At 42.4% G+C, this 72,089-nt stretch overlaps 1 protein-coding gene across 1 annotated transcript; it reads right to left on the bottom strand.

Annotated features, from left to right (window-relative positions):
* Window positions 1-18,366: 18,366 nt before the first annotated feature.
* On the bottom strand, window positions 18,367-68,589 carry LOC147735028 (uncharacterized). Its single transcript, XM_086953123.1, has 2 exons — window positions 68,456-68,589; window positions 18,367-19,427 (listed from the first exon to the last, which is right to left on the bottom strand). The coding sequence occupies exon 2, from the start codon at window positions 19,413-19,415 to the stop codon at window positions 18,474-18,476; it is 942 nt and encodes a 313-aa protein (XP_086809249.1). The 5' UTR covers window positions 19,416-19,427; window positions 68,456-68,589; the 3' UTR covers window positions 18,367-18,473.
* Window positions 68,590-72,089: the final 3,500 nt, after the last annotated feature.

Raw genomic sequence — 72,089 nt, 5'->3', positions numbered from 1 at the left:
TATATCTAAAACAGCTGGATTTGAAAAAACTCTGAATGTGTGTTTTAATTGTCGTATTATTTTGAGAAGGAATTTAAATGTTGAAAGAGGTCTGGTAAATGGAGCAATGGGTCATGTTGTTGATTTTATGAATTATAGAAATACAACATCAGGACATTATACATGCTACTTAAAATGTCAAAAAGGTTGGAGTTACTACAATGATTCTCATTTGACTTATAAACAACGTTTGCCTTTTGATTAAAAAAATTCTTACCTAGTGTTTTAGAACCAAAGTTTTAGTAAAGGTAATTGGCCTATGAAGAAGGGAGCAGTTAATAAAAGTTAGTTACTTAGTTAGTCTAATGTTTAAAATTATTTATCTCATATAGGTACTGTAAGTGGATCTCATAGTAAGTGATATCAGTATTATAGGAAATGTTGAACATGAGTGATCAAAAAAGGGAATATGAATTTTTAAACATTGTGAAAATGTTATATGAGCTTTTCTTTGAAAACTTTGGGTAAACGGTAATTTCAGAGTTTAATTAGAGAAATTTCAAAATATACTCATATATCTGACACTATTTGGCCGTAAGGAAAGTTGAAGGTATGACCAATAAGTTATAACTTAACACAAGGAGGAAAATAAAAACGTTGAGAATTATTTCAAATGTTCTTAGAGCTTTTTTTATAGAAAGTCGATGAAATGGAAGTTTTAGAGAACTTCAGAGTATTTTCCAACGAAAAGGACCTTCACTATCTACTATTTGGCCTCAAGGAAAAGTAAGTGAATCAAAGATTAGTATACATATATGATTTGTAAGCTTATATGGGTTTTTTAAAACACAATCTTTTAGATTGTGGTTTTTTTTCCCGCTGTTATATGATAAAGAGTTTGAACTCACTGTTTTTAGTGAAATTCTATATATTCTGAGAACAGCAAAAATAAACTATCTAACATGTTGTATAAGATATTCTATAGTTTGCATTGTGTAATTTATATTGTATTCCCATTGTCTCACACTCATTTTCCTTTTTCCACCCTTTTTCAGCTCTGTTTACTCACTTACACTGTCTTTTTTTCACTTTGTTTCATCGCTGTTCCTTTACTCCACTTCTTTCACAACCCCTCAATCCAATTTCAACTGTCTGCATTTCCTCTCTCCCTTGCACCACTTTTCAGCTTTCTCACATTCTCTCAGTACCACTGCTTTAGTTCTCTTCCCCACTCTTTCCTTCTTTTGCTCCTTTACTCTTTTTCCTTTCTTCACTCATTGTACTGCACTTCACTCAGTCCTTCTCTTAGTCTTACTGTGTACTTACTTCCTCACTCCTTTTTCCTCTATCGTTCTATATTAACCTCATTCCCTTCATCCCTTCACTCTGTGACTCCCCTTCACTCACTCTCAGTCATCTTCCATTCTTCTTTCTTGTAAATGGATCCTCATTTAGACTCCTTTCCCTTTCACTCATTCTCCTTTTACTTACTTCTCTTTCCTGATTTCGTTTTGGTATCTCACATTCTTTTAGTATCTTACTTACCTTCAGTAATTTGCTCTCCTTCTATTTCTTTTTCCCTCTTTTTGTCCTTGTACATTACTTTATTTCCGTTTCTGTATCCTTCACTTTTGCTTTATTTCTTAGTACATTTTTTTTATTTCTTACCTCTTGACCTGTTTCTTCTATTTTAAAATATATATTTTAGTAATTATAACTTTTTTTTCTTTTGTCTTTCACAGATACAAAGTGTAGATTAAACATGCAATTAAGTTTACATTAATTATATGGTAAGTTTGTCATCACCCTTTGCTTGAACCTCTTTACTTTTCTCTCACACTACCTCACTCCTGTTTCCTCACTCTGTTTCCCTCACTTATTCCTATCCTCCATGTTTACTTCTCTTTTCCTTACTTTCCTACCACATTCAACTTCTTTCAGTGCCCCTGCTCACCCACACTCCCTCACTTACCTTTTTTTCTGGTTTACTTAGTCCCTTTCTGTCACTCCTTCCTTTACTCTCTCTGTTCTTTCTCTCTGTCACTCCCCATGTCTTACCCTTATTCACTTTTATCCACCCTCTTTCTCCCCTCTTTACTTAAACTTACTGCTCTTTTCTTTCCCTCCGTCACCACTGTTCCTTTTCTCTTGTTCCGTCACTACCCGTTATTCCCCATCCTTTACTTTCCTTCCTTTTACTTTCATCACCCATTCACATTCTCCCAGCACCTCTGCTTTAGTCTTCTTCCTCTTTCTTCTCTTCTTTCGCTCCCTTATTCATTTTCCTTTTCTCAGTTACTTCCTCTTACACCTTTTCTCTGTCTTACTATCTATTACACAGTCCCTCTGTGTTCCTCCCTCTAGCTCTATAGTGAGTCCAACTAACTAGAACGTGGAATTTCAATGGTTTTATGTCAGTAAAATTTCCAGTTAACTATAATTGGTGTGAAACCTATGGTTTTTTCAGTGAATTTAATAGGTTTTTTAAATGCTAATTCCTAACTATAACTGGTGTGAAACCTATGGTTTTTTCAGTGAATTTAATAGGTTTTTTAAATGCTAATTCCGAACTATAACTGGTGTGAAACCTATGGTTTTTTTCAGTGAAATTCTTAGGTTTTTTAAATGCTAATTCCTAACTATAACTGGTGTGAAACCTATGTTTTTTCAGTGAATATGAAACGCGTTGGTCTGAGCTGGAGCAATAAACCCTCACTAAGCCAAATTGGAACTGTGTTGTGCCGCATTCCTTGTGTCAAAATTTAATACGGGCTAGGATCCGGCCCCCATGCTGAAGCACCCACAACAGAGCGCTTGGAGTCGTGTGGATCACTTCGGAGGTTTGTCAAAGTGACCCCTGAGCGCCCGCTTGCATTGCGAGAAGAGAAGAGCCGAGTGAAATCACCGGAGGTCGAGCGCCGTGAGACAGTGTCGGAGGACGCCGTCATATTGGGAGTCTCCCGAAGGTGAGTGGCGAAAGCAGCCATTGTGCAACTCGAGCAGCAAGCGATGTGTTCTCCGTAATGCCCATTACTGAAACTGCTGCCGTATACGTTACGGAGGTTTCAAGAGGCAATCGGGGAAACAGTTCCAGCGAGAGAGAAAAAAATAAATATTGACGCTCCGTGTAAGCCCGGGAAAGTGAAAGTAGAAGGACATTGGCGTTTAACAGAAGCACGCCTGCATTGTGTAAATAAACCAACGAATTCCGCAATGTAAGCGCGAGCTGCAAAACGCGCTGACAAAGCAAATAATATGTTTAAAACCACCGCGAACACCGGAAAAGATAAGGAGAATCCGAGTGCCAATAATGTTAATGCACCGCAAGCAAACGCCTTAAAACAAATGTACAACCAAGTAGAAAAGCTGTACAAAAAAGAAATAAATAAAAGCTGGGAAGTAATCGCTTTAGAGAAATACATTGAAGTTAAAAGAATTCCACGAGGATTAAGAATCTTCACAATGCCGACACATCCAGAAACTAAAAGAGAACTGATTGAAGAATGGATGCAAAACAACACTGCATGCTCCTTGAACATGATGCGCATACTAATAAAACATGCCAAAATGGACATACTTGATATTACAACTAAAATCAACGAAATTAAAGATAAAATCAAACAACATCCTGACAAAGGAGAGGCTACAAAACTCAGGAAAGAAATGGATGACAGACTAGAAAAATACGAAACTGAGATAGAAGAACGCAAGGAACGCAAATTCAAAAGAGATGAGAAGGATTATCTCTCAGGGAGAATACTAACATTCGCACATAGATTCGACCATCTGAAAAAGAATTTCCCAAAGGGAACTACACCACCAAGTCCAGTGGATCACAATCAAGTGATGGAATTGAGAGCGAAACTAGTGACACCAGTTACGATTTTTTAGAGGATGTGCGGCTCTGGAATCTGGACAAATCTTTGTCTCGAGGAGGGAGCCACGGAAGAGGAACATTTTGCGGCAGAGGAAGGGGGTCAAACACCGCTGCCGGAAAACAAGGAAAACCCGAAGAGCCAAAAGAAAGAAAAACCTACCCTTTGCGAAATCGGAAATAGAGAATCTAATAATAAATCTATCAAAACATGAACTCACTGAAGAAGAAACCTCTCTACTAAACAAAGAACTCTCCTTCTGTCCGGAGAAACATTTCAACCCTGTTGAAACAAGGATTGACTTTTACAAATATGTCCGAAAATTAAAATTAGCAAAGATACATGCACGGCGACCAAAACAATCTGAAAATATGGAAGCTTCAATAATCCCCGAGGACGAATCACCATGGCAGATCCAAGAGGTCCCAGACCTACAAAATATCTTTGGGCTACTATATGAAGAAGACACATCACAAATATCGGGATCACAATTGATGGAAGAATTAGACATAAGAACTGATCGGAGGATCAATAGCGGATTGAAAAACAAATCAAAATTCTGCCCTACATTATCACCTGGTAACAGAATTGACATGTTTTCTGAAGCGGTAATAGAAGAAATAGACAAACTTTCAAATACTCGTAAGAAAAATAACAGAGAGAATCTAACCAGCAAAGAAAGAAATGCCATAAAAACATTGAATGATGACCCATGCCTTACAATAAAGCCAGCAGACAAAGGCGGAAATATTGTTTTAATGGAAACTAAAAATTACGTTAAAGAGGCAAACAGACCGATAAACAACCCAACTAACTACAGCAAATTGGAAAAAATTCCCATGAATGAGATGGTATTACATTTAAATGGATTACTAGAGAACTGGCAAAAAGAAGGATTATTGTCTGAAGATGAGAAAAAATTTCTAACAAATGATTTTCCAATAATCCCAACGATCTACCTTCTGCCGAAAGTACATAAGACATTGACTGATCCACCATGGAGACCCATTGTCTCATCATCCCCTAGTCTATACGAAAATATCTCACAATATGTAGACCTATTTCTAGCCCCTATTGCGAAAAGTCAAAGCTCATACATCAAAGATACCGGAGACTTTTTGCGAATATTAGAGAATATCTCCTGGAATGAGAACTGTTTGATGGTGACAATTGATGCAGTCTCCCTTTATACTTCTATAAAACACGAAGTAGGTTTAAATGCATGTCACTACTTCCTAAAACAGAGAAATATCAGCAATCTTAAACACACAGAAATGCTAATGTCAATGATCAAATTATGTCTTACCAACAATGTGTTCCTGTTTAATCAACAACTTTTTAAACAAGAATGTGGAACTTCAATGGGCATCTCTTTTTCACCCAACTACGCTAATACCACCATGGGCTGGTGGGAAAAAACCATAGCATGGGACCCCTCAAACCAAACTGACCTGGAGAAACTGATCTTATGGGTTCGCTACATCGATGATTTGTTTTTAATTTGGAATGGTACTCAAACTGAATTTGATTCTTACTATGCCAAACTGTGTAATAACAATATTGGATTGGATTTCACATACAAAACCAGCGAAAAAGAAATTGATTTTCTAGACTTGAAAGTTTATGTAGAAGATGAGCAGATACATACGACTCTATTCCGCAAGGAAACCGCTACCAATAGTATCCTACATGGGACTAGCTTTCACCCTCAACCATTACTGGCAAGCATCCCATATGGCGAATTCAATCACATGAAAAGAAACTGTTCAAAAAAGGAAGATGCAGAAATCAAAATTGAGGAAACAGCTGAAAGACTGAGAACACGGGGATACAGTCAACAAACTTTGGAAAAGTGCAAAAAGAAAGCTGCCAAACAAAACAGAACAACAATACTTATTCCAAAATTGAAAACCAATGATCCCAAAGGACCACCACGCTTCGTAACAACCTACAACAAAGAAAGTGGAATTATAAAGAGCAAAATTAAAAAATACTGGCACCTGATATCAGGGGACCCTGATATTGGGAAGATAGTAGGAACTGAACCAACGATAACCTACAAAAAAACTTCCTCACTCAAAGATAAATTGGTACATAGCCACTTCAAAGAAAAAAAGACTAAAAAACAAAGTGACTGGCTAACAGACCAAAGAAAAGGATTTAAAAGATGTAATGCTTGCAAGGCTTGCAAAATTGGCCTAAATAAAACTACCTTCGAAGAAACTGATGGAAAAAGTTTCCCAATCACAGAAAAAATTAACTGTTCATCCACACATGTAATATGCATCATACAATGCAAATGTGGTTCCAAATATATAGGAAGTACGACCTGTGCCCTAAAAAAACGAATTCTGGAGCACATCATAGCAGTCAAAAATAAAGACATGTCTTATGCTACTGCCAAACACATGGCAACCTGTCAAAAAAGTGACTGGAGGGCCATGTCCTACTATGGGATACATATGATTGAGATGGATGAACGTGGAGGTAATAGAAAACGCAAACTACGACAAACTGAATCAAAGTTCATCATTAGACTTAAAACAAAAATGCCTAGAGGGATGCACTATGACGAGGAACTTTATGTACATTTAGAATAACATCAGTGATTGATCTAATGAACTGCGATGGTCAAAAAATGTAAAAATATGATCTATCTAATCGGGTACTATACCCAAGTGAGATGTCATAAACTTATGATGGAATACTGTTGACTTATGGTACTATACCACAACTGAAACTATTAGTTCTACACTGTGACTTTTAGAACTAGTCAAACATGTTACTTTTACCATAACAGTGGACTCATGACTTACACAATGTCAAAGTATCTAATGTTAATAATTAAGTGCTTAAATTGCCAATGTCAAAATCATGCTAAATAATTTCTTTTATCATATGAACTACAAATCCCATAATGCACCATAACAGCTAGGTGGGCTAAATAGTAAACATAGTTGTGTGCTCACTTACCGTGAACAAAGCCTGTTTCTAGGCTGAAACGCGTTGGTCGTGCCTGAGTGGAAAATCCACAAGTATATCACATTTTACAATGCTGTTTAGGGTTAGAGCAAGAATATTAGCATTGTTATGAGAGAGACTTGGCATTGCTCATACATTGGAAATGTAGAAAATATCCACAAAATGGAATGTACATGTTTTCACAAAATAGAAAACCTTTCACAACCAATCTACACACCTTCAATATAGAACTTTGGAGGAAATATAATGAGAAAAATGTATAAGCACTATTTTGTTCATAAAAATGTTGAGGGAATTAAGACTGCACAGTAATATATTTCAGTGTGTGTCAAGGAACTGTTGTGAATCCTCAGAAACTTATCATTGTAAAAACAAAACTGTAAAATAAAACCTATGATATGTAGTTCTTCATTTGGAACTTTTGTGAAATCGACAAAAAATGAAAGAATCCATTGAACAAACATTGTACAGTAACTTTGTGATTCTTCTATAAAACCAAAATGATAGAAAAGTAAAAAAGGTATGGTTCCAACAGATATTCAACTTTACTTCTACTTGTCTTAATGCGTGCAGTATACGTGCCGCAATAAGTGCCCCCCCCCATCTCTGCCCTATTCACCTGCCCCTATCTCATCTCTCGATCAAGTGACAGCAGAGGATAAATGTCCTACCCATGCACTGGAGATTCTCCCCATACCACCTACGATCTCCTGTGATTCTAGACTCACATGTGATAGATACCTGTCCTTCTGCCGCTCGGTTGATCGATACATGGGATCCGCTTAACAGCGAGACTCTTTCCGACATTATCAGCAAAATCAAATCCGGCTCCCCACTGGACCCTCTTCCCCCCCAAATATTAAAAAGGCTGGACAATGCCTCCCTAGAACTCATTATGGATCTTCTTAATTCCTCCCTTAGAGAAGCTACAGTACCCTCCGCATGGAAACATGCGATGATAGTGCCTTTGCTAAAAAAAGGCCAATGCCGATCCCAGCATTCCATCTAACTTCCGTCCCATTTCACTTATTCCAGTCTTTTCGAAAATCATGGAAAAACACATCAACTTTCAACTTTCAACCCATGTTGAATCGAGGGGAATCTTACACCCGTCACAATCCGGTTTTAGATCCGGTTTCTCGACGGAATCTACATTGCAGGGAGTCTCGGAAAAGATTTGTTACCGAGTAGATAGGGGGGAAACCGTGGCACTCATTCTGCTTGGTCTGAGTGCCGCATTTGATACGGTTTCCCACCCCATCCTTATCAATGCCCTCCGATCATCTGGCATCACCGGCACAGCTCTCAACTGGTTTGTTAGCTTCCTATCGGACTGCACCTTCCAAGTTTTTTCCTCCTCATCTGCTTCCCAAACTTTTACATCTGCGTACGGCGTTCCGCTGGGTTCCATCTTGAGCCCCTTGCTCTTCAACTTGTATGTCAGACCTTGGCTGCTATTGTGGAGCAAGCTGGGCTCACTATTTACTCCTACGCAGAGGATACCCAGATCATCTACTCTCTTTCTTCTAACTCTCACTCCCCTTCATCTTCCCTCTGTTCAGGACTGAGCAACATCGCAGCTTGGATGTTAGACAACAAACTTAAACTGAATGGGGGAAAAACAGAACTTCTTCTGTTTGGTCATAATACCACCCTATGGGGACCCCAACACTGGCCCTCTCAAATGGGCACTCCACCCACTCCATCCAAAACAGCACGTAATCTTGGCGTCGTTTTTGACGACCAGTTATCTATGAAGAGCCACGTGGTCAAAACTTCCTCCACCTGCATCACTATCATCAAATGGTTGCGTAAGATCATCTGGATGCTTCCCGAGGATACTCAGAAAACCGTGGTCCAGGCTCTAGTCACCTCTAGACTGGACTACAGTAACATCCTTCTCCTGGGAGCCTGTAAAGAGGTGACCCGTAAACTGCAGACAGTCCAGAATATGGCAGCACGACTGCTCTGCAAATTACCTAATACTTCCCCTACTTCTAACTCCCTGCGCACCCTGCACTGGCTTCGCATTGAAAATCGCACAAAATTCAAAGCCCTCTGCATCATGCACAAAATAAATACTGGCTTGGCCCCACCATATCTTAAATCCTTGGTACAGCATCACTGCCCCCCCCGTACTCTGCGTTCATCTAACCAACACCTATTTTCAGTTCCCAGAATTAGGAAAGCCAGAATGGGTGGCCGATCTTTTGCCCGGCTGGCCCCTTCTCTCTGGAATTCTCTCCCCCTTCAGTTACGAACTGAACCCAACTACCTTAGATTTCGCAGACAGGTAAAAACTTGGTTATTCAACATGTAATATCCTCCTTCTGACTCCTCCCCTCTTTTCTTGTTGGTTTTAGCGCCGGGAAACCTACGGGTAGCTGAGCGCTTTATAAACTTAAATATAATAATAATAATAAGAAATGGTTCTGTTTACGTTTAAGGCTAGACTATTAGTATGTTATGATGTTGCCCATCCATCGGGAATGCAGTAAATATCCACAAAATTGTACTCGTTTTCACAAAATAGAAAATCTTTCACACCCAATGTACACACCTACATTATGGAAAGTTTGAGAAAATTTGATGAGAAAATGTCTAAACACCATTGTATTTCATGAGAATGTAAAGAGAATTAAGACTGCACAGTAACTCATTTCCATGTGTGTCAGGGAACTGTTGTTAATCCTTAGAAATGTTTTGCAGATATTCTTTTGGAACTTCTGTGAATTGGAAACAAAATGAAAGAATACATTGAATTAACATTGTAAAGTAGCTTTATGATTTTTCTATCAAAACTAAGTGATAGAAAATTAAAAAGGCATGTTTCCAACAGATATTTCCCTCTAACCCCATACACAGAAATGATCATGAGATTTAGTTCTATGTGTTTGATGGATGCAAATATGCAAATGCTTTTAAGTAGAGATCACACACAACATTGGCACATGAACACCAAACAACATCTGCACTTAATTTTCTTTTGCCTAAGCTACAGTCAGAAATTACCCAAGCAACAGTGCCAGAATATGGGCCCACACAGAAAAGAGTATGAATTCCAAACAGGATATCGTTGCCTGTTGTCTGGTTTCCCCCAGTCAGGGTAACTTGCTTCGTTTGATTTGATTAAATGTGTTAGTTACTCCAACTCCTGAGTTTTCCTAGTGAACTGCTGATGCAATAAAAGCCTGTATCTTATCATGTCATGACATGTGGATTAATGCAGAAATTAAGGTTCTGTGAGAACCAGAAAGAACAGAGTCTAATGATGGGCTGTGATGACCTGTAGGAGAGGTCACTGCTTAATGGTCTATACATGAAACAGACTACAGCCATAGACTGCACTTTCTAAATAGGATGATCAAACATTAGTAGTGATTTCAAGAACCTTGCTCCAGATTTGACAGACTATGCCACCAAAGACGTTCCCTCCTCAGTTTGATAAAGTAAAATATATGGGTATTTGTATATATTATTCCAAATTGTATTTTTGTGCCTCACTCTCATTATGCATGAACAATATTTTGGAGAAAATATATTCCAGTGAAAGTTAGAGATGATGAGAGAGGTCATTAAATTGCTCTTGATAGTTAATATTCATAATCAACTCAAACAAAACACCCTCAGAATATTGAGGATACACAGTGTAAGCAGTAGCCAGGGTTTGCATGGCTGGAAGTTCCTTTACAGCATATGCAAAGCTTCAGTATCATACTCACAACTGCTGTTGGAGCACTACATGCTCTCCTCAACACTCAGGTTACCCTGACTGCTAGTGTCCAAGTAGACATCATCAATGCAAGTTCCCTGACTGCAAGTGTCCACGTAGACATAATCAGTACAAGTACAGTGACTGCCAGCGACAATCGAGACATCATCAATACAAGTACCCTGACTGCCAGTGCTTATGGAATCAATATCAGTACAAGTACCCTGACTGTCAGTGCCCATGGAGACATCATCAATACAAGTGCCCCGACTGAGAACTTACTCAGAACCACCTAGCATTCAGAAAGCAACTCAAAACGTGGATATTTGACAAGTAATTCCCCACCCTTCTTCAAGCGCCTTGAGACCCTCTGGGTATGTAGCGCGCTATATAAATCTATTGACTTGACTTGACTTGACTCAGTGCCCATGGAGACATCATCAATACAAGTACCCTGACTGCCAGTGCTCATGGAGTCAAGATCAATACAAGTAGCCTGACTGCCAGTGTTCATGGAGTCAAATTCAATACAATTACTCTGACTGCCAGTATCAATGGAGTCAACATCAATACAAGTAACAGTTCTGCTCTGCTCACCATTTCTGGCTTGATCTGTCAGAGAAGGTTAATGCTGTAGTAGAGATTTTGAAACAGGTTGCAGCCTGCTATACGTTGGGGAGTTAGTCGCTCAGGGGTTTGGTTGGTGTCAGGAAGCGCCACCTACTTTTTGGATTGGACGTTTCCACCTCAAATTTGTTTTGGCGTAGGCATCAACTCTCACTATATGTGTGCCATTTTTTCCATCAAGGCTTAATTTAAACTCCATTTATTTGCCTTCCTCCAGCATCCACCTTGGCACATTCAGGTTTTCCTAGATCTTTCAGTTTGCCTCCCACCACTGTCTTGGTGACTTCCTTTAAGACTTGTGGTGTACATCCACCTTCCTTGATGAACCCCTTATTTGATTGTGCCCTTGATCCCACGGAATTTGCCGTGCCTGAACTTCTTTCTGTGTCTGTCAATTTTAAAAAACAATCATAAAAATATGAAATGAAGTGAAAGATAAAGCCAGTGGCATGCAACATCGTCTATACCTCCATAATTATATAGAAACATGTACTTCTACTTGTCGTGTTGCATGCTGTTGCAGGGATTCTGCAGAATCATAGAACTGTGCTTTTGATCATAAAACCTTAGTAGGCAGGGACTGAGTCATACTACCACCTGAGTACCCATGAGCTGGGACCGACTAGCTGGAATGTCCCACTGGCCCTCCTACTCACTCACAGAGGAAAAAGTGATTAAATGCCCCAGAACTCAACACTCCTGACCCTCACAGGTATCGTTGTTGAAGGTCACACCCTTTTGCTCTCACACTCGAATTAGTTCACAATAAGATCTGACAGAGACACGAGAAATGTTTAAAATGTTTATTTTAACTATCATGCTCTAGTATGCAGTATACGTACCACAATAAGTAAGAAAATGCTAACACAAATCATACAAGAAGCGGTGATTATATATGACAGGGTAGCCTAGTCCCCTCTCCTTCTACAGAAGCAAAGTAAATATATATCACAAGATTTCTGGGTGTTGGTAGCAAAACCTGTATCTTAGCATGCACAGATGAATGTTTTACATCTCAGGTGCTGTCATGATCTCTTCCCTGGAAATATCCCTCTCCAATTGTACTGTTACCTATTCGGTGCATAGCTATATGACAAAGTACACGTTCTCAAACTGCCAGCTGCTTTTGTGTATTTGTCTAGGTGCTGAGGCCTGACCAGAACAAAATAACAAGGAGCATTGTTGTTTGATCTTGTCTACGGTGTGCAGACAAAATCCCAAGAAAGGACAGAATGCAAAAACAACAGCAGTTTCTGTGTGAAAGTACAAAGTGGCACAAAGCAAAATACGTTTGTATAGTAACATGTGCAAAGCAATCAATCAATCAATTAATACATTTATAGAGCACGCTACTCACCCGTGAGGGTCTCAAGGCGCTGGGGGGAGAGGGGGGAGGGGGTCGCAGAGGGCAGACTGCAATGTGCTCCTGCTAACATAGGGGAAACAATGACAGGCCTGCACAGGACATATGACAGTGCAAAGGGGCTGGTATGAGCATGTGTCATTTTCCTTACACTGAAAAATACGTTTGACTCCATTACTCTGCACCGCTAGGAGTAGGAAGTGGCTCCATTAATGTCCCCGTGACCCTTAGCTACACTGCTTGCATAATATGCTTTGAGAAGTCTTACAATATGATGCTATTCAGACCTCTAAGATGAACCTATGCAGCGTTGCTTTGTCTAATAATTATTGCAAATTGACTATAGGGCAAGTTCTGAGCCTCACACAGAAGGCTGCAGCTCCAAGACATATTGTAAAATCCTGAGGCTACATGTTACCTGAAAGTCCTCTAGAGAAACATGGAACTTTGGCTTAGCTGTGACCTTTTGATAATTCAGAGAGTTCGGGAAATGGAAGCACTTCTCTGAGATTTACTTTTTTGCCAATATGTACATTCTTTAGAACCTGTTAGGGCACGTAACTGGCTGCTTAGACTATGAAGAGGTTGGTGACTTGAGGATTTATTACCTAGTTTAGAGCATCTACTTCATCATGTCCTTGTGTCCTCAGAGAAGTCTGACTCATGGCCCCAAAAGAATAACTATGCAATCTACAAAGGTTCCACATTACTTTTGGAGCATTTGTATGTTTGTGAGTGCACATGTAAATTTTCTTGATGAGTGTGCAGAAGCTAATGCAATGAGGTAGACCACTTATTGTCGAAGATTCACTGTGTTCCGAAGTAGCAACCTTGTACTAATGGACCGTCTCAGGTAACGATTCATCCCCACATGAATGCTGCTAATGGGGAAAGGGAGATATATATATATATTTATATTAACTTTGGCGTAGCTTGACAAATCTCACCAAAATGTTCACAAAACTTCCCCTTTTTGGTTTAGCTGCTGACCACAGCCCGAACTGCTGAATGGAATTTAACCAAATTTGGCAGAAAGCTAGATATCGGTCCAAAGATCTCAGCTGCTGCACGACTTAAGTTGTTGTGCCAAGAGATCAAGTTTGGCATGACCTAAGCTGCTGGGGCAAATAATTGAGTGCAGCATACTGGAACTGTTATGCTGCTAAATACGCTTTGGCTATTTTGTTATAAATATAGAAGTATCCTACTTGATCAGGTGTGTGTTGCCTCATGACTGCAATTGGATTTGATTATGACAAATATGCATTTATTTGACAACCTGTTGACCATTGCTGAGCAGCTAGGGACAATATTTCCATGTTACCACCGCTTTCTCTGGTCAATTGAAGATTTAGATGAGATAGAAATGGTAGTTCAAAAGTGCTTCCACTAGTCTACACCAAACTGGCTCCATGGCAAACTCTTAGGTGAATGTCTGATGGATTGCGTACCTTTCAACCCAAGAAAGTGAATTTGGCCTATTTTTTGTGTCCCTAGTTTTGGAAAGGCTTTTCCTAGAGTAAAATAAATTTACTTTGACATTACATTAGTTTTGGTGTCCCAGATAAAGTAATGCGTTTCTCACAAATATAAGCTATTATAAGGAGCTAACACTTCACTGCACATTTCAATAAATACTTCATATGAACTAGCATGAGTGCATTTTAAGACTTCACCATGCACCGTTGTATATCGTTAGTGTAAAAAAATGTAATTATTTTTTGCATAGGCAGCTGCTCACTTCCAGAAATCGGTACAAATCTTTTTAGAAAGTTATTACATTAACTTGAGCTATTCCCCACTGGGTTTAGTGCCAGCCCGACTAACAGGACAAAAGCTGGGGACTAGTTAGGTGTCTTCTAACATTTCCTTTTGACAGGGAAGGCCTCTTTAAAGAAAATTAAGTTCCTGAGACCACCCCACTGGTCTTCCTGGCCGGAAAAAAAACTTCTCTTTGACACGTGTCGCTTCTCATCAGGGCTAATTACTGGCTGAGCTACTGCGGATGAGCCAATGCACATTAACCTCCAGGAACGTCAGGTACGAAAAAAATAAAATTTCTTAATGTTACTTTTAGTTACATTTATTAAAAATCTAAATTCAACTTTGGGTTTAAAAATAGTCCTTTCATTATTTTTGTAGCTGGTCCCCAGTTGGAGATACACAAGTATGAATATGTCATATTGCTTCCCAGTGTTGCTCTCTAGGTCAGCCAGAGCTTTCTTACAGTGAAATAGATCTTGAGTGCTAGTCACTGTAAAGATATTTTTACTTTAAATTTCTACATGTCCTACTTTTAAATACTATGCACTCTGCCTGATTGGCAACAAGGCCAACATAGGGCTGACTAATTAATATTCAAAATGAACGTTTTCCCCTGTCAAAAGGGGTTATTTTTACAAGGTGCACTGCAGATTATGCAGTGCGGCAGTCAGGCTACAGTGGGTAGTTTTGAAGCCATGTTTGCACATCACACATAGTGGATGGCACAATAGATGCTGCAGTCCACAAGTGGTAATTAACTTCCTGCCAAGGGGTGCTCTTTTTACCCATACACTAGGGACTTACAGGCAACCTAAATGTCCTAATCTGGGATACGCCAAATTAACCAAGTGTAAAGGGGATCACAGGCACTTTATTATAGGTTAGCAGATGTAAATTGCATAGAGTTCCAAAGCCACAAAACAGATACAGCAAAACATCTGGGGGGACATCACACAAAAGATGGTAATTCTCAACAGATAGTTTCCTGGTGTGTCCTCATTCAGAAGTGAATCAAAGGGAAAATAGCTTTGAGCTGTGTCTTGGATTAAGTTACTGCTTATAGGGATGAGATGTCCAAGCACAAGGCTTTTTCTTTACAATGGTTTTGCATACACCAAATTATACCTATCAGCTGTCACAAATTGTCACTAGCAGACTCAGGCTCTGCAGATTCATGCCTCAGTGGAAAATTCACAAGTATATCATATTTTACAATGCTGTTTACGGTTAGGGCTAGACCATTGGTATTGTTATAAGAGAGGCAGGGTGGTGCCCATCCATTGGGAATGTAGTAATTATCCACAAAATTGTAGATTTCACAAAATAGAAAAGCTTTCACACCCAATGTACACACCTACATTATGGAAGGTTTGAGGAAATTTGATGGGAAAAATGTTTAAACATCATTGTATTTCATGAGAATGTGTACTTCTCAAGACTGCAGCTTTTATATAAAAAATGTGGTTCAGATGGATCTAGCAACTTGAAATTGTTAGAATGTGGTAAAATGGGTCTCAAGATATCTCAGAACCATCTGCTACAATGGGAATCAGCTGGATTTTGTGAAATAAGACACTTATTTTCTCAACATAAGATAATTAGCTGGCAAACAGTGGTAGATAGAGCACATCCTAGGCGGCTTATGTTTTTTGATTATTTACAACTGGTTTATCTGATAAGAAAAGAGATAGGGGGCTCGGACACTCTACCCAATGTCTTGTTAACAGCCTTATACGGGGAAAAACATAAGGGTATAGGATTCTGGTACAAAAGGCTACTCCCTTCAGGACCTCCTCAGGTAATCCTTAATCATTTAGATAGAATAAACCAAACGACACAGTGCGTTTTGTCAGACAAAGACTGGGAAGTAATAAGTCAATTAGGAAATAAAGCACTTCGGGCAGCTAATTTCAAACGCATGTCATTTCTCTCCCGCTGGATGGCGTATTATACCCCGGAGGCCTTGCATAGAATATTCCCTGAATGTGAAGATAAATGCTTTAGATGCAAAACTAATGGCCAGGGTGGCTGGCATCATATTTTTTTTTTGTGTCCTAAGCTAGAATCTTTTTGGAAGGGGATTTTCAATGATATGGAACTGGCAATTGGGAAAACACTGCTACCGGAAGCAGAAGTGGCCCTTTTTGGCATTAGTAAAGACAGGAATAGGTTTAATAACTCTGAAGAAGCATTTATTTTTATTTCTTCTATTGTAGCACGGTCCATGATTTTACAAAATTTGAAATCTGAGGTAACCCCATGTCAAATAAAATGGGTCAATAAAATGAAAAGAACAAGTAATTTTGAGAGAGCTTATGCAGGCAGGGTAGGTGCGATCAAAAGATTTGAAAGGAATTGGAAATATCTAGAGAAGTTGGAATTTATAAAAGGAAATTGATAGCGTACTATTGTTCTACACTAGCTGCTAATGCACTCTTCGCACTTTATTCAGTCATTTTGCACTTTATTGCAACAGCACTTTAATAATTGAATAATAACCTTACTGTTTAAATTGGTGGGTTTTGTATTCTATTGTATTTTATTAGACCAGCATTTTAAGAATTTCATAGTATTACTGATGTATATTTTTTCTGCACTGTCACTTTAGAATCATATTATTATTAAATTGGATGTGTTTTGTATTTTAAATCAGTAGGGCTTTAGGAACTGTAATAGAAAATTGAATGTTTTATCTAGCCTTTCTTGTTTTTTTGCCAATTTTGCACGTTCTTGCACTAGCACTTTAATATTGCTATAGCATTTATACAGTTATTGTTGACACATTGATTAACTGCCTTCCTTACACCATTTTGTGCTAGCATTTTAAGATTGGTCCATCTAGGTTTTAGTCATTAGTAATGAATTTGTTGTGTTTGTCTCTGATATACTGAATCGAAATTTCATCTAAAGTCAAAGAATCAAATGCACTAATGTCTTCCTACTGTCTTGTTAACAAAAATAAAAAAAAAATAAAAAAAAGAGAATAGAATTATGCATATAAAAAAAAAACAGAAATGAAAAAAAAAAAAAGAGAATGTAGAGAGAATTAAGACTGCACAGTAACACTTTTCCATGTGTGTCAGGGAACTATTGTGAATCCTCAGAAACTCAGAAATGTGAAAAACTGTAAAATAAAACCTTTGTTTTGCAGATCTTCTTTTGGAACTTCTGTGAATTGAAAACAAAATGAAAGAATCCATTGAATTAACATTGTAAAGTAACTTTGTGATTTTTCTATCAAAACTAAGTGATCGAAAATTAAAAAGGCATGTTTCCTACAGATATTTCACTCAAACCCTATATGTAGAAAGGGTCATGAGATCTAGTTGTATGTGTCTTTGATGGATGCAAGCATGCAAATGCTTTTAAGTAGAGATTACACACAACATTGGCACATGAACACCAAACATCATCTTCACTTAATGTTCTTTTGCCTAAGCTACACAATCAGAAATTACACAAGCAACAGTGCCAGAATATAAGCCCACCCAGAAAAGAGTATGGATTCCTAACAGGATATTGTTGCCTGTTGTCTCGTATCTCCCAGCCAGTGTAACTTGCCTCATTTGATTTGATTCATGGTGTTACTTACTCCTACCCTTGAGTTTTTTTCATGAACTGCTCATGCAATAAAACCTTGTATCTTCTGTCATGACATGTGGATTAATGCAGAAATGAATGTCCTGTGAGAACTAGAAAAAACAGAGTCTAAAGATGGGCTGTGATGACATGTAAGAGGTCACTGCTAGTAATTTCAAGAACCTTACTCCAGACTGGAAAGCCTATGCCACCAAAGTGGCTCCCTACTCAGTTTGATTAAGTAAAATATATAGATATTTTTCTCTCTATTATTCAAAATTGTATTTGTGTGCCCCACCCCTATTGTGCATGAAATATATTGTGGAGCTGATATATTCCAGTGAAAGTTAGAGATGATGAGAGAGGTCATTAAATTGCTCTGGATAGTGAATATTCATAATCAACTCAAACAAAACACCCCCTGAATTTTGACGATACACAATTTTGAGGATACACAGTATAAGCGGTAGCCAGGGTTTGCATATTTGGAATTTTACTTATATCATATGCAAAGCTTCAGTATCTGTCAAGGTAGATGCTACTAAACAAGAGTATATTCATGTGTCAGCACGGAAGACAATCACTATCAAATCTACATACATTTGCGTTTGGGATAATGGTCTACTTCATGATCGCATTTGCGTTTGGAATCATTGTGTACTCCATGATAGCATCTGCTGTTGGAGCCCTGCATGGTCTCCTCTACACTCAGGTTACCCTGACTGCCAGTGCCCATGGAGACTTCATCAATACAAGATTCCTGACTACCAGTCCCCATGGAGACATCATCAATACAAGATTCCAGACTGCCAGTGCCCATTGAGCCATCATCAATACAAGATTCCTGACTGCCAGTGCCCATGGAGACATCATCAATACAAGATTCCAGACTGCCAGTGCCTATGGGGACATCATCAATACAAGATTCCTGACTGCCAGTGCCCATGGAGAAATCATCAATACAAGATTCCAGACTGCCAGTGCCCATGGAAACATCATCAATACAAGATTCCTGACTGCCAGTGCCCAGGGAGACCTCATCAATACAAGTTCCCTGACTACCAATACCCTCAGAGTCAACATCAGTACAAGTAACATTTCTGTTATGTTCGCCATTACTGGCTTGATCTGTCACAGAAGGGAAATGTTGTAGGAGAGACTGTGAAGAAAGTTGCAGCTTGTTCTCAGTTGTTGAGTTTATTTGATCAGTGTTTTGGTGGGTGCTAGCATGTGCCATTTGCTTTTGTTTGGGATTGGACGTTGTTTCCACTTCAATTTTTATTTTGCTGCAGTCAATTTTCATTATACATGTGCCATTATTTCCATCAATAGTTATTTTCAATTTAGATGCTTTGGCTTCTCCAGCTCCCACCTTGGCACATTCAAGTTTTTCTTGATCGTTCAGCTTGCCTCCCACTGCTGTGTTTGTGACATCCTTTAAGACTTGCATTGCACATCCACCTTCCTTGATGCGCCCCTTATTGGATTGAGACCTTGATCCCGTGGCCTTTGTGGGGGCTGAACTTCCTTTCATGTCTGTTAATTTCTAAAAAAACAAAAACAAAATTATAAAAATATGAATTGACGTGAACAATTATGCTAGTGGCATGTACAGTGGTCTATTTGTGCTGGTGCTTTCCGGTGCTCAGCACCGGCACTTTTTTGACAGGGCCGGTGTTATACATTTTGTTTCACACAGCAGCGGTGGTGAACTAAATTTTTTGAAAAATACACGCTCAAGCCTAGGCAGCTCAGCTGTACTTTCTCCACGTCATCTGTGCTGCTCTCACACTTACCCATTCATCCATGCATGCATCCCTAGATGGCACACCAGTGACTGGATTATAAACTTTCACAAAAAATAAAAATATGCAAAAAGGCTTGTCATTAACTACCTTCATTTCTACAGTTAACGCGACTTTCGCCCTCCTTGGGCCTTTAAGACAATAAGAAATAGAAACAAGGCAGGCAAACCTCATGTCTGTTATGTATCACATAGGCATTTCAGCAGCTCCCTATTGGTTACTAAAGGCCTAGGGCAGTGGTTCCCATACTGGGGTCCGTGGACCCCTGGGCTCCCCCGAAGTCTCCTCAGGGGGTCTGCGACGACTTTGAAAATCAAATAATTAACAGATTAATAAAGTGTATTTAGATAAAGAAGCTAAATGTACAGTTGAACATTTTTAAACCCTTTAAATCTGAAGGAATTTGAAACTGGAGATAAAAATTAAATTAGTATCCTCAAATTGATTCGTGGGCACAGCGTAGGTGCATCAAACTGAATAAAGTATGGATGATGAGTGGGTTCAATTGGATTACAAAAGATCCAGCATTTCTATTAAAATTATATTTTGATTTATTTTTTATTTATTTGTGTTTGCTAATTAAATAAAACGTGTCATTTGTGTATTTGTTTGGTAAATTATTTTTTCTGTATTTTTGTGTATTGTTTAACGGTTCAAATCATCGACATTGCTTAGGCTGGGGTCCTTGCCTTCCAGTAATGTCCCCAGATTATAATAATGACTCAGTTGGAGTCCCCGGGTTCCAGTAATGATTAAGTGGGGGTCCCTAAAAGTCAAAAGTTTGGGAACCACTGACCTAGGGGACTGACGGGGAGGATGTTTGTATTTGCTCTTTTTGTCGTCATTGGATGCAGACGGAGGCAAATTATACAAATGAAACGTGCTTTACATCTAAAGCCCAGAGTGTGTCGATTATAAATGGAAACCAGATTTGCATCCAGTCAGCATTGAAACCCTGCATGTATCTGTAAGTACCTTTTAGGGCTCCTTTAGGAGATGTACCTATATTACTCCAGAGTCGTCAGTAAGGCTGGCCAGCTGGAGGGCCGTGCAGTAGACAAAGTGCATGATTGAAATTAAAAACACTTCATTGTCAAAAAAAAGGGAGCCTTCTGCGGGCTCCAAATAATAAGCCTTTTGCGGTAGAGTGTGCTGGAACCTGTATAGGGGGCGGCTAGAAGAATGGTTTCGGCATTCTCCAGATTTCTGCACACCAAAGGATGCAAGAGCTGGATATTTTGCTAATGAAAAGCACACCACAAGATAGTCTGAATGGCAAACCCTGGGTCATATGTGTAGGAAGATAAAACACACGGGTGCTGTGAGTTCTGCTTGAAAAGGCTCCCTGCAACTCTTTACTCTGCATGGGAAGGGCATCCTCCTGACGGGGTTTTCTTTATTGCATGTGCACCACAACTGCATTTTCCACAGGCAGAGCGCCTGTCTTCACAGTGTCTGTGGTACACCATTGCTTATGCTGGTGGACGGATATGTTTAATTGTCAGTCCTACTCTAGCACATTTCTAAAGACCCTGCAAAGCAGACTAATCACTTATATTTTCTTATCATGCCACTAAGGGCCAAATGTAGGTCGGTCGGTAACGGCCGAAAATCGGTATTTTCGGCCGTTACCGATCGGTAAATAGGTGATAGGTATGCAGGGGGCATTATTTTACAGAATCGGTAAAATTACCGATAGAAATGAATGGGCATTACCGATTCGGTATTTACCGAATAGATAAATACCGAAATCATCCGATTCGGTATTCAAGCACATCTGGAATACCTACATGTCCACCCCATAGATTTACCAATTTTTAATTACCGAATCGGTAAAATTCGGTAATTAAAAATCGGTAAATCTATTTCACCTACATCTGGCCCCATGTGAGCTTTCATCTTCCAGCTACACAGATCTCAACGGCAACATGGACAAAAAGCTTACGCACGTTTTGTAATGCGATAATGACTGAAAGTATACGTTTGAAGCATGTTACTGCTATTATTTCTAGACCGATAGGTTGATGGCAGGAACTTGCGGGATGCAGTATTTTACACTGCTGGTGTACAGCAAGTCAGTCCTGTTCCAAACCTCAGGTGTTGTGTGTGCTGAGGGAAGCTTTCATTACTGCTGCTATTACTATGCTCTATTTGGGTCTCGGAAAGGTGCACAATGATGCTGCCTAAATTGTTACTAATGTGTGCCTTAGGACTCTTCCAATTGCATTTAGGCTTGGGCATGTGGCTGGCATTTGAAGCTGTTATTGGGCTTAGCATGACTGCCACATGGTTGATTTCCCCCCCTTGGATCTCTGACTGATGCATCTCTGACATACAATGGCAGCAACCTAATTAGTACATGCTTGGTGATTGAAAAATGTATGTTCAGGTCAGCAATTTTTTTAATTAAACTTATCACATTTAAGTTTGCACTTTTTTTGTAGCTTTTTGTTTTCTTCAGCGGTGTTACTTTCTGGATGTCATCAGAGTAAAGGGATATATGACGTCCATTCCTGTAGTGCACCAGGCCTGATGTTCTGTAATGTAATTTCTTGTGATGTCATTGTGGGTGGGTCATAGGCCATGTGACATCACTTCCGCAGTTCAACCCCTAACATTTGGGGGAATTGACATCCATGGATTAGAGATGCTCAATCATTAGCGTATGCATTGGGGTTGTTAATCTGACCTCTGCAAGGCTGATGCCTACACCTTAGCTTGGCATTGTGTAAAAACACTAAAATGCAGCTTTGTTGTACACGTTCTGTACCCTAATTCACTGTCTCCAAATTTTTGCTGCTCTTATTCTGTTTCTTATCTGCAGGCGTCCTCTTTCCAAGCTCAGCAACAGGACTTTAAGTTCCTAAAGGCTTTTGCAGCTATGCGAACCAGTTGAGCTCCCCGCTATCTTTAAGATCCTGTGTAAGATGACCAGGTTAGATGCTTGCTTTTTACGTGCATTTGTCCAATTGGCTCAGTTAAAATCAACAAAGACTACAGCTCTCAGAATGCACTGATATGTCAAAGCATAACCCATGAATGGAAAAGTAGCATCACTGTGACAACAAGCCATCTGGTCACTCTAATTCTGTTATTATCTTTTTCTACAGGCACCTAAAGCACTATGTTTTTTATCTAGTGACATCACTTCCATCCCTCCTTAGAAATATAGAGCTCACTCCTTCAACTCTCCTGATGCAAGCACAGTCACATCTCTCATTGTTATTTACTTAAATAGAGGGATCTTCAGAAATGTCTCTCTTCGAAGTCCTGCACCAATCTTTTGCGCCCTTGCAGCACTCTCTCCTTTCAGATTCCTGTGTGATCCCTCTATCTGGGGACATGCATCAGCATTCACTTCTACCATGCTCCTCCCGTAATCTCTCCAGCATTTCAGTCTCTTGTAACACTTTCTACCTCGTTTCAGGTCCTTGAAATGCTTTGGCCATTGCCTTAGAATCCTGTGGCTCCCTTCCTTCAAGCTTTTGCAGTTCTCCATGCCAACTATGATGCTGTTGTGCCATGCACGTTCCAGGAAAATACATTTCCTTCTGACTTTTGGTGCATTCTATAACTCAGTTCAATGTAGGAGTTGCATTACTAGCATGATGTTATGAAGGTGGATTTCAGCCAGTAACAGTTTATCACTGATCTCTAGTTATACTTGGTCTTGTAGGCCCATAAGTAAATTGGCAAAAGTTAAACTACAATCCCCATGATGCTTTGTTCTGTCGGATAAAATGAGACACTCTTAGTTACAGTATACCGAGAGTACATAGCTTTCCTTGTGTCTTGTCCTCCATTCTCCTTACCAGTTACTGGAGAAATGCACCTCCTCCCAACAGGACATGGTAGACTACAGCTAAGTAACAGTCTGGACTGCAACAGCAGCCATAACAGAGTCTGTGAGGGTCTACACATGTAACTTTGGGGAACTTCAGTTAACAAAGAGGAACAAATGGATACGGTTCTACTTCACTGAGGCACTTGAGCATGACAGAATAAACGAATGCTACACTCTCTCTGCCCTATTAACATATTGCCTGATGTTATGCTTTTTTCACTTGGATCTACCACAATAACGTTTAAGCCAGTTCTTTGTTGGTAGAAGCTGTGGCTTAGTTTTGCCACTGACATACTTTAAGTGATGTGGTCAATATGGATAAAAATGCACTGATTCCATAACAGTGGCACTAACAGCTATAACCAACAAGCATTGGCATAGCCCATTGGTTTCGCCTTTGGGACCTTATGTGTTTAGCCAGAACTGTTGGCTATGTTGTAGAGCATTGTGGCTGCTGTGCATTATGTTGAACAGTTATAATACAAAGTGTTAAGCATTTTTGTTACCTTTATACAAACGAAGGCGGCATTATATACAACTGAAAAACCAGATTAAAAAAAGATTATAACATGAAAAATGTTTTCTACTTTTTTTGTACTTGCACTGCTGCCAACTTCTTCCTGCCTGTTCTCATGCTTGTTTGTTATAATTTTTTTGTTATGGGGGAGCGGGACATAAATAACGGGGGAGTGGAGGTTGCAAAACAGTAATTTAATTAGAACACGATCAGCAGATGGACACTAGGCCAGAATCAACAGATGCCAGATTCCAAGGGCAGAATGACGTGATGCTTAGGTGGTGCGCTGATGCAAAGTGATGGTGGTGATTGATGTTTGGTGCTCAGGTGGTGACACTATAGGATGTGGATTGGAGGTACGTTGTGGATTGTGGAGTTCATATATGTTGTTTGGTGTGTAATTATGGGGTGTGTGTTGGAAATGTGCGGAGTTTAATTGTGTGGCCTGGAACTGTGGTGTTGAGTGAAATTATGCTTAGTGAAATTGTGTCATGGTGTGGAGTGCATTTATGTTGATTGGTGGTATGTGGTATAGAGTGCATTTATGTGGAGTGTGTTTATGATGCACTGAGTATAGTGCAATTATGTGGCATGTAATTATGTAGCACTGAGTTGTACTGTATGGAGTGTATTTATGTTGAATTGAGTAGAGTGTTATTATGTGGTGTGTAATTATGTGGCAGTGAGTGGTAATATGTGGAGTGTATTTATGTTGTTTCGAGTAGAGTGTAATAATGTGGCTTGTAATTATGTGGTACTGAGTGGTATGTGGGGTGTATATGTTGCATTGAGTAGAGTGTATGTATGTGGCGTGTAATTAGATGGCATTGAGTGGTATTATGTGGCATGTAATTATGTGGCACTGAGTGGTATTATTTGGAGTGTGTGTTGCATTGAGTAGAGTGTTATTATGTGGCGTGTAATTATGTGGCAGTGAGTGGTAATATATGGAGTGTATTTATGTTGCTTCGAGTAGAGTGTAATAATGTGGCTTGTAATTATGTGGTACTGAGTGGTATGTGGGATGTATTTGTTGCATTGAGTAGAGTGTAAGTATGTGGCGTGTAATTATATGGCACGGAGTGGTATTATGTGGCGTGTAATTATGTGGCACTGAGTGGTATTATGGGGAGTGTATGTTGTATTTAGTAGAGTCATTATGTGGCATGTAATTATGTGGCACTGAGTGGTATTATTTGGAGTGTATGTTGCTAAGTGCAGTGTAATTATGTAGCAAATAATTATATGGCACTGAGTGTAATTATGTGGCACTGAGTGGTATTATTTGGAGTGTATGTTGCTAAGTGCAGTGTAATTATGTAGCAAATAATTATATGGCACTGAGTGTAATTAGGTGGCTCTGAGTGTAATTAGATAGCACTGAGTGTAATTATGGGGATTGTATGATGTATTCAGTAGAGTAATTATGTGGCACTGAGTGGTATTATTTGGAGTGTATGTTGCATTAAGTGCAGTGTAATTATGAAAGGTATAATTATGTGGCACTGAGTGGTATTGTATGGAGTGTATGTAAATTGTTGTGTCTTGTAAAGCGCACTGCTACCCGGAGGCCTCGTAGCGCTATAGACCGCTGGGGAACCCGTCCTGGCTTTCCCTGTGAGATAGTCCCTCCTGGGGGTCTCCAAGGTGAAACCAGGCATCCCCGGCGTTTGTGTGGGGCCGTTGTGGAGATGAGGCAAGCTAATGCCCAGAGTTGCTGAGTGTGCTCCCTGGTCGGAGTGGGCACCGATGCGAGAATTATCAGTCCGCTGATCCTGGTCCAAGACCCTGCCGCGTCGGGAATCGAACCTTGGTCCCGGGCCGTTCTCTGCACTCGGGTCTGCCGCCTCTAACCAGTGAGCCACACCTCTCCACTATGTTGCATTCAGTAGAGTGTAATTATGTGGCACTGAGTGGTATTAATTGGAGTGTATATTGCATTGAGTGCAGTGTAATTATGTAGCAAATAATTATGTGGCACCGAGTGGTATTGTGTTGTGGAGTGTATGTTGCATTCAGTAAAGTGTGATTATGTGGTGTGTAATTATGTGGCACTGAGTGGTATTTGGGGTGTATGTTGCATTGAGTGCAGAGTAATTATGTATCATATAATTAAGTTGTACTGTGTGGTATTATGTGGAGGGTAATTATGTTGCATTGAGTAGAGTGTAATTATGTGGCGTGTAATTATATGGCACCGAGTGGTATTATGGGGAGTGTATGTTGTATTGAATGCAGTGTTATTATGTAGCATATAATTATGTGACAGTGATTTTGTATGGAGTGCATGTTGCATTCAGTAGATTGTAATTATGTGGTGTGTAATTATGTGGCACTAAGTAGTATTTGGAGTGTATGTTGCATTGAGTGCAGTGTAATTAAGTAGCATATAATTATATGGCACTGAGTGGTATTGTGTGGAGTGTATGTTGTATTCAGTTGAGTGTAATTATGTGGTGTGTAATTATGTGGCACTGAGTGGTATTTGGAGTGTATGTTGCATTGAGCGAAGTGTAATTATGTAGCTTATAATTATGTGGCACTGTGTGGTATTATGTGAAGTGTATTTATGTTGTATTCAGTAGAGTGTAAGAATGTGACGTGTAATTATGTTACACTGAGTGGTGTTATTTGGAGGGTATGTTGCATTGTGTGCAGTGTAATTATGCATCATATAATTATGTGGTACTGTGTGGTATTATGTGGAGTGTACTTATGTTGCATTGAGTAGAGTAAGTATGTGGTATGTAATTATATGGCACTGAGTGGTATTATGTGACGTGTAATTACGTGGCACTGAGTGGTATTATGAAGAGTGTATGATGCATTAAATGCCGAATAATTATGTAGGGTATAATTATGTGGCACTGAGTGGTATTGTGTGGAGTGTATGTTGCATTCAGTAGTGTAATTATGTGGCACTGAGTGGTATTATTTGGAGTGTATGGTACATTAAGTGCAGTGTAATTATGCAGCAAATAATTATGTGGCACTCTGTGGTATTGTGTGGAGTGTTTGTTGAATTCAGTACAGTGTAATTATGTGGTGTGTAATTATTTGGTACTAAGTGGTATTATTTGGAGTGTATGTTGCATTGAGTACAGGCACTGAGTAGTATTGTGTGGAGTGTATGTTGCATTCAGTAGAGTGTAATTGTGTGGTGTGTAATTATGTAATGATGTCTTGTAAAGCACATGAATCACCCAACATGGGGTATCTCCGCGCTGTAGACCGCTGGGGAACCCGTCCTGGCTTTCCCTGTGAGATGGACCCTACTGGGTATCTCCAGAGTGAAACCAGGCATCCCCGGCGTATGTGGGGGGCTGTTGTGGAGATGAGGCAAGCTAATGCCCAGAGTTGCAGAGTGTGATCCCTGGTTAGAGTAGGCACCGAGGCGAGAATTATTGAGTCCGCTGACCCTGGTCCACGACCCTGCCGCTTGGAACTGAACCCTGGTCCAGGGCCATCCTCTGCTTCCGGGTCTGCCGCCTCTAACCAGTGAGCCACACCACTCCAATTATGTGGCACTGAGTGGTATTTGGAGTGTATGTTGCATTGAGTGCAGTGTAATTATGTGGCATATAATTATGTGGCACTGAGTGGTATTGTGTGGAGTGTATGTTGTATTTAGTTGAGTTTAATTATGTTGTGTGTAATTATGTGGCACTGAGTGGTATTTAAAGTGTATGTTGCATTGAGGGCAGTGTAATTATGTACCGTATAATTATTTGGCACTGTGTGGTATTAAGTGGAGTGTATTTATGTTGCATTGAGTAGAGTGTAATTATGTGGCGTGTAATTATGTGGCACTAAGTGGGATTATGGGGAGTGCATGTTGTATTCAGTCGAGTGTAATTCTGTGGCATGTAATTATGTGGCACTGAGTGGTAATATTTGGGGTTTATGTTGCATTGAATGCAGTATTTTTATGTAGCATATAATTATGTGACACTGAGTGGTATTGTGTGGAGTGTATGTTGCATTCAGTAGTGTAATTATGTGGTGTGTAATTATGTGGCACTAAGTGTTAATATTTGGAGTGTATATTGCATTGGGTGCAGTGTAAATATGTAGCATATAATTATGTGGCACAGAGTGTATTTTTCGGAGTGCATGTTGCATTCAGTAGGGGGTAATTATGTGGCGTGTAATTATGTGGCACTGAGTGGTATTATGGGGAGTGTATGTTGTATCCAGTAGAGTGTCATTATCTGGCGTGTAATTATGTGGCACTGAGTGGTATTATTTGGAGTTTATGTTGCATTGAGTACAGTGTAATTATGAAGCAAATAATTATGTGGCACTGTGTTGAGGGTATGTTGCATTCAGTAGAGTGTAATTATGTAGCAAGTAATTATGTGGCTCCGAGTGGTATTGTGTGGAGTGTATGTTGCATTCAGTAGAGTGTAATTAGGTGGTGTGTAATTATGTGGCACTGAGTGGTATTTGGAGTGTATGTTGCTTTAAGTGCAGTGTAATTATGTATCATATAATTATGTGGTACAGTGTGGTCTTATGTGGAGTGTATTTATGTTGCATTGAGTAGAGTAAGTATGTGGCATGTAATTATGTGGCACTGAGTGGTATTATGTGGCGTGTAATTATGTGGCACAGAGTGGTATTAGGAGTGTATGTTGTATTCAGTAGAGTAATTATGTGGAGTGTAAATATGTGGCACTGAGTGGTAATATTTGGAGTGTATGTTGCATTGAGTGCAGTGTAATTATGTAGCATATAATTATGTGGCACTGAGTGGTATTGTGTGAAGTGTATGTTGCATTCAGTAGATTGTAATTATGTGGTGTGTAATTATGTGGCACTGAGTGGTATTGTGTGGAGTGTATGTTGCCTTCAGTAGAGTGTAATTATGTGGAGTGTAATTATGTGGCAATGAGTGGTGTTTAGAGTGTATGTTGCATTGAGGGCAGTGTAATGTAATTAAGTGGCATATAATTATGTGGCGCTGTGTGGTATTATGTGGAGTGTATTTACATTGCATTGAGTAGACTTTAAGTATGTGGCATGTAATTATATGGCACAGACTAATATTTGGAGTGTATTTATGTTGCATTGGGGGCAGTGCAAGTATGTAGTATATAATTTTATGGCACAGAGTGGTATTGTGCGGAGTGTATGTTGCATTCAGTATAGTGTAATTATGTGGCGTGTAATTATGTTGCACTGAGTGGTATTTGATGAGGCGTGTATGTTATATTCAGTAGAGTGTAATTATCTGGTGTGTAATTATGTGGCACAGAGTTGTATTATTTGGAGTTTATGTTGCATTGAGTATAGTGTAATTAAGAAGCAAATAATTATGTGGCACTGAGTGGTATTGTGTGGAGTGTATGTTGTATTGAGTGCAGTGTAATTATGTATCATAAAATTATGTGGTACTGTGTTGAGTGTACTTATGTTGCATTGAGTAGAGTGTAAGTATGATGCGTGTAATTATGTGGCACTGAGTGGTATGTGGCATGTAAATATGTAGCACTGAGTGGTATTATGGGGAGTGTATGTTGTATTCAGTAGAGTAATTATTTGGCATGTAATTATGTGGCACTGAGTGGTATTATTTAGAGTGTCTGTTGCATTCAGCAGGGTGTAATTATGTAGCAAATAATTATGTGGCACTGAGTGGTATTGTGTGGAGTGTATGTTGCATTCAGTAAAGTGTAATTATGTGTGTGTAATTATGTGGCACTGAGTGGTATTTGGAGAGTCTGTTGCTTTGAGTGCAGTGTAATTATGTATCATAATTATGTGGTAATGTGTGGTATTATGTGGAGTGTATTTATGTTGCGTTGAGTAGAGTAAGTATGTGGCGTGTAATTATATGGCACTGAGTGGTATTATGTGGCATGTAATTATGTGGCACCGAGTGGTTTTATTTGGAGTGTATGTTGCATTGAGTGCTGTGTAATTATGTAGCATATAATTATGTGGCACTGAGTGGTATTATTTGGTGTGTATGTTGCATTAAGTGGTGTAATTATGTAGCAAATAATTGTGTGGCACTGAGAGGTATTGTTTGGAGTGTATGTTGCATTCAGTAGAGTAAGTCAGTAAAATGTATTTGTTGATTACTCAAAATCATTGCAATCAGCAAAGTACATATCCGAAACAAAGTCAGAATAAAAATATACAGATACAGTGTGCTTTTATATCCAAGACGAGATCCACAGCTAAGCCCTAACATAGTTTGTTTGACTACAAATAATCAGTTTACTGGAAGAAAGTGTATTGTACCTACAGTAATAATTCACAAAATACAGTACTTTAAAACAAAAACTAAAAAGTACAAAGAATGACGTTTAGGGCAAATTTGACCAAAAATGCAATTAAGCTAATAAACGATTAGCAGCAGAAATTAAAGTGCCTTGTGCTAACAGCTAGAATTGTCAAGTAAACTTTTAGATTAAAAAAGGGTACATGAAATACAACCCACCGATTAGCAGCAGAAATTAAAGTGCCTTGTGCTACCAGCTAGAAGTTGCATTCAGTAGAGTGTAATTATATGGTGCGTAATTATGTGGCAGGGAGTGGTATTTGGAGTGTATGTTGCATTGAGTGCAGTGTAATTATGTAGCATATAATTACGTGGCACTAAGTCGTATTGTGTGGAGTGTATGTTGCATTCAGCAGAGTGTGATTATGTGGTGTGTAATTATGTGGCACTGAGTGGTATTTGGAGTGTATTTTGCATTGAGTGCAGTGTAATTATGAAGCATATAATTTTGGGGCACTGTGTGGTATTATGTGGAGTGTATTTATGTTGCATTGAGTAGAGTGTAAGTATGTGGTGTGTAATTATATGGCACTTAGCATAAGTATATGGAGTGTATTTATATTGCATTCAGTAGAGTTTAATTAGTTGGCGTGTAAATATGTGGCTCTGAGTGGTATTATGGGGATTGCATGTTGTATTCTGTAGAGTGTAATTGTATGGCATGTAATTATGTGGCGCTGAGTGGTATTATTTGGAGTTTATGTTGCAATGAATGCAGTGTTATTATGTAGCAAATACTTATGTGGCATTGTGTGGTATTATGTAGAGTGTATTTATGTTGCATGGAGTAGAGTGTAAGTATCTGGCGTGTAATTTCATGGTACTTAGTATTAATATTCAGAGTGTATTTATGTTGCATTCAGTAGAGTGTAATTATGTGGCGTGTCATTATGTGGCACTGAGTGGTAATATGGGGAGGGCATGTTGTATTCAGTAGAGAGTAATGGTATGGTGTGTAATTATGTGGCATTAAGTGGTATTATTTGGAGTTTATGTTGCAATGAATGCATTGTTATTGAATGTCTGACTAAATATCGAAATCAAAAATATCGACATACAAAAATATCGGGACAAAAATATCGAAGTCAAAAATATCGGAATCCTATCCCTAACAATGTAAGTACAAAAATATCGAAAAAATAATATCGTAGTACAAAAATATCGAAATTAAAAATATCGTTTTTTTAAATGTATTAATAATAATGTTAAAATAATTATAAAATACATATAATGTTACAAATATTAAATAAAAAGATTAAAACATAATTTAAAAATTAAAACTAATACATATACATTTAAAATAAATTAAAAACGTAATAATTTAATGTACTTTTATATTTTGTAATTTCATTTAATTGATTTAATTTAAATTTATTTAATTTTTACCCTTTACGACTGTACCCCAAAAACCCAAAACTGACCCAGAACCCTAAAAATACCCCTTTACCCAAATACTGAAAACTGACACTGAACCCTAAAAATACCCCTTTACCCATGAACTGAAAACTGACCCTGAACCCTAAAAATACCCCTTTACCCATGAACTGAAAACTGACCCTGAACCCTAAAAATACCCCTTTACCCACAAACTGAAAACTGACCCTGAACCCTAAAAATACCCCTTTACCCATGAACTGAAAACTGACCCTGAACCCTAAAAATACCCCTTTACCCACAAACTGAAAACTGACCCTGAACCCTAAAAATACTCCTTTACCCATGAACTGAAAACTGACCCTGAACCCTAAAAATACCCCTTTACCCATGAACTGAAAACTGACCCTGAACCCTAAAAATACCCCTTTACCCATGAACTGAAAACTGACCCAGAACCCTAAAAATACCCCTTTACCCACAAACTGAAAACTGACCCTGAACCCTAAAAATACCCCTTTACCCATGAACTGAAAACTGACCCTGAACCCTAAAAATACCCCTTTACCCAAAAACTGAAAACTGACCCTGAACCCTAAAAATACCCCTTTACCCATGAACTGAAAACTGACCCTGAACCCTAAAAATACCCCTTTACCCATGAACTGAAAACTGACCCTGAACCCTAAAAATACCCCTTTACCCATGAACTGAAAACTGACCCTAAACCCTAAAAATACCCCTGTACCCATGAACTGAAAACTGACCCTGAACCCTAAAAATACCCCTGTACCCAAAATGAATTAATATTATTTAATTACCAATTAATTATTAATTAACAATAACAATAAAGTAAATATATTAGCACATTTGCTGTAATTAATTTAATTTTATAATTAATATTATTTTGCACAATTAATTAATTAAGAATAACAATAAATAATATATATATAAAAATTAATTTAATTAATTTAATTAAATAATTATTAATAATTAATTACCAACTAATTAATAATTATAAATATGAAAAAAATTATAATAATTAATTAACTAATTAATAGAAATTAATTACCAATTAATTATTTAAAATATGTACAAACATATATCAATTAATTAATTATTATTAAATTACTTCCCACCCTATTCCCCTATAAACCCATAACCCGCTACAGAACATATTTATCAATTAATAAATTATTAAAAATTATTTATAATTAATTCTCAATTAATTAATTAATAATTCCTACTAATTAATAATTAATTTAACATAATTAAATTACTTCCCACCCTATTCCCCTATAAACCCACAACCCGCTACAGTAGTAAAAGACAATATTTAATAAAATAACATTAAAAATAAATAATAAAACATAATAAATACAATATAATATACACTAAATTTATTTAAAAATTGATATTAGTAACATCAAAGTTATTAATTTCTATATTATTAACATCGATATTTACAACTTCGATATTACTGATATCATACCAATATCGATATTTAGACTGTCGATATTACTTACCTTCGATATTTTTGTATATCGATATTTAAACTTCGATATTTTTGCATATCGATATTTAAAAATCGATATTTTGTCTGTGTACCATTGTTATTATGTAGCATATAATTATGTGACCTTGAGTGGTATTGTGTCGAGTGTATGTTGCATTCAGTAGAGTGTAACTATGTGGCGTGTAATTATGTGGCACTAAGTGCTATTTTTTGGAGTTTATGTTGAATTGGGTGCAGTGTAATTATGTAGCATATAATTATGTGGCACTGAGTGGTATTGTGCGGAGTGTATGTTTTATTCAGTAGAGTAATTATGTGGCGTGTAATTATGTGGCACTAAGTGCTATTATTTGTATGTTGCAATGAGTGCAGTGTACAATTCAAATATACCATTTTAATAGATTTATAGTACAGAAAAGTGAAAGTCGTACATGTTTGAAGTGGGGCACCCTTACTTTTTAGGTCTCACTTACAAGACATTGCTGTTGTGAGTCTATTAAGAGTGGTGCGCGCGCGCAGATAGTCTCTTCCACATCAGCCCTGAGACACTGTCCTGTTATGTTTGTTTTCTTCGGAGCCTCTGGCTCAGGTTGCCCTTTTAGTGAATTACATTTCAAAAGCTTCAGCTATTTAGTATGCTATAAAAAAAACACTAATAAAGTAGAAATCTGTATCAAACAAATACTCCCTTACAAATGTATCCCTATACTTCAAATATACTATTTTAATGGATTTAAAGTACAGAAAAGTGAAAGTCGTAGAGGTTTGAAGTGGGGCACTTTCCTTTTTAGGTCTCACTTTCTAGACACTGCTGTTGCGAGTTTATTGAGAGTGGTGAGCGTGCGCTGGTGAGAAATCTGACACAAAACAGATGGCACCGCAAGCCGTAGGCCTTTTCACATGGACGAGCGTGTGAAAAGTCTAGAGCAATTCCAAGAGGTCATTTTCCTAGAGCACCGCATGCGCTGCTCTAGGTTCAACCTAAAAACAACACCCAGTCATGATTTAAACAGCACTGTCTTTCTTTAAGTAATCCCCAGTTTTCCTCTAGTACCAAATTAACAATATGTGGGTGCTTTCAGTGCATAATTGGTGCTTGTAGTTATACTAAGGCTGTTTGCTTTTGAAAAGCAGCAAGACAGAAGGAGCCAAAGTAAAGGCCCACACTGTCACCAGGACTGCCAATTCCAGTACTTAATTTGAGCCGGTGGTTACAGGTGGTGGTCTCCAGCACTCATTTTTGGGGACTGTGACAGAATGAGAGCGAAAGACAGAAAGGGTGAAAGAAGGAGGAAAAGACAAGGGGAGAAAGCAGGGATGAAACCGAACCTACTAATGTAAAATGAAGGGACAGGGAACTTTTGCTGGTAGCGGACATAAATGTCAACCCCACGTTCGGCAGCGCTGGTAACGAGATTTTGAGAATTTGTTTTTTTTAGCCCCAGCACTTATTATTTTACAAATGAAGCAGTGCTCAGCCCCCTCCCTACTCACCTCACACAATGCAGCAGCAGCACCTCATTCCTTTGCTCAACCCAAAGGCCCAAGTTACACTACTCACAATGTCCAGCAAACCAAAAGAGCAGGCGTTCCTGTTATGGTACACTCCTGCCGGCTCTCCCTTTCAACACAAATCTCTTGAAAGATAAATAAGAAGATGAAGGTACACAAGCTGCCGAGCCAGCTCCTGAGGCAATACTCCAAGGGAGTGACTTTCCCTGAAAAGGTGGGACATGCACCCACCATTAACCATTTGCAATCTACCATTTCCACATGATGCCCAAAAAACCCAATTCAATGCCTGAGAGGGGTCAGACCCACACAAAGTACCTACAACAGATAGCCTTACAGTGCAAGCACTGTGGCTCGACCTAAATAGCACAACCTAGGTAACCAAGAAATAAATGTACCTGCAGCATTATGATCCTCCAGAGCGGTGGTGGTGGCGAGGGATGCCTGCAGTGACTTACCCCAGCACCACCAGGCTTTATGCAGCAGCGAGGCAGAGGTGGGTCAGCAACAAATTACAGAGGAATGAGCCATGGGTCAGCTATGGCTCTAAAAGCCTGTAGAGGAGCCGAGGCAAGAATATATCCGGCATGCAAGTCATGCAACAACTAATCTTAAAGTATGAAAAAGTCTATTAAAAATAGCATTTCACCTTAGTATATTAGATTTCATCACTACTTTGAGAGGCGTTTAAAAGTGTTTTTTTTAAAACATGAACTTAGAAACATTCCTGGCCCCTCCTCTCACATCGACAGCAAAGTCATTAGAGAACTAAGGGCTAAATGTAGGTAATTGTAATTTACCGATTCGAAAATACCGAATGTTGCCGATTCGGTATTTTTGAATCGGTAAATGCAATGTAGATAAAAAGACGGTAAAAAATACTGAATCGTTAAGATTCGGTATATACCGAATTGGTATTAACCGATTCGGTAATTGCCATTCATTCCTATGAGCCTCCAGGCCCATAGGAATGAATGGCAATTACCGAATCGGTAAATACCAATTCGGTAAAATAGGGAAAGAGTCAAGGGTGGCAGGGTGTCACTTTGACAACCTGTTGCACCCCTGAATAGTGCTGGTAAATACCGATTCGGTAAAAGAGGGAAAGAGTCAAGGGTGGCAGGGTGTCACTTTGACAACCTGTTGCACCCCTGAATAGTGCTGGTGTGCACATGTGGCATACATACATGCCCTAGGGGCAAGTATGTCTGTCACATGGCACAGGTGTAAATGCACAGATTTGCATTTACAGAGGAATTTCTTATTTACCACCAACTAATAGTTGGTGGTAAATAACGAATCCTTAAAGCACAAAAGCACTCTTTAAAGTGCTTCCTACATCTCATTTACCGATTCGGTAAATAACGAATCGGTAAATGATGATTCGGTAAACACTGAATCGGTAAATACCGAATCGGTAAACATACCACCTACATCTGAAAAGGCTATTACCGGTCGGTAACGGCCGATTTCGTCCGTTACCGACCGGAAATAGCCTTCCTACATCTTGCCCTAAGAGGCAAGTGTAACAATTAAAGTACTTAAATCCAGTATGTATAAATAAGTCTGATTTATTGAAGCTTAGTTCCAGGTTAAAACAATAATAAAGATATGAGTAGATGTAAATATAAGTCCCCATCAGGAGCAGATCTTCTGTCGCTCAGCCTGCCTGCCATCAACTGCCTCTCCACAGATCAGTCAGGTACCAAACATTCTAAGGTGTCATCAAACATTCTACCAGATACAGTGGCTAGGCAATGGGGAAATCTAAGCAAGGGAAATACAAGACATAAACAAGATGTAACACATCCCCCTTCCTTAGAAAACAACAAACTGAAGTTAAGAAAATATATATACAAATCAAAAAGAACACAACGCAATATGAAAAGAGCACATTACATTGCATTCTTAAATACAAGACAATTGCATTCTGAAATATAATAACAATACAATTGCATTCTGAAATATAATAACAATTGCACTTTTTGCACATACATACAATTGCACTCACAACTATAATTGCATTCTCAAATATAGTGACCCCATCCCCCTTCCTAGGGAAAATTAAACAGATGTTCAAATAATCTCCGACAACTTCCATATACAAAATAAATACAATATGAACTCCTCTAAAACATTAGAGCACTTGCGTGGTTCATATCAGCCAATAGAGTAACATGCGGCTCTTCACAACATTGAACAATTGAACACCTCAGAGTCCATATCAAGAAAATTGAGCATCCTACGGCTCTTCACAACATTAAACAATTGAACCCCTCAGAGTCCATATCAAGAAAATTGGGAAACCTACGGCTCTTCACAACATTAAACATTGAACCCCTCAGAGTCCATATCAAGAAAATTGAGCAACCTACGGCTCTTCACAACATTAAACAAGAAAAATGGAGCGCCTCAAAAATGAGCACCGAAGTGGCTCCCCCAAAATTACATATCCAATGTGGAGCGCCTCAAAAATGAGCACTGAAGTGGCTCCAGCAAAAATACAGATCAAATAAGTCCAAACCCTGAACAATTAATCTTAAAAAACAGCATATCAGTATCAAACATATCTGCAAATAAGCACGAGAAATAACAAATTGAGCACCCCAACAAAAGTTGAACACACAAGTGGCTCAAATAAATAAAAGTAATTCCACACGAATTGAGCGCCCCAACAACAGTTGAGCACATACGTGGCTCAATCCACTAAAGTAAGCCAACACCTCACATAGCTTAATACAAAAAGTGATAAAAATACATAAATGAAAGATGCAAATAAACGATACAAACTCACTGTAGTATAACTAAACACCTCACCCATCAAAACACTAAGGGTTCCAGAACACACATGCAAAGTACACACATTCAAAGTACACACATGCAACTCATATAAGAAGAAAACATGGTACTAAAATGATGTGCAGTCTTCCCAGAAATACATAAATGAAAGATGCACCACCCCCTTCTGAAAACAAGTTACTATAAAGATGTTAAATTTCCACAAAACGATGAACATACACTCCGGTGAGCGATCTCTCACCCGAAAGGGTTTCATTTATAAGCAGTAAGATTCGCAGTTCCAAGGAAAACGTTGAAATTTCTTCTTAGAAAGCAGTTTAGATGTTATGACAGTGAATCGCCGGGACGGGAAGTTCAAAACTGAAGCCTTAATGAGCATCACCAATGCCAAAGTCATGTAAGTAGATTCTTCACCATTTTGCAACTTCCCTCACAGAAGACAAAGCCATGACCTTTATTTAATTTGGCTTCAAAACTGACGAAAATTCATGCGTGTTTCACGCGGCTTCAAAATTGGGCCAGAGTTCCTCCATGAAGTGTACAATGATAAGAAAACTCACCCCAGGACTCCGTTCCGCCATGAGATAAGAAATCAGAAGCAGCGATGTCCTTCTGCCAGAATAAAACAGTACCTTTCCTTGAACATCGCATCCACATTTCAGACGCGGTTAAAGAATGGAGAGTTGGTGCTTCACAACGCGATATCTGCTCTCACGTTACACGACGTGACGTTCTATGCGCGCAATGTCATCACACTCAGCAGCAATGTTAGATTGAGATAGCAATAACCATGGCAACCCTTCGCTCCAATCCGTAGCATGGTAACTCCGTCACATGGAAACTCTTCGTTCATCGTGCGCGTGTGTGGTGAAAACGTTGAAACAGCAATCAAAGGTAAACACTTAGCAAAGTATATGAAATAATGTGAATCACTTTTAGTAAAACTCAGAGAACTCGTTTTTTTAGTAAACGGACAACACCTTCTCAGTACAGCTTTCTTGCCAAAAACGCCACCCATCCAAAGCAGTAAGCAATGAACTTTAGCTTTTGGTACTTCAGCAGAATATCCAAATATTTTCAAACTTCTCCTTACATCGAGAGTTTATGAATGAATGTGCTCTTTGCTTGTAGAAATAAGAAATCTTCAATAAAGTTGCTTTGAAATATGCTCTTGCTCACAACCGCCAGCATGGAAAACACAACAGACACAGCACTTTGTGCTTAGCACACAAAATCCAGCATTATCTTGGAGGGGCAAAAGCAAAAAAAAAATATGGCCATTCTCACGCTGCTCAACCTCTTTAAACTTGATATGAGAACTGATCCAAGTTCTCAGGTCAAATCACGCAGTTAGAACTCAAACACCCTGGGATAGTAGGCTGTCCAGATGACTGGGGACACTGATGGGGCTAACCAGGGCGTTTCTGTAAATTTACCTTTTCTGTTCCGGCTTAAGTAGTTCCTTGGTTGCAGTAGTAATTCATTAAAACAGTCCTCTTTCCACGCATAGGTTCTGTTCTGTACCTCATCGCCAATTTGTAACAATTAAAGTACTTAAATCCAGTATGTATAAATAAGTCTGATTTATTGAAGCTTAGTTCCAGGTTAAAACAATAATAAAGATATGAGTAGATGTAAATATAAGTCCCCATCAGGAGCAGATCTTCTGTCGCTCAGCCTGCCTGCCATCAACTGCCTCTCCACAGATCAGTCAGGTACCAAACATTCTAAGGTGTCATCAAACATTCTACCAGATACAGTGGCTAGGCAATGGGGAAATCTAAGCAAGGGAAATGCAAGACATAAGCAAGATGTAACAGCAAGTCTGCAGTCACAAGTGCTATTTGAGGCTTAGATTATTATTATAAATGAAACATAGTCAATTAAATCAAATCCAAATTGGGCTTTATTTGAAATGTATGATACATTCATAAAAACAACAACACTTGGAATATAATAACATTTACACAGTTAACAAGCATTTGCAATGCAATAGATCTCGCATTTACGCGAGATTAAGCTATTGGCACTCTAAATGAAAATGCATTTTATTTATGTTTTAAAAAACAAAAATAATAGGCATTTTCATTTACAATGCCAATAGCTTAAACTTGCATAAATGCAAGACCTATTGTATTGCAAATGCTTGTTCTCTATATTGCAAGGTAAATTTTAATACAGCAAAGGATCATTTTCATTGTACTCAAACCTAGCCTAGAGGAACCTATATGGAGACTTTTTCTTTGAAATGTTCCCATTTGTGTCGCTTTTTCTTGGCACAACATAGTGGAGCAGAAGACCACAGTTTCCTGCGAAGTATGTTATACATGTTTTTAGGATTAAATGAAGATACATGCTACACACATATTAACATAAGTCATGATTTCTCCCTGTAACTGGCAAAGCGAAAGATATGGGCAGCTTTTACAAGCAGTGCAGTTTAGCTCTGAACTTAAAAAAATCTTTACACAGCCCTACTTAAGCCTTGCCTACCTTGAGCTCAAAGGATAAGGGCTAACCACCTTAAGTGTTCCCCTCCTTTCACAACTGTCCCCCTCGGGTCTTAATGTATGTGTGAGTGAATCTATGTACAAGTGCAAATTCCCATGCTGTAAATAATATTTATTCATATTTAACGTAATGTACAAAAAGATGTTGTTGATGATGATGATGAACCACAACTATGATTTAGATGTGTAGAAGATGTTATTTGCACACCTAAGTGTCTCCTGGGTGCACAATCTGCTCAGGTATGTCGTGAAAGGCAGTGTACGGAGGTGCCCATACATATGTAGACATTCCCTCACCACCTGCAACACCTGAGAATCAGTTCGCACACAAGGATGGGGCCCCCAAAATGTCAGTTAGCGGCTGCCCAACAAATTTACATTTACAAGGGGGCCCCAGATGGACAGGGGTCTAGTTGCGCACCGGATGTGAGTCACCGAACTCTTTAAAGAAGGTTACAAACTGTTTGTGTTAGTAATTCTTATCTACATATGCTACAGTTCCCTTTTACTGCTCCTGTCAGCAGCTGATGTGATGTCATAATATGCATGTTTAAGTTATATATTTCCGGTTACCTCACGCCTCCCAGTTGAGCTTCACAAGCATTAAAGTGCAGAGAATTTTTTTGCTAAACTTTTTATAGTATTAGAGCAACAAACAATGCTTAATTTGAGCAGGTGATTTCCGGTGCTGGACACTTAATTGTCAACACCAGCACTTACGACAGTCTGCCACAGGGGTGTGGAAATATTTCAAAAATTCAATTTCAATTTCAAAAAGTGCTTTCAAAATATAGGTTTTAGTAGTGCGCAATCATACAGTGTTAGGTACTTACATACACATACAGTGTGAGGTACTTACATATACATACAGAGTGAGGTAATTACATACACATACAGAGTGAGGTACATACATACAGTTTGATACTGGCGAACATACAGGGTGAGGTACTTACACAGGGGTGTGGAAATATTTCAAAAATCTACTTGGCCAGGGGACAAAATGTTACATAACTCTACTTGTCCTGGGAAGGTAACTGCTTGCCCCACCTACTCCATAAATCACTATGGTAGGTCTGCACGGAGAGACCCTGCACTGCAATCAGTGCAACATACCGTGCAATATATATTTCAAGTGCAAGTCCAATTATGCAATGGATGGTCATGCACTCTTAAATGCAACTGTTGTTCTCGCTGGCTGTACAGCATGTGTGCAGATGGGTCTGTGTGCACTGCACCCATTTAGCAGATATTTTGCATGTAACACATTTTCATATGTAGAGAAATAGTACCTAAAGGCAGAGGGCAGACTGCATTTCTTGAAGTGTTTTTGGCACAGTCTAGACTGTGTCAAAATATGAACCTGTAGGACAGAAGGGTGTTCTCTATCATAGGGCCAACTGCTGTCCAGCTTCAAAAATCCTCAGATGTGATGCGCTGATATGCGTGTGGATGGGAATAACTGCACTTCTTGGCAGAGCTTATGAACGGTTCATGGGGCAGCAAAATCACGTAGCAGATACACTATGATTCACTGAGGCAGTATCCACAAGTACAAATACACAAGAGGCAGGTGTGATGTGATTATATTATTGAGCACTCACTGCTACATCTCCACATTCTTCTCCCACACAAAGAGCATATGCAGAACTGGGAGTAGCTGTACAGGGTTCTCTCTTGGTTAGTAATGGCTGCAGCAGAGTAAGCTTCCCTAACATGAAGAAGAGCAGATCAGCAATGGATGTTCAAGTTTGTCTACTTCAGATATGAAGGACATGTAGCAGTCACGCAGCTGAAAAGCAAGTGTTGGTCTCACAGCGAAGGGAAGGAGTGTTAAGTTTAAAAGACAGTAAATCTAGAAGTGGAGGGCTGAGCATCGAGACAGGGACTAGTGAGTAACCGCAACCACTCAGCATTTCATGTCACACCCATGGCTGCAAGTCCTGAATACTGTATTCAGAGGGCAATGGGAGTGCAGCGGTGGTAGCAGGCACAGTGTACAAGGCTGGAGAAGGTGCTGTCTGCTCAGTGGTTGAAGTGCATTAAAACAAAGTATGGGCTCTGTGATGCTGAACGAAATGGGAGAGGGAGGGTGAGTGAGTCTGGGGGGCAGGGTGAAAGCAGTGGCTGAAAAAAACAAAATATTTTCAAATTTTTTGTGGTCTTTCACCTTAAGTTAACTGCATGTATAATAATGGACAGTTTTAATTGAAATGAAAGTTATGTTGATCAGTGGGAAATGCGGTATCAGACATTATGAAACCTCTATTAGTTCATGCACTGACCAAACCATGAACATTTAGCACAACAGGCAGGAATCTATGACAGACCATCCTAGACACTGGCACCCACATATGCAGACTGTATATGCATCCCTAGGCACGGGTGACTATGCAAGTTTCACTGCAGATTTCTGAGGCTAGCCATAGGCAGCTGTCTTGCAGGCCACTGAACTCCACTAGAGACCACACCAAAGTGCTGGGTCAGCCCTTGAGTACGTGGGGTAGAGGTGGAGGCTGCGAGATGCCTGCCCACTGGGTTTCTGCTGAAAAAGGTTCTGGTCACCGGAGGTGGAAGGGGTGGGTTCTGCTCACATGCAATGAAACAGCTCTGTATCCACAGGGGCCTGTCTTGGAAGCTTTTATGCCATCTAGTAGTGACACGGAACCAGTTACAATGTGGGGTTAGGACCCCGAAAACCCCCAAAAATCAGAATAAAAAATAATGTGGAGGGGCAAGTGCAGGCATCGAGAGGGGTTTTGGGCTGGGCATGAGGTTCAGGGGCGGCAATAGGGGGTAGAACAGGCTAAACATTCTTCATGTACCTCTAACGTAACCAAGCATTGAGGGCTCTTTGCCTAAATAGAGCTTATGAAAATCTGATCACATCTCAGGCAAACTGTGACACTTTCTGATTACAGCCTCCATTACCGATAGAAGGACAGTTAAGGAGGTCGAAAGTCTGCTGCAGTGATATGTTTGTAACCTATGTGCCATAGATAGATAGATATGAGTATGGTAGTTTGGTGGGCTTTTGGACCTGCTACCACATACAAGGTAAAGAGACACCTGCAGCACGCCTGCTCCGATCCCACTGGGTTAGATCCACAGGCTGAATTTTTCTTCAGTGATCTGTTTGCAATGTGCCCGTCTCAGGCTCCAGAGCCAGTATGCTAGTTTGATGAGAGAGACAGAGTGTGAGAGAGAGACAGAGTGTGAGAGAGAGAGACAGAGTGTGAGAGAGAGAGACAGAGTGTGAGAGAGAGAGAGAGAGACAGAGTGTGAGAGAGAGAGAGAGAGAGAGAGAGATACAGTGTGAGAGAGAGACAGTGTGTGAGAGAGAGACTGAGTGTGAGACAGAGACAGAGTGTGAGAGAGAGAGAGACAGAGTGTGAGAGAGAGAGAGAGAGAGAGAGAGACAGTGTGAGAGAGAGAGAGACAGTGTGAGAGAGAGAGACAGTGTGTGAGAGAGAGACTGAGTGTGAGAGAGAGACAGAGTGTGAGAGAGAGACAGAGTGTGAGAGAGAGACAGAGTGTGAGAGAGAGACACAGAATGTGAGAGAGAGACAAAGTGTGAGAGAGAGACAAAGTGTGAGAGAGAGACAAAGTGTGAGAGAGAGACAGAGTGTGAGTGAGATACAGACAGTGAATGAGACACAGAAAGAGAGTGAGACACAGAAAGAGAGTGAGACACAGAAAGAGAGTGAGACACACAAAGAGAGTGAGACACACAAAGAGAGTGAGACACACAAAGAGAGTGAGACACACACAGAGAGACACTAGTGAGCGTGTATTAGTGCAAGGAAGTGTGGAGTTGTTGGTATCTTTATTGCATGTTTAGTAGTTGATATAGTCTAACTTAACTCCCAGGAAAGATTAGAGACATTTTTATAACAGCAGGAACACGCTAACATGAGGTACTTTAGCAAAAAACGAATTGTGTGCGTGGAGTCTGTGAAGAGGTTGCGAGGACTATAGTTAGTCAGGCATTACTGGGTTTTGCACACATGTGCAGTTCGTGTTAATATTTTTCAGTTAGTTTATGACACACACAGTCTGAGAAGCAGGGAGCAAGAGAGAGGGTCGTTTTAGAACAATATAACTGAGGTGTGCAGGTTACAAGACTGAAAAGAATACATTATACTATGATAAAGTACCGGAGTTCGGCTGCTGCGAGGCGATTGGTGACTGAGAGCTCATGGACACGCTACTACAGAGTGCTGGGGTGTCTTTTGCAAACGCTGCATGGCTCCTGTGCAACCAACATGCAGGACATTCTGTGCCAGGTGCGTGTTGGGGGTAATTGGCCAATTTTCAATTCTATAAATTCCACCAGTTTCTTCGTAGCTTGTAAATAAACACAATAGTTACAACTGACGTTAGAGCACTAGTGGGAAATGCTTTTCTTTGTGGTCTCCTGGAAGAAAGATGACAATGTGTGCCGCCGAACGCGCAACATGTAATGTACCAAAGGGGCGTCCTCTGACTGATGTGGTTTGACCCATACAGTTAAAATGCAAGGAATGAGGTGCAAGAAATATCTTAGGAGGGGCTTTGGGGAGTAAGAGACGGGGCTGAGGCGCTTGCAGCACATGGCTGCACGAAGCACTCACAATCCAAGCAATTGTTTAATAATGTTGTTACACAAGCACATGTTCTGAAAAATAGCAGGAAAGAGAGCATGTAACATGGGCGCGTGAGAGAAAAATAAGGCGAAACTAATACTGTTAACTCGTGTCACATTGTGTTCAATGTGAAGCGCCCACCAATTAATGAGTGTTTGCGATAGGTGACTGATTCTGGACACTGGAATTTCAACATCTCTTCGTCTTTACATATATTATGCGACAGCACACAGCAGCTCACTGTTCACCACCTCAGTTCACATCCGGGCAAAAATTAGACGACTTCGATCGGGCACTTTGCATAAAATCAGCAGCAGAACCGTGTTTCGCGGGACGCGTGCAGGACGAGCCGGGCGGGCCCGTCTGAGCTCGTCTGAGACAGTAAGAGACTGGACTGGGCCACTGCCTTTGTATCGTACTATCTATGTGTATAGCGGGGTGTCCGTCTTAGCTGGCATATGTTACACACTAAGGTTAACATTCACAGTTAATTGTCTCTATCAGCGCGAACAATAATACTACAGTATGGCATCCAATAGAACTAAATGCATTAAACCAGTAATAAGGGTGGGGGAGGGGGCATTATTGGTCCTATTGATGCTTACATCACCATGGCCGCTTCGGCCTTGGAAAAGGAGATTGACTTAACGGTTCGCCGCTTGTCCCTAGACCCTGCGCTCAAAAGAGATCTTCGTTTGGGAAGATAGCACTAGCGAAATCTCCTGACTATGTTCGAACTCTTAGCCAACCCATAACCCAGACCACCAGGGAGCATTCAATTACTTTAGACATAAGTGGGTTGGATACTAGTCTGGCTTCCTTCATGGCCTACCCAAATATTGAAATGGGGAGTAGAAAAAGTGTTGAACCAAACAATGCACCTCCATTGGTACAAAAATCTTTAGAAAGCACGCCGGTACACGCGTTCAAGCGCAAACGCGGCGGAAATCGACAGAAGGGGGCATATTAAGAGGTTTAAAGTAACTTCACCCATTCATAGGGTAAAGGCTCAGAAAGATAAGACCAACACTTCAACAAAGGGGGAGTCATTTGCCCGTATAGAAGATAGCTCTATCCCCGAAACAGTAGACTATGTTTATAAAGATGGAGGGGATACAGCACTCCCGTCAGATAAAATACAACATTTGGTTAAGTCTTTAATCCTTCCCCTAGTGGAGCGTCTGAAAAGGATAGGTGGTCAATTAGATGCCCTTCATGAGGTTACCCAGGCAAATACAGCCATGCTGAAGAAATTGGTAGATGAAAAATATCCGTCGTTCATTACATGTACTTCGCCCATTCCTGCTAAAAATAAAACTAAAATCGCTCAAAAGCTAGTCCCCAAAGAGAAGTTGCCTACAGTGTTCCTGTAAAGCAAAGTGAGGTTCTGACTAGATGTAATACTCCTCAGCTAGTGAGCGAAGTGCCCAAAGGCAGTGTAGCTGTTAAGGATAGTCTGAGTACTGCTAAAGGGCTCGAGAAAATAGACACCATGTTACATCATGTTACCGGCTGGAATGCCAGAAACCGGTCCTCGGAAGCTTGTTTCCGCTCCAGGGAAGACATGGCTTGGCAGTTCGGGCTGGACTGTTCCTATGAGGCACAGGGTCAGACTGATTTGCATATAGCCATGTCTGAACTGGGGTGGCAGAGTGGACTAAAGAACGGTGATGGATTAAACCCAGATCTTTTGACTGGGTGTGAGTGTTTGATTGATTCAGATGCTCCGTCCATCACCACCCCCTTTTGTACCGTATCCTCAAAGAGAGCATTGGGTTGGAGGTTACTCCCAAAATTATCCTCACAGTATTCATCAAGCAGGACATTTTTTCAATGTCCCAACTATTAACCGTTTTGATGCGTTGTCTAACTTAGGTTGGGTTGATTGACAAGTGGGCAATAAATTAACAGTATCTGGGCATGAAAACTCCCCTTCTCATTTTGTAATGGCTAACCAAGCAAATGTGTGCCCCTTTGAGAAGACTGAGGAATCTGTACCAGTTATCCAGAAAACAGGTCATGAGTGCTCCCTCCCGACTAGTATAAACAGCTTGTTAGACAAGCATGCAATTCCATCCTAGAAACCCAATTCTAAAGCTCACATCGTGGAATATTAAGTGTCTAAGAAACAAGGTAGATGACCCAATCTGGAGAGATTATCTAGGGGCATCTGACATCATTGGGTTACAAGAAACCTGGGGCACAGGGAACACCCTTAGCATAGACGGTTATTCATCATACTTTCTTCCTGCTGTAGCATCTACCATGGGGAGGGCGAAGGGGGGCTAGTTACTTTGATTGCGGCCTCTATCCCCGGCACCCATACTCAGATAGTAACAGGTTCTACCTACTGCTTGGCAGTTCAAATCGCCTGCAAAGGGGAATGCAACATTTTAATCGTTAATTTTTATAATTCCTATGATAGAGCTACTCCGACTGATCACCTGGTCACCTTGGATCTTTTTTTGTCTAAGTATAATGAGGCTAGTAAAAATCAATGTCTGGTCATACTGCTGGGAGATTTTAATATCCATGGGTGCCCAGATAAATGTTTATCATCAGACCAATTAAGCCCCCTTAATCAAGGTGATACTCACTTTGAGCACACAGCTCAAGGAGTAATCCTTGAGAACATCTTGGCGAACTATGGGCTGATGTTACCGCAGAGGGAAGATGAGGAGATACCAACTTTCGATAATAATGGCAGCCGCTCAAATATTGATTACATCTTTATTAGTCTTTCGCTGGGGAACAATATTAGTGGTTACTCTGTGGCCCGGTCACATTTTAGTGACCATAACCCAGTGACTCAGCATTATAGACCTTATTAAAATACCTGAGAAAAGCCAAAATAGGGTCGATAAGTATGACATTCGTCCAACAGATCAGGTGCGCAGGATCAGATGGGGCAGGGTTCTTCCGGAGGATTTCTTAAATTATCTTTTTATAAGTAGAGGCACAGAGATGTTGAAATGTATGGACACGAAGCTGGGGATAGGGAGGTTCTGGACGCATTTCTAAAAATGTGTACCCAGGTAGCAGCGGATCTTAAGCGACCAGGCAAAGCGAAGGATCAAGGGGGGATTGGCTGGTTTGATCATAATTGCTCACTAGCCAATCAAAAATTAAGGACTGCTCTGAAAAGTAAACCAATTGATAGGTCCCTTGTAGCCTCTTTAAGGAAAACGTATAAAAGTGCAGTGGAAGGGAGGAGACGAGAAATTAGGGAAGCTGCCTGGGATGAATTAACCTCCATTGATATGCTAAAGAACAGTGCCAAATTTTGGGCTGTTGTTAAAAAACCTTACTTCCATGATCCGTGTAACAACCAATTGGACTGTGGCATTCAGGAACAACAATGGCTCTCCCATTTTAAGACAGTGTATGAAGGGGTAAATGCAGGAGGTGAGGTTCTGCGCACCCCTGCCGTACACACATATACTTTATCAGTCACAGAGATAGAGGTAGAGGTATCAGATGCCATCTGGAAAATGACTAGTAATAAGGCCCCAGGTCCCGATGGAGTTCCTGCAGACCTCTTTAAGTCAGACGTCAAGACCTGGTCTAAAGTTTTAACCAATGTTTTAAACAGAGTTAGTAACTCCGGTATTCCAGCAACCTGGTCTGAATCAGTCATTGTACCGATTTTTAAAAAAGGTAATAGAGGTGATCCCATTAATTATCATCCGATCTCTCTCATTGATTCTGCAGTGAAAGTCCTAGGCCGAGTGATCCTAAGCAGACTAATAGGCAAATTGGAAGAAACAAATACCCTCTCAGCCCTCCAATTCCAGTTTAGGAAAGGGCGAGGCACGATAGACCAAAGCCTCAATCTCCAAATATTAATTGGGAAATACACAATTGCTAAAAGGAGCACTCTATATATAGCATTCATGGACCTGTCCTCGGCCTTCGACCGAGTGAACAGGTCCAAATTATGGGGTTTGCTCCTAAAGCTTGGTATATAAGATAATATTGTGCATTTCCTAGCAGATCTGCATAGGGACCTCACGGCCACAGTCAGATACGATCGTCAGGGCAACTGCACAGGAAAGATAGGGATTACGAATGGGGTCAGGCAGGGTTGTATTTTAGCCCCCCTACTTTTGACCCTCTATATTAATGATTTGGGCGTTGTGCTGGGGGAGGCTTGTAAGGATATACCTAGGGCAGGCAAATTCACTATACCGGCTCTGCTTTATGCAGATGACGCCGCTCTCTTAGCCCGCACACCAGTAGGGTTACAACGCCTTTGAAACTCATTTTATGATTTTATGAAAGCACTGGACCTTAGCGTAAACTTTTCTAAATCCCATGTAATGGCGGTGGGCAGCAAGGGTAAAAAACTGAAAACCTTGAATTGTGAGGGGAATGTGTTGTCCAGGGTAACAGGATTTCCATAACTAGGGGTCATTTTTTATGACAGTTCTTCATGGTCGCCCCAATTGGCCGCCAAACGTAATGTCTTTGCGAGATTAATGTTGGCAGTTCTTGATTTTTCCCGCAAATTAGGGGTGAAGCCATTGGAGGCCATCCTGAAAGTTTATGACGCCAAATGTGTTTCTTTAGCCATGTATGGAGCAGATTTATGGGGCTTCAAAGATGCAAAGTTGTTACAGGTCGCTGAGGATAAGTTCTTGAAAACTATACTATCAGTGCCTCAATCAACCCCTGGTTATATTGTCCATCAGGAACTCGGGTTGATTATCTGGAAGACCGCATAGCTTTGGGACCGCTTTTAAAGTGGATTGCAGTATGGTTAAACCCAGAACTGGATTTAAATCATGAGGTTTTGAGGGACTGTTTAGCCCTTGAGTATAGCCATTCCATCACATGGCTGAAATATGTCAAAAAATTAGCCGACATATTAGGTCGCCCGGAACTGTTTGATCAGCCTTTTAAATTAGTTAAGGGAGACCTGAAATTGGTAAAAGATACATTAAGGCTTAATAAGGGTTTGGACAGGGAGGAGAAGGAGTTGACTAAACCGACTGTGAGGGCTCATCAGCTTTTAGTCAACTCTGCAGACACTGAACTATATTTGAGAATAGTCAATAATGCGAACCATAAATTTCTGTTGACTAAGTTCAGGTTGAACAAATTCCATCTCCTTCTTACCGAACGTCCAGGTTGGTCCAAGGTGATAGATTTGGAGATCTGTCCTTGTGACGGTTTCTCTATTATGAACAATGTACGTTTTATGTTTTTCTGTAAATATTTTTCTTTGATACGGAAAAAGTTCATTGTACCCCTAATTAAAGATAAAGGGTTCAAACAAGTTAAACCGGCCCTTATGTATCTTCAGCTGCTACCTAACATCTGGGAAATTTTTAATGTGGCAAATTTTTTAACAATAGCTATGAGACTAGGTAAAATAATTAAATGGACTAGTTGTAAATAGCAGATCTTTGGAATTTGACTGGAATGTTTTGCTTAGTCTGATTTTAAAATAGTATTTGTATTTTTTTTTTAATAGGCTGGTGCAATATATGAATTGATGATCTTAATATTGTATTTTACCTTGGCTTGACTTCTGATGTTTGTATACTTTTATGGTTTTTGCTATGAACCGAATGAAGTACTTTTGACTGACTGACTGTTCAATGTGAAGCGCCCACCAATTAATGACTGTTTGAGATAGGTGACTGATTCTGGACACTGGAATTTCAACATCTCTTCGTCTTTACATATATTATGCAACAGCACACAGCAGCTCACTGTTCACCACCTCAGTTCTCATCCGGGCAAAAATTAGACGATTTCAATCAGGCACTTTGCAGGAAATAGATAGCAGCTTCTGTCACACTCTTATAAAGGAATTTAATACAAATCACATTTCTGCCAACCACTTTTAAAATCCACCGGCTTTCACAGGCAATACGCGGTAAAACAAACATATTGCTTGTGTGCTCTAATGCTATTGTGTGGTGATACGTAGCTCGTGAATTTTTAATGTTTATGCCCCAGTACAATTCTTTAACGCCACATTTAGTAGAATATGCGTCACTGCATAGCTGAGCTCCACTTAAAAACAGTCCGCTCCAAACCCCAAGTTAGAGCGCTCTGTTTTCTATTGTGGAATCTGAACTGGGCACTCGGTAATGCAGTTATTTTTACTGAAATTCGCTGAGCTCTCAGCAGGATGTTTGCATTACCTCTTCACTTCGCAAGCACCGAGAATAAAGTTAACTATATTCCTACGCCCCTTATGCCACAAGCTCACTTGTCATTGGCCTGGTAACATTAATGCCCCTCTGCCTCCTCACCCCGTTTCAGGTCGCACCACCATCAGCGAGATATTTGTGCTATCCTCTTTTGTTAAAATGGGGACAGCTTCCGCACGTTTCTACACGTCCACCCCATTGATCTTGAGGAACCAAGACACCCGATTGCTGAGATTGCCGCTTGTTGCGACTGAAGTTTCAGTTCCTCAGCCAATCACTGGCTAGAGCCCAGTCATGGGCTGCTAGCCAATCAGAGGCCTCAAAAGCGTCTGCAGCTCGCAGCCAGCCAATCTGATTGGCTGTGAGACCCAGAGTGTCCACAGCCTGTATCATGTACGCGATTTAATGGCTACTTGTCCGTGGGACAAAATAGACATTACATCTTCTTGCCCGTGGTAAAAATCAACATTCACGAGCTCCGTATCACCACACAATAGCATTAGAGCACACAAGCAATATGTTTGTTTTACCGCGTATTGCCTGTGAAAGCCGGTGGATTTTAAAAGTGGTTGGCAGAAATGTGATTTGTATTAAATTCCTTTATAAGAGTGCGACAGAAGCTGCTATCTATTTCCTGCAAAGTGCCTGATTGAAGTCGTCTAATTTTTGCCCGGAGGAGAACTGAGGTGGTGAACAGTGAGCTGCTGTGTGCTGTTGCATAATATATGTAAAGACGAAGAGATGTTGAAATTCCAGTGTCCAGAATCAGTCACCTATCGCAAACACTCATTAATTGGTGGGCACTTCACATTGAACACAATGTGACACGAGATAACAGTATTAGTTTTGCCTTATTTTTCTCTCATGCGCCCATGTTACATGCTCTCTTTCCTGCTATTTTTCAGAACATGTGCTTGTGTAACAACATTATTAAACAATTGCTTGGATTGTGAGTGCTTCGTGCAGCCACGTGCTCCAAGCGCCTCAGCACCATCTCTTACTCCCCAAAGCCCCATCTAAAATATTTCTTGCACCTTCCAGCTTCCAGTCTTATTGGAGTTAGTCCGATTGCCAATCTTTTGAGTTCTACTTGTCGTTGGGGTCCTCTGTCCCTTTGTCTGGCTTGGTTGTCATCCTTGGTCCCACGCCCCGGAAGATAGAGAGAGAGAGAGAAGAAGAAGAGGATGAAGAAGAAAGGAGCGTTGCAGGTTTCATTCCTGGTGTGTGCACAGAAACAGGCAAGGTGCACTGCGTCTATAGGCTCTGTGTCTAGCTGCACCGCCTATGGGGGTTTGTGCGACGATAGGTAATTGTCTAGGGACTCCCACATATTCGACTGCCTGTGTGTTTTGGGTGAGTGTGTCGCTGTGATATTGTCAGCCCCTCGTAGGAAGGTGACCCAATTGAGCCATGCTTTAGGCGTGGCTTTCCCTGTGTCTTTCCAATTGTTCAGAAATGTTTTGACTGCCGCTGTCAGTAGTAGGTCGACAAGGTTGCGGTCCTCTATAGTAGCGATTGAGGGGGATGTGAAACCCAGTGCCAGGCTGTGGAAGTCTAGGTGCATGGAGACCCCTGTGATATCGTTTATTAGTGTTTCAATTGTGTTCCAGAATTTCCTAACCTTGGAGCAACGGAAGAGTAGGTGTGCAAGGTCTCCCTTCCCTTTGTTGCAATTCCAGCAGGAGTCGCTGTCGCGGATTCCCATGGATGCTAGGCGGGCGGGTGTCCAGTATGCCTATGTATGAGCCAGAATTTGGTCTGGTTTAGAGCTGCCGTAACCTTTTTCCTGGAAGTGGATCTCCATAGCTCGGATCTCTCGTCCTCACTTAGCACCCTACCCGCTAGTGTGCCCCAAAAAACGATAGCACCACTCCTAAACATGATCAGAACAAACACAGACATAGCAGGGATACCAGTAGAGGGAGAAACTTTTAAGTTAGCGGCATATGCAGACGACGTGCTAATAATCACCGAAGACCCAGAGAGATCAATCCATGCGCTGATGGAAACGATAGAACAATATGCCCAGGCCTCGGGATACAAATTAAACAGGGACAAATCCGAGTGCAAACCGCTGAACGTCCATACCACAAAAACGGTGTTAGGCTCATCCGGCCTTACCTGGCAACAGAAACCTATCAAATACTTAGGCCTCCTCTTCAAGAGAGACCTAAGATCCACACTAGAACACAATGAGCAAGCCATTCTACAGAAAATAAAGGATAGAGTAGAAGGATGGTCTCCCAAATTCACCACATGGTGGGGGAGAGTGGAAGCGATCAAAATGATGCTCACACCAATGGTAAATTACATGCTGAACATGCTGCCACTGATAAACACATAGGACTTCCATAAGAGACTAGACAAAATGCTGAATAACTTTCTGTGGAGGGGGAAAAAGCCCAGAATAAGCCTACATAAGCTCAGACTGTCGAAAGACCTAGGCGGTCTTAATATAACAAACTTCAAAACATTCCAAAAAGCGTGCATAGCCAGACAGGGGCTCCACTGGCTCACCCTGAGACCGGAATATACCCCGGCGTGGCTGACACTTGAGCGAGGACTACTAAAAGGGATGAACCCCATCGCCCTTCTCTACGCTACCCGACACCCAGCAATCAAAGACAACCCCGTCCTAAGGAACACAAAAACAGCGCTCCTAAGTGTTGATAAACTAATGGGTACAAGCACAAAAAAAAACCAATTCGAGTCCATTTGGCACAACCCCACAATAAAATACAGGGATAAGACTCTGAACATGCATTCATGGTACAGACACGGCATCTCCACTGCCAGCAACCTACAGAAACAAGGCACAAACTTAACATTTGACACCCTTAAGGAAGAACACAACCTAGAGAGCATAGAACTGTACAACTTTCTGAAGATCAAGGTAGCAGTAAGGAAGGCAAACCTCAACGGTCTAACACCATCACTCATACAATACACCACCAACCTTAAAATACTAGGACACTAAGTAGCACACCTCTACAAGGCCCTCTGCCCCAAAACCACTAAACCTCCTTTCAGTCTTGTAACCTGCACACCTCAGTTATATTCTGCTCTAAAACGACCCTCTCTCTTGCTACCTGCTTCTCAGACTGTGTGTGTCATAAACTAACTGAAAAATATCAACACGAACTGCACATGAGTGCACAACCCAGTAATGCCTGACTAACTATAGTCCTCGCAACCTCTTCACAGACTCCACGCACACAATTCGTTTTTTGCTAAAGTACCTCATGTTAGCATGTTCCTGCTGTTATAAAAATGTCTCTAATCTTTCCTGGGAGTTAAGTTAGACTATATCAACTACTAAACATGCAATAAAGATACCAACAACTCCACACTTCCTTGCACTAATACACGCTCACTAGTGTCTCTCTGTGTGTGTCTCACTCTCTTTCTGTGTCTCACACTCTTTCTGTGTCTCACTCTCTTTCTGTGTCTCACACTCTGTCTCTCTCTCACACTCTGTCTCTCTCTCTCTCACACTCTGTCTCTCTCTCTCTCACACTCTGTCTCTCTCTCTCACACTCTGTCTCTCTCTCTCACACTCTGTCTCTCTCTCTCACACTCTGTCTCTCTCTCTCACACTCTGTCTCTCTCTCTCACACACTCTGTCTCTCTCTCACACACACTCTGTCTCTCTCTCACACACACTCTGTCTCTCTCTCACACTCTGTCTGTGTCTCACTCTCTTTCTGTGTCTCACACTCTGTCTCTCTCTCTCACACACTCTGTCTCTCTCTCACACTCTGTCTCTCTCTCACACTCTGTCTCTCTCTCACACTCTGTCTCTCTCTCACACTCTGTCTCTCTCTCACACTCTGTCTCTCTCTAACACTCTGTCTCTCTCTAACACTCTGTCTCTCTCTCACACTCTGTCTCTCTCTCACACACTCTGTCTCTCTCTCTCACACTGTCTCTGTCTCTCACACTCTGTCTCTCTCTCTCACACTCTGTCTCTCTCTCTCACACTCTGTCTCTCTCTCTCACACTCTGTCTCTCTCTCTCACACTCTGTCTCTCTCTACTCTGTCTCTCTCTCTCACACTCTGTCTCTCTCTCTCACACTCTGTCTCTCTCTCTCACACTCTGTCTCTCTCTCTCACACTGTGTCGCTCTCTCTCACACTGTGTCCGTCTCTCTCACACTGTGTCCGTCTCTCTCACACTGTGTCCGTCTCTCTCACACTGTGTCGGTCTCTCTCACACTCTGTCTCTCTCTCACACTCTGTCTCTCTCTCTCACACTCTGTCTCTCTCTCTCACACTCTGTCTCTCTCATTCAGCCTGTGGATCTAACACAGTGGGATCAGAGCAGGGGTGCTGCAGGTGTCTCTTTACCTTGTATGTGGTAGCAGGTCCAAAAGCCCACCAAACTACCATACTCATATCTAGCTATCTATGGCACATAGGTTACAAACATATCACTGCAGCAGACTTTCGACCTCCTTAACTGTCCTTCTATCGGTAATGGAGGCTGTAATCAGAAAGTGTCACAGTTTGCCTGTGATGTGATCAGATTTTCTTAAGCTCTATTTAGGCAAAGAGCCCTCAATGCTTGGTTACGTTAGAGGTACATGAAGAATGTTTAGCCTGTTCTACCCCCTATTGCCACCCCTGAACCTCATGCCCAGCCCAAAATCCCTCTCGATGCCTGCACTTGCCCCTCCACATTATTTTTTATTCTGACTACAGAAATGATTTTTGGGGGTTTTCGGGGTCCTACCCCACATTGTAACTGGTTCAGTGTCACTACTAGATGGCATAAAAGCTTCCAAGACAGGCCCCTGTGGATACAGAGCTGTTTCATTGCATGTGAGCAGAACCCACCCCTTCCACCTCCGGTGACCAGAACCTTTTTCAGCAGAAACCCAGTGGGCAGGCATCTCGCAGCCTCCACCTCTACCCCAGGTACTCAAGGGCTGACCCAGCTCTTTGGCGTGGTCTCTGGTGGAGTTCAGTGGCCTGCAAGACAGCTGCCTATGGCTAGCCTCAGAAGTCTGCAGTGAAACTTGCATAGTCACCCATGCATAGGGATACAAATGCAATCTGCTTATGTGGGTGCCTGTGTCTAGGCTGGTCTGTCATAGATTCCTGCCTGTTGTGCTAAATGTTCATGGTTTTGTCAGTGCATGAACTAATAGAGGTTTCATAATGTCTGATACCGCATTTCCCACTGATCAACATAACTTTCATTTCAATTAAAACTGTCCATTATTATACATGTAGTTAACTTAAGGTGAAAGACCAAAAAAAAAATTTGTTTTTTTCAGCCACTGCTTTCACCCTGCCCCGAGACTCACTCACCCTGCCTCCCCCATTACGTTCAGCATCACAGAGCCCATACTTTGTTTTAATGCACTGCAACCACTGAGCAGACAGCACCTTCTCCAGCCTTGTACACTGTGCCTGCTACCACCGCTGCACTCCCACTGCCCTCTGAATACAGTATTCAGGACTTGCAGCCATGGGTGTGACATGAAATGCTGAGTGGTTGCGGTTACTCACTAGTCCCTGTCTCGATGCTCAGACCTCCACTTCTAGATTTACTGTCTTTTAAACTTAACACTCCTCCCCTTCGCTGTGAGACTAACACTTGCTTTTCAGCTGTGTGACTGCTACATGTCCTTCATATCTGAAGTAGACAAACTTGAACATCCATTGCTGATCTGCTCTTCTTCATGTTAGGGAAGCTTACTCTGCTGCAGCCATTACTAACCAAGAGAGAACCCTGTACAGCTACTCCCAGTTCTGCATATGCTCTTTGTGTGGGAGAAGAATGTGGAGATGTAGCAGTGAGTGCTCAATAATATAATCACATCACACCTGCCTCTTGTGTATTTGTACTTGTGGATACTGCCTCAGTGAATCATAGTGTATCTGCTACGTGATTTTGCTGCCCCATGAACCGTTCATAAGCTCTGCCAAGAAGTGCAGTTATTCCCATACACCCGCATATCAGCGCATCACATCTGAGGATTTTTGAAGCTGGACAGCAGTTGGCCCAATGATAGAGAACACCCTTCTGTCCTACAGGTTCATATTTCGACACAGTCTAGACTGTGCCAAAAACACTTCAAGAAATGCAGTCTGCCCTCTGCCTTTAGGTACTATTTCTCTAAATATGAAAATGTGTTACATGCTAAATATCTGCTAAATGGGTGCAGTGCACACAGACCCATCTGCACACATGCTGTACAGCCAGCGAGAACAACAGTTGCCTTTAAGAGTGTATGACCATGCATTGCATAATTGGACTTGCACTTGAAATATATATTGCAAGGTATGTTGCACTGATTGCAGTGCAGGGTCTCTCCGTGCAGACCTACCATAGTGATTTATGGAGTAGGTGGGGCAAGCAGTTACCTTCCCAGGACAAGTAGAGTTATGTAACATTTTGTCCCCAGGCCAAGTAGATTTTTGAAATATTTCCACACCCCTGTGTAAGTACCTCACCCTGTATGTTCGCCAGTATCAAACTATGTACGTACCTCACTCTGTATGTGTATGTAATTACCTCACTCTGTATGTATATGTAAGTACCTCACACTGTATGTGTATGTAAGTACCTAACACTGTATGATTGCGCACTACTAAAACCTATATTTTGAAAGCACTTTTTTGCATTAAAGGCTATCCTTTTTAAATTGTGCTACAGCCTATCATACTGTGTGAAATACAATTTTAAAATAATGATTGACATATTCTCAGTACTTTCTGTGACGAACTGGGACCTTCTGGCAATTTAACTACACAATTCACAACCCACCACTGCGCCAACCAGGATTACACACACACAGACATCTGTAGTGATCTCATTAACCAGTAAAAAAAATTAAAAAGGAGGCGCATTTCCCAGTGATTTGTGTAACTTCCATTAACAGCGACATACTCGTCCTAGGCACTGCATTCCCGCAAAACAGAATCTGGTGTAAACGTTTGCACACTCATTCAAAGGACTACCCAAAAGCGCTGTGAAGCCATACTAAGTGCGAACTGTGCGCATTACAATTGCCCATCTTCCCCTTGCGCTTAACCTTCCTATTTAGTCATTAAACGTACTCCTCCGTTCAGCTTAGTGCCACAGACTCTCCCCTATCAAGTACACAAGCTCGCTCATCTTGTCTAGATGCTGGGACTTTTCACCACGCATTCTGAATTTCGTTTGGGGACAACTCAGAGGAGTAGGTTCAGAAAAGTTCTGGGAGAGTACAAAACATTGGAACGTAGAGAAACAGCTCCCTGGAATAAACAAGCAACAGAAATCTGGCCAAAGAAGCTGCAAATTGAAATCCCTTATACAAGCATTGGCAAGGTCAGCAAGTAATGCGGGTGCCTTCTTAAATATTAAGCAAATGGTGCCTGTGTTGCTGCTAATGCAGAAAGTTCAGCATGCACCCAGGGGTGGGGGTATCAATGAGGAGCAAGCTGCAATGCTGGCAAAAAGAAACAACATTGATCTTTTGTCTTTATGGGGACATGTGTTTCTAATTAGAAACACATGGCCCCACAAAGATAAGAAAGTGCTTTGCGACAGCAGCAAAGCAGGCGAACCAGTCGGATCGGAGGTGAAAGGGCTTCCACAAAAAACCCTAATTTCCAATGGCAGGCCACCGTTTAGCATAAACGTTGTCGCCAGCCAATAGAAATGAGGGGCGAGGCTTAAAGCCCTTTTCTAAAATCCCCAACGCAGGCGAGACCTAAAAAGGAATAAAAAGACTGTTAAGTTAAAAGCACCATATCAAAAATGCATGATAAATGTAGGCAGATAAAAATACAGCCAAAAATTCACTAATTCATGAGTTCTCCGAGTCTTTATTCAACATAAGGTCTCTGTTGCCAGATACCTGAGAGCCTTGCTGGTCACTATAAATCTATTCACAACACTCAATGGGGTTGCTCTGGAAGGTATAGTAGATAGAAAAGGAGAAATTGCTCTTTTTCTAGGTGTCCCCTCACTCACCAGGGTTGCCCCTTGGTGACATGCTTCATCATTGGGGCCATCCCAGTCCTCTACGGGCTGGGGCGTGCTGCGACTTGCGAATTACGTAGGAGCACTTACAAATGACTATGTGTGGTGCAGATGTGATAGTGGAGTGGACTAAGTGATGTGTTAAAAAATACCTGCCCAGTAGGTTTTTAATAGACTTTATTCTTGCCTCTAGGTGGTAATATTAAAAATGGGGTGGATGAATAGGAGCCCCTAAACGTAATGTGTTAAGGTGTACCTCTCAACTCCTGTCAACATATTTCGTGCATACCCCAAGCACTTCTTCGGGACTACACAGGGACCAGCCCTGTGTTCGCCACTCCTTAGCTCTGTGATAAGTTGTTTTAATTAAATTAAATAAATGCTGCAATCTATTAGTGCATGCAGTAATACCCACGTATTTATTCCAAACACGTGGTTCATTTCGTGGGACCTAACTGTGCCCCTTAGGGGTGAGCCTTAGCTTTTTCCTCCCTCTGACTCCCCTTCCTTGAGTATTTTCTCCGAGTCTTTACACATAATAGGTTTTAGTACCGCAGAAACCATAAACTCACATATTTGAAGGTGCTCTCATATATCACACTGATGAAAAAGGAGGCTAAGTGACATAAAAGATTTTCCCAGGATCACACAGTCTGCTCAAGCGGAAACATTTTTATGGATCCCAGGTTTTCAGTTTTCAAATTCTGAAATTCAGCTAATTAATGGGTTTTTCTTTTTCTCTCAATTTTACTTCAAAGCTTAGTGCTTTGTCTTTCATTCTTGGCACATGAGGTCATTGAGTGGGGACCGTCAGAAGGCTCATGAACAGGGCCGGATTGGCAAAGCGGGCAATCATGCATGGGCCGATGCCAGAGTGACTGCTGAGGGCTGTGTTTTTTAAATGCCTCTGCCAGCTGTCCACAGTGCCCTGCTCCCCCTCCCAGAACTACAGCCATGTCTTCCTGCCCAGACCATTGTCATATGGGGCTGGCAGAAGCAGGTGGGCTCGAGACACATAGGGGAATATTATCAACAACTAGCAATATTTATCGCTAAATAAGCTTAGCGAAAAAAAAAGTATCGCCACTCATCGCCGGATTTTATCGCAGAGATAACGTGCTAGTAGCAACGCAAAGCGATAAAATATCCGGCGACAGCAGCTAAATGCGTGAATATCGCTGGAAATCCAGCGATATTCAGGCATTATCGCTAATAGGGACTTAGCCTGAATATCCACCTCCCATTGGATATACAGGCTAAAAAATGGTCTGAGCAGGCGTTAGTTTTCAGCGATATTCGCGCTTAGAGCAAATTTTCTTGTCGCTACGCCAGGGTTGATAATAGGTGATAGCGATGTTAGCGACTGCTTTCAGCAGAGTACTTCCACTGCCTCTCCTCCACCAGCTGCTACATTGAGGCTTTGAAAAGGGGGGAAGGAGCATTGTAAAGATGCTAAGAGGCCAGGTGATGCTGCGGTCTTTGCACCATTTCTCCTCACCCTCCTTCCTCCATGTGGCTGGCCCAGCCCAGAAGCTGTGTCCTTTCTCTGACCCGGACCCCACTGGGGTTTCACGTTCAGCCCATGGGTGAGTGGGGGGAGGGGATTCTATTCAAATGTCTAGCTAAGAGGTTTTGGTCCCGTTGGGCCATTCTCACCTCGGCCCACTTGGGGCCAGCTTGCCTAGAACTAAAGCAATGTTTTCATGTGACCCGCTCCTCCCAGGCTATCGCGTTTAGGTAATAGTTAGGGACGGGGGGGGGGGGGCAGGTTGAGAGGCCTCTCTGGAAGGTCGATTGTTGTGGCAATTTTTACCTCAGACTAGCCAGCCTTAATAGTATTGTTTAATTTACTAGCAGATTCCCAGTTTTTCAGAGTGAAATGTCATTTCTGGAGAGATCTGTGGCCTTTCGAGTCGCAATTTTGACTCATCATAAGTTAGCACATGTGGTTAGTGTGCCTGCTGCAAAGAATGTGTAGCTTGCAGATCAGGGATACAGTGTATGTAGATAGCTCAGTGAGTTACTTCTTTTGTCATGGGCGTCCTTTTATTTCTTTGCAGTGCATCAGTTATAATCAGGACCACTGGATTCATGCATCAGGAAAGGACCAAATTATGCGACAAGAAAAGGCAAATTATGTTGCATAATGTGGTGCATTTTGTTATAGTACAGCTTCATTGTTTTCTCAATTTTAAACATTGTAAAACTGTCTGGGCGAATGTTTCACCTTATTAGCATTTTCTTAACAACAAAATACCGCAGTAAAACAACTGAGAGATGTGCAGTCAGACTTTGTGATGAGCCCTCCAATGTGCAGCAACACGTCTTTCCATATTTTTAGTAACTTTTGAACCAATCAAGTTAAAAACTATTTTTGGGGGTAAAATCTGCAGATTATGCAGTGAATGATGGATTAAATGGCAAATGTGATAAATCCATGTATATGAGGAAAATGCAGCCGCCACCGAATAGCATAAATCTAGTGCTTCTAGATATAATCCTTCCACTGCTGCACAATGAGCTATGAACCAGCATCAAGAAGTTGCATGCTCAGTACAAAGCATGGATTTAGAAATGTGTTTTTTAAATCTGTCTTTCTTTATTCTGAGATTGCTAAAAAAGGGTTCTTTGTGTAGTGATAAAGTCTCATTAATACAGGCAACCCCAACGACTGTGTATTGTTTAAAGTTGGCTGTTTCTCCAGACCAAATACTCTTACGTCTAGTGCCAACCAATATAGAAGCTATCTGACTACTACACCTTGTAGCTCTCATTGTTTTATGTAAATTCCAATATATTGATTTACACCTGTTGAATGAATCATTCTCTGCGTACAATATATACGTGTGATGTAAATCTCTCCGACTCCCTACACTGGGACAAATAGCTCTACAAAAGAAATTACATTAAAAAAATATATATTTATGCATGTGGCTGACATAGAGGGGTTGAACAAAGTTAACAACCGGTCTCCAAATGATGGTTTCTCTTAAGCATTTGTGAGGTGATAACAAACTGTGCACCTTTAGATCCCTCCATTGCACTGGCATGTAGGTGTCAGGCTCCAGATAGCTCCCAACCATGATGAGATGGCAATAAAAGAAGAGGTGATGTCTCTCTGAGTGAGGCCTTTCTGATGGGCCATGCTGGACGTGAAAATAAGAAACCTCCCTAACCTACAGGGGATTGCTCCTGTGAATGGAAAGCAGACAACCTGCAAACGCTGCTGAAGCATTAGCAAGTTTTACCAGAACAAATTCAGAATATTGCAGTGGGGTCAGTCTGGATCCCAGATCCAGCACAATAACAAGTCAAGTCAAGTCAAGAGATTTATATAGCGCGCTACATACCCATAGGGTCTCAAGGCGCTAGAGGAAGGGTGGGGAATTACTTGTCGAATATCCAAGTTTTGAGTTGTTTTCTGAATGCTAGGTGGTTCTGACTAAGGCGAAGGTGAGTGGGAAGTGAGTTCCAGGTTTTAGCTGCCAGGTAGGAGAAGGATCTACCTCCCATGGTGGTTTTGTTGATGAGAGGTACAGTGGCAAGGGCTTGGTTGGAGGATCGTAGTTGACGGGAGGGGGTGTAGAAGGACAGTCGTGTGTTGAGGCATTCGGGTCCAAGTTCGTAAAGTGCTTTGTGTGCGTGGGTTAGGAGGCGGAAGGTAATCCTCTTATTTACGGGGAGCCAGTGGAGGTTTTTCAGGTGACCAGAGATGTGTTCTTTACACGAGATGTGTAGTATGAGCCTGGCTGAAGCGTTCTGGATGCGTTGGAGTTTTTTCTGGAGTTTTGCGGTGGTACCGGCGTATAGTGTGTTTCCGTAGTCCAGGTGGCTCGTAACCAGTGCGTGGGTGACCGTTTTTCTAGTTTCGGTGGGGATCCAGCGAAATGTTTTTTTGAGCATGCGAAGAATGTTGAAGATCCTCGATCCAGCTGGATCCACCACTGTACTCAACTCAGTGGTACAGTTTTATCAACCTCAGTACTGTGAAAGGCTGAGTGTACTGGTCGTAGATTAAATTGGTGACCGTGAGATCGAACACAGATCCCTGCAGTGGATGCATTGGCCCACTGCATCACCACACCATGCTACTCATCACAAGACTCTGCTCGTGCTGCGATGATGTTACTAGAGGAAAGACTTCTCTGAGCATTAAAGTGAAGTTGGTAGCTGACGAAGGTGAAACCAGGAAAGAGCAGAAGCCTGTCTGCACTCACTGCCCATCACCTGGAGATGGACGTACCTGGCCCACCCATTGCCTCAGTGACCTGCTGGAGTCCACACCTGACTTCTATCAATCAATCAATCAGTGACACTTATAGAGCGCGCTACATACCCGTAGGGTCTCAAGGCGCTGGGGGGGGGGGGGGGGGGGGGGGTTGTGCCGCTACTGCTCGAACAACCAGGTCTTCAGCTTCTTCCTGAAGGAGAGGTGGTCTTGGGTCAGGCGCAGGTCGGTCGGGAGGGAGTTCCAGGTCTTGGCGGCCAGGTAGGAGAAGGACCTTCCTCCTGTAGTCGCTCTTCGGATGCGGGGGACGGCGGCGAGGGCGTGGTTGGCTGATCGGAGGTGGCGTTTGGGAGCGTAGAAGTTGACTCGGCTGTTGAGGTAGCTCGGGCCTTGGTCGTGTAGGGCTTTGTGTGCGTGGGTGAGGAGGCGGAAGGTGATTCTCTTGTTGACGGGAGCCAGTGAAGGTCTCTCAGATGTCCGGAGATGTGGCTGGATCGTGGGATGTCGAGGATGAGTCTGGCTGAGGCGTTTTGGATCCGCTGGAGTCTCTTCTGGAGCTTGGCGGTGGTACCGGCGTAGAGGGCGTTACCGTAGTCCAGTCGGGTGACGAGGCCTGGGTGACGGTCTTCCTGGTCTCTGTGGGGATCCACCAGAAGATCTTCCGTAGCATGCGTAGGATGTTGAAGCACGCCGAGGAGACGTTGTTGACTTGCCTGGTCATGGAGAGGGAGGAGTCCAGGATGAGGCCCAGGTTTCGTGCATGGTCTGTCGGTTTGGGTGCGGTGCCCAGGGCGGGAGGCCACCAGGAGTCGTCCCAGGCGGAGGGTGAGGAGCCCAGGATGAGGACCTCTGTCTTGTCCGAGTTCAGTTTCAGGCGGCTGGTCGTCATCCACTCGGCTACCTCTTTCATCCCTTCGTGCAGGTTGGCTCTGGCGGCGGCGGGGTCGTTGGTCAGGGAGAGGATCAGCTGGGTGTCGTCGGCGTAGGAGATTATGCTGAGGTTGTGTTTGCGTACGATGGCCGCGAGGGGGCTCATGTAGACGTTGAAGAGGGTGGGGCTCAGGGATGATCCTTGGGGGACGCCGCAGATGACTTCGGAGGCCTCTGACTTGTACGGTGGTAGGCGGACTCTCTGTGTTCTTCCGTCGAGGAAGGAGATGATCCATTCCAGCGCCTTGTCCTGGATTCCGATGTTGCTGAGGCGCCGTACTAGGGTGCGGTGGCAGACCGTGTCGAATGCCGCGGAGAGGTCTAGGAGGATGAGGGCCGCTGTTTCTCCATTGTCCATCAGGGCTCGGATGTCATCGGTGGCGGCGATGAGGGCGGTCTCGGTGCTGTGATTGGCTCGGAAGCCGGACTGTGAGGGGTCGAGGGATCCGTTCGTCTCGAGGAAGGCGGCCATCTGCTTGTTGACGGTCTTCTCGATGACTTTGGCTGGAAACGGGAGAAGCGAGATGGGGCGGTAATTCTTGAGGTCGTTGGGGTCCGCTGTTGGTTTCTTGAGTAGAGCGCTGAGTTCGGCGTGTTTCCAGCTCTCAGGGAAGATGGTGGTGTCGAAGGATGTGTTGATGATGTCTCGCAGGTGGGGTGCGATGACAGCGTCGGCCTTGTTGAAGACGTGGTGAGGGCAGGGGTCGGTCGGTGATCCGGAGTGGATGGAGTTCATCGTGCGGATGGTGTCTTCGGTGCTGTTTGGGGTCCAGGCGTGGAGGGTGGTGGTGGGGGGGGGTGGTTGGTCGGTCATGGTGTGCGTTGGTTGGTTGTTGAAGCTGCTGTGTATGTCCGTGATCTTGTTGTGGAAGTATGAGGGGAGGGAGTTGCAGAGGTCTTGCGATGGGGTGATGTCGTTGTTTCCTGCGCTGGGGTTGGAAAGCTCTTTCACAATGTTGAAGAGTTCCTTGCAGTTGTGTGCGTTGTTGTCCAACCGGTCCTTGAATGCTGTTTTCTTGGCGGCGCGGATCAGCTGGTGGTGTTTCCGGGTGGCAAGTTTGTAGGAGGTCCTGTTGTCCGGTGTCAGTTCCCTTTTCCAGACTTTCTCGAGGGCTCGGCAGTTCTTCTTGGAGCTCTTGAGTTCGTCGGTGCACCATGGGGCCTTCTTGCTGCCGGGTCTGCTAGGCGGGGTCCTCAGCGGGGCGAGTTCGTCCGCGCAGTTGCTGATCCACTTCGTGAGGTTGTCGGCGGCCTGGCTGGGGTTCGCTGAGCTGGCAGGAGGGTGCTGGCTCAGGGAGGTGGCGAGCTGGTCTGCTGTGATCTTGTTCCAGCTTCTGCGGGCGGCCTGTTGCTGGTGATGGTGGGTCGTCGTTCTCTTGAAGGTGAAGTGGACGCAGCTGTGGTCCGTCCATTGAAGCTCTGTGGCGTGGCTGAAGTCGATGTCTGTGCTGGATGAGAAGACGGCGTCGAGTGTGTGTCCGGCGAGGTGGGTGGGGGTGGACACCAGTTGCTTGAGTCCCAGGTTGGCGAGGTTGTCGAGCAGGGTGCTGGTGTTGCGGTCGTTGTTGTTCTCTAGATGGAAGTTGAGGTCTCCCAGGAGGATGTAGTCAGCGGAGGGGAGGGCATGCGGGCTGACGAAGTCGGCGATGTCCTCGCTGAATTGCGTGCGTGGTCCAGGGGGTCGGTAGATCAGGGTGCCTCTGAGGGTGGTGTTCGGGTTGGTGTGGATCTGGAAATGCAGGTGTTCGGCGCTGGTCAGGGTGTTGTCGGTGCTGGTCGTGAGACGGATGGTGTTCCTGTGGATGATGGCGATGCCTCCTCCCATCTGGTTGGCGTTTCGGTCCCTCCGGACGATCTTGTAGCCCTCTGGGATAGCGATGGCGATGTCGGGAGCTGAAGAGGCGTTCATCCAGGTCTCCGTGAGGAAGGCAACGTCAGGGGCTGTGGCGTCTAGGAGGTTCCAGAGTTCGATGGCGTGTCTGTGGACGGAGCGGGTGTTGAGCAGGATGCACTTGAGGTGGGTGCTGCTGGTGTTCGACTTGGCGGGTGCTGGTGCGGGGCTGGTCCGGATGCAGGAGAACTTGCAGGCGTGGCAGCTGAAAGGTCTGTGGGTGCGTCGTGGTGTGGCTTGGTGGCATTCTGGGAGTCGGCCGGTGTTGAGAGCGATGAGGGTGTCGGCTGAGTACGTCAGGCGGGTAGGTAGAGGTCTTCGAGGTCCAGGGGTCCTGGCGCTGGGCGCGGTCCAGGCGCGGACGGGCGCAGACGGGCTTACCTTTGGCGCGCCTTCGGCGCACAATCGGCGCGCCCGCTGCGCGTGACCGCTGCGCGTTCACACGGTCGCCATTTAAGGCGAAGTGCGCGGGTGGGCGGAGCAGCTGGGAGGCGGGAGCGGGGAGGGTTACAGAAGACAAAAAAGGGGCGGGGACAAGCGGCGGTGGCGGGAAGGGAGGGCGGAGGGCGGCGAGGTAGGCGGACAACAAGGAAGGAAAGCAAACACGGGGAAAATGAAATTACAACAAAACAGGCACAAATAAACGATAAAACAAGGGAAAAAAAGAGAGTTAAACCAAGCAGGCACAAAATAACGTCAAAACAAGGGCAAAAACAACCGCAGCGCCGGCAGCCGGCAGCCGGCAGACGAGGCAGCAGCGAGGCAGAGGGCAGGCAAGGGGCACACGCAGCAGCTGGTGGCCGTGCGGTGCGGGGGTGTCCCACAAGTGGGTCACACTCACCTGCGTCGCACGGTCGCCATTTAAGGCCAAGTGCGCGGGTGGGCGGAGCAGCTGGGAGGCGGGAGCGGGGAGGGTTACAGAAGACAAAAAAGGGGCGGGGACAAGCGGCGGTGGCGGGAAGGGAGGGCGGAGGGCGGCGAGGTAGGCGGACAACAAGGAAGGAAAGCAAACACGGGGAAAATGAAATTACAACAAAACAGGCACAAATAAACGATAAAACAAGGGAAAAAAAGAGAGTTAAACCAAGCAGGCACAAAATAACGTCAAAACAAGGGCAAAAACAACCGCAGCGGCGGCAGCCGGCAGCCGGCAGACGAGGCAGCAGCGAGGCAGAGGGCAGGCAAGGGGCACACGCAGCAGCTGGTGGCCGTGCGGCGCGGGGGTGTCCCACAAGTGGGTCACACTCACCTGCGTCGCACGGTCGCCATTTAAGGCCAAGTGCGCTTCTACACATTGCATTGGCAGCTCACCTGCAGGCTGCTTTTGACACACAGCCAACTCATACTTTGTTGCTGAGCTGACACCTCCCCAAGCTTTTCTTCCTTGGAACCCATATATAGTACTACCTGCCCAGCCCCTGAGTTGCCATCTTCACCAGCCAAGCACTACTGAAAACAGGGATAGAAAGCTATCAACCTTTTCTCAAACATGGCCAATGCTGAGCTGCCATGTACTGTCTGCCAGTTGCACCTGTCTCTGAAACACCCATGTAAATATTGACTAAATGGTGGTAAGCTCCACCCTTTTATGATTTTTTTATAAATCAAATAAAAGTATTATTACTTCGTTTTATATGTAGCTACAAAAGTGTGACTCTTCTACCTAAATCAGGAGGGTTTGCAAGTATACTTGAAATGTGCTCAAATGTACTCATGATACACCTGCTAAACATATATGTGAGGGCTTGAGATCTGATAGCACTTCCTGTGATGGCATGCGCCGTGATGTCACACGCTGCGATGCCACGCACTGCTATGCCACTTGCATACTGATTAACTAGGTTAGTCCTCCGACTTCTTTTTTTTGGACTTGTGCCCTGGCTGCAGCGCACTCTCGCAGCACTGGGTCTGTGGCGGTCACCGAAACAGCCTGCAGCGACCGGGAGTGAGGCAGACCTCACACCTCTGGGCCAGCGCCGCGCACCTGGATCCTACCCGCCCGTGTATTCCCTTCGCGCTGTTTTTTTTAAAACCCCAGCTGTAATGACGAATTGTTGTCTGACCAAAGGCACAATCATGTTTTACGCCACTAGCTGCATTAACGCACTCTAGGGGTGGTGCGACTATTTCAATGAAACCATCTCTTTATGCAAAAAATATGTTTTTGTATATTCATCTCGTTTTCATAGATTTCACTGCTTGGTCTTAACTGGTGATAAAGTGTCACTCAATGTATCATATATAAGGCAATGGAAAGTCACACCGAAGCACACATTGACCCTGCAAAGGTCACTCATAGGGGACTCGGAGAACTCGGCAGCTATGCTGGCCTCTTGCTAAATCGCTTCAGCAACAGTAAAGTAACAGCACTTTTTCTGATGGCATTTAACGTTGTATGAGAGGAGCCTCGCACATTCACTCCCCGACCCCCCCCCCCCCCCCCTCACCCCCCTTCCCCCGGTCCTAGAAGGGGACCGGAGTCCAGACGACTTCCGGAGAACTGACGACCGTCAGTGGAAGTCGGACTGAATTTTTTTTAAAGAAAGAAAAGTTTGTCGCAGCTGTTGCTCTGCCAGAGGAATCAATCACCCATACCTTGATCAGAGCTGGAATCGGAGCCGTGTTGAGGCGGAGATGAGCGGGGAGCGAACCTTGGAGACCTCTCTGGGACTGTGAAGAGAGATGCTGACAGCACAGCTGCTCTTGGAAAAAGGCGCCAAAACAGTACACAGACCCCTTTGCCTGCAGCAAATATGACGTTTTACCCTCCGCATTTTATTGGTTCAGCTATTATTCGACATCTTGAACGGTTGGTTGATATTCATGGATCAAACACGTCATTGAAATGCCTTCAGTTTCGATTCCTTGCTTGAGTGGGGAGCCAGCCATGGTTACTTATTTCCCGCCTCTCCTTGAACACGTGACTGCCTTAGAGCACAGTGGCGTTCAAGCCCGAGCTTCAATGCAGATGAAAAGTCAAGCAAATTCACCTTTTTGGCTGCAACACTCACCTGTGAGTACTGCTACAATAAAACACAGAGAGCCCGCACTGCTGCAAATTCAAGTACTCACACGTCTGTCTGTCTGTCTGATGTTGTTGTTATAGAATTTTAGGTCTCACGCCTAGCGGTGCATTGCGCAGCGTGAGACATTTAGTGAGGGAAAAACAGGGAATCTGAGCTGACCTAGGAATCGCACACGCTCTTGCGTGTGCATTTCCTTTTCAGCTACCCTATTGGCCTTAGCGTGCGTGTTTTAATGAAAGACTGCATGCTATTGGCCAAAGGTGGGCGCATTGCTCTGCCCACGGCCTATTGTATTGTAATGTATAGGCATTTATATAGCGCACTACTTACCCGGAGGGTCCCAAGGCGCTTCGACCACTGCAAAACCCTTCCTGGCTTCCCTGAGAGATGGTCCCTTAATGGGTATCTCCAGGGTGAGACCAGGCATCCCCGGTGGTCTGGTGGGGCTATTAGTGAAGATGAGGCAAGCTAATACCCAGAGTTGCCGAGTGTGATCGCTGATCAGAGTGGGCACTGAGGCGAGAGAATTATCGAGTCCGTTGACCCTGGTCCAGAAACCTGCCGCGCCGGGAATCGAACCCTGGTCCCGGGCCGTCCTCTGCTCTCGGATCTGCCGCCTCTAACCAGTGAGCCACACTACTTCACTGTTTGGTGTCTATTACGCGCTTGGTGCGTGTAATAGACACCAATAGGCCGTCACATGGGCCGAAACTAGGGCTTGTTTTTTTTTACTTTTGGTATAAGCGTGGCATCCGTGCTTTACTTTTAATGTTATAAGTAAAGCGCGGGTGCAGCGATTATACCAAAGGTAAAGAAATAGAAAAAAACATCTATTTCTTACTTTTGGTATAATCGCGGCACCCGCGCTTTATTTATACCATTAAAAGTAAAGCACGGGTGCCGCGATTATACCAAAGGTAAAAAAATTGATTTTTTTTCTATTTCTTTACTTTTTAACCTCTTCCCCCCCATCGAGAAGAGGATTTCTACCGTTATCTTGGAACGAGTTGCTGGGATGGATGTGTGCTTAAGTATTGCTGTGGCACAGATGACCCCTCGTTGATCCTATTCCCCAGAGTACACCTAGGTTAAGCTGCAAAAATTCAACCCAGTTGATCCGCGTTTCTAGGACTAGCCAAGAGTTGGCTTCAAAGTAGAGCCAGACTTGTGCAATGAATACAACAAAGGCAGTGGCCACTGTGCGTCCTTCAGCATGGCCCGTACCCTCTACCTACGTGCTTCCTTTTGGAACTGAATGGCATGCAGGTGCCAGAGGCATACAGGCTTCACGTGGCGGAATGCAATGCCAAACTTTTCCAGCATGTGTTATCCTGCAGATACAGTGAATCTATTAGCCTGAGCCTGGAGCTCCTCCGAATGGGTTGGGAGGATGTGGCCTACAGAAAGCAATCGTACCATCCAGAAGAAAAGATTTAGACAGCAGAAAGCAGTCGGGGAGCAGCTCCCTGCTGCATAGTGTGTCCCTGGATTGTCATGCGACCTGTTAGCTGATGAACGGGTGCCATTAAGATCTGGTGCTGGTCCTTCTCATAGAGTGGGCACTTGGCCCTGGTCTGAGAACTGGCACCTTACTAAGGATTGGCCCAAAGCCCTCCCAATACTGACAGTGGCACCACCCAGTCCTGAAGTACACCATGAGGTATTCCTCATGCCTGGATAATAGGGACTATGCCCTACAGTGCTTCCCCTTGGCCACCAGCCCAGGGATACCCTTAGTCTGTTAACTTTGCCTCAGAGCCGTTGCTGCCGGTCTATATAGAAGTCCGCGATAGAACTCAGGAGGCTCTTCTAGCCCCTCACGAAGTTACGAAAACCTGCCCATTTTATCCGGCACGTTCCACCATTTAAAGTTCTATTTCCCCTGCGAGCACGTCGCCATCCAAACTGCGCCGCCCCGGTTGGGTGTATCAGAATGCCAATTGCAATCATAACAGCTCAGGTTACCTGTAGCGTTTTGATTTAAGAACCTCGACCCGGTTCCAAACGACTGTTGCCGTTTGATTTATCCCTAAACGCCACCACATCGTGGTCGTCTATACAGTTTCGGACATTATATAAAGAGTCTGTATCTATTCTTCATATTTATTCTCATGAACACAGCTACATATTTCTACCTAGGGCCGGACTTCGTCCAGTTCTAGTATTACACTAATATCTTGCTGGTCGCCATTCATTTATTCCTTGACCAACGTTCGACATCATCTTTAATACATTTCATATTACATTATAGATTCATTATCGTATATGGTACTTTCCTGATGAATACACTCCTGTGTCGAAACGTGTCGAAGAAAACCGTCTCCTTTCTATATTGATTTGTATTTTATGAATTGTTGATCATACTGTTTTATTTCTATGCAAAGAGATATTTCCAATTTTTTATCTAACAAAAACCTATCATGAATTTTTATATCATAATTTTATGAAATGTAATAAATTTGACTAATTTTGCAATTTTAAGTGCATAATTGCTTTCCTTGGTTGCACACATTGTCGCTTTCTTCGCCTTGCCTGGGCTTGCTACCTGTCACAACCTCAGAGCCACACACCACCCACAAGATACAGCATGAGTGCTCTACCTGTGCCGGCTGCTGTGGCAAGCCCGTACACCCTAAGAAGTAGGCAATTCTGAGGAAAGCTACTGTGTGAAGGTGACAAACATGCAAGGTGTGACTGTGAGAGTGCAAGGTAACTATTGTGTCTGTAAGAGTGTGGGGTGGTCCTGTGTTAGTGCAGGGTATAACTGTATTAGTGCGGGGTATGCTTGGGAGAGTGCAGGTAAGCTTTGCACCTGTAGGAGTGCTGGGTGAGTGGTATGCTTGTGTGGCTGCAGGGTGTGCCTATGTGAGTGTAAGGTGTGACTCTGTGAGTGCTGTGTGTGCCTATGTGACTGCAGGGTGTGAGGTGCCCTGTTTGAGTGTAGGGTGTGCCTGTGCAGCACGTGTCTGAGAAGTGCAGGGTGAGTGGGGTTCCATTATGTATGCAAGTTAAATGTTGTGCCTGTGAGAATGCAGGATATGCCTGTGTGCATGCAGGGTGAGTTGTGTGAGGGCGTTGTGAGCCTTGTGCTTGCGTGAGTGCAGCTTGAGTGGTGTGTCTGAGTCAATGCAGGGGAAAGAGTATGTCTGTGTGACTTTAGCACGTGTAGTGCCTATGTGAGTTATTGTTGAATAGTGTACAGT

This window comes from Lissotriton vulgaris, chromosome 1_2 (genome assembly GCF_964263255.1).
Source record: "Lissotriton vulgaris chromosome 1_2, aLisVul1.2, whole genome shotgun sequence".
Taxonomy (NCBI): domain Eukaryota; kingdom Metazoa; phylum Chordata; class Amphibia; order Caudata; family Salamandridae; genus Lissotriton; species Lissotriton vulgaris.
The sequence above is the reverse complement of the archived record's forward strand: the minus strand, read 5'-3'. Positions and strand labels throughout refer to the sequence as shown.

What these genes read in the sequence shown, in the direction of transcription:
- LOC147735028 (XM_086953123.1), bottom strand. Translation starts at nt 19,415, where the DNA reads ATGAAAGGAAGTTCAGCCCCCACAAAGGCCACGGGATCAAGGTCTCAA.